The sequence below is a fragment of the Salvelinus namaycush genome, chromosome 28 (genome assembly GCF_016432855.1).
Source record: "Salvelinus namaycush isolate Seneca chromosome 28, SaNama_1.0, whole genome shotgun sequence".
Classification (NCBI taxonomy): Eukaryota; Metazoa; Chordata; class Actinopteri; order Salmoniformes; family Salmonidae; genus Salvelinus; species Salvelinus namaycush.
The window spans coordinates 24,332,906-24,404,994 of NC_052334.1; positions in this window are offsets into that span (position 1 = coordinate 24,332,906).

Below are 72,089 nucleotides of genomic sequence, written 5' to 3' on the forward strand. Positions count from 1 at the left end.
AGACTGGGCCCTTGTGGTACAGTAGAGGAGATGCAGTCTGCATGCCAGTGTGTCATGTGGCCTGGGACTCCATTGTCCTTGAGTCAGAGAGATGCCCGCTGTCCCAGACCATCAAACAGACAGACCAGGGAAATAGGTGCGGCTGTGTGAAGTAGCCTGTTGCCCTGCCTCAGTGAATCTTCTCTCTTTAACTAAGGAGTCTCTCCAAACACTGAAGAGGCTCATCTGAATCATATTACTGGATGGTGGGACGTGAGAGAGGTTAGCTGTGGGGGGTGGGGGGGGGGTCTGCTGATCAGCTCTTTCTATTCCATGTTTCCAGAGGCTAATTGCCAACTCTATTAGCATAAATACCACCGCCTACGCCCTAAACCGGGAGGCTCAACTCCCTCCCCAATTATTACAGGCACTTCTACTCTGGTGGGTTCTCCGGCAATCCTTGGGCAGGGGAAGGGAAAGAAGTTTAGCAGAGTTAGCTAGCGAGCCCAGTTGTAGCACAGCAGCTGCAAACCTATTGTGGTTGGCAGGCAGTGACACAGTGGTACTGGTCTGCCGCCCACTAACAACTAATACCCCAGCAGCACTACGCTAAGGATGAGTGTTGGTTCCATTAAATGTGAATGACTCAAGCTCTTGGAAGGGCCTCAAAGCAGGAACAGTGAGTGTGCCAGGAGGGTATCCATGGCTTTTCCAGGGACGGGGCTTCTAAGAGCCTAATATGGCACCCACACTTGAACCCTGCCAAGCCCCTGAAGGCATCCATCATAAACACCCCTCTCAAGAGCTGCTCCCCCCCAGTCCCCCTCACACAACCACACTGCAATACCAACATGCTCTGCTCTATCCTCATATCTCTCCCTTTCTTTCTCGCTTCCTCTTACTCCCTGCCTCAAGGACGAGTTGTATCAATTATGTTATTCCTTCTGGATGTAGATTTTAGATACATGTTCCCAGTCTTGTTCCCCAGCCTCTCTTTTGTGTACTGGTGGTGGACACTTCCTGTTATGGCACTCATCCATGCAGAGAAATCACATACTCTAAACACAGAATGAAATGTATATTTGAGCAGATACATTTACAGTGCCTTCAGAAAGTATTCACACCCCTTGACTTTTTCCACATTTTGTTGTGTTACAAAGTGGGATTAAAATGGATTTAATTGTATTTTTTGTCAATCATCTACACAAAATACTCTGTAATGTTGAAGTGGAAGAAAAATTTTAACATTTATAAAAAATAAAACACAAATATATCTTGATTAGATATTCAACGTAAGTATTCAACCCCCTGAGTCAATCACCTTTGGCAGCGATTACAGCTGTGAGTCTTTTTGGGTATGTCTCTAAGAGCTTTCCACACATGGATTTTGCAACATTTGCGCATTATTATTTTCAAAATTCTTCAAGCTCTGTCAAATTCTTCAGGTCTTGCGATAGATTTTCAAGCAGATTTAAGTCAAAACTGTAACTAGGCCACTCAGGAACATTCATACTCGGCCACTCAAGAACATTCACAGTCTTCTTGGTAAGCAACTCCAATTGTCACACCAGCCTTCACTTTAGCTCCCCCGCCTGTCCAGCTCAGGCGTTCGGCGTCGCCAGCCTTCTAGCTGCTGTCGAACCTACTGCTGGAAAACGCCATTCCCTCATCAACCACGGACTTGTCTCGTCATCATTACACACACCTGGTTCCAATCCCCACTCTATCACTGTACATATATTCCCTCTGCCATTTGTCTTTGTCGGTCATTGCAAAAGTTACTTGTTTTCCTGAGAGGAATCTCTCCTACTATTTCCTGAGTACTTTATATTTTGCACTTTGGGTTCGCTGTCACGCCCTGACCGTAGAGAGCTGTTTATGTCTCTATTTTGGTTTGGTCAGGGTGTGATTTGGGTGGGCATTCTATGTTCATTTTCTATGTTTTGTATTTCTTTGTGTTTGGCCGGGTGTGGTTCTCAATCAGAGGCAGCTGTCTATCGTTGTCTCTGATTGAGAACCATACTTAGGTAGCTTTTTCCCCACATGGTTTTTGTGGGTAGTTATTTTCTTTTTAGTGTTTTGCACCTTACATGACTGTTTCAGTTTCATTTATTCTCTTGTTATTTTGTTATAGTGTTCTGTTCTAATAAAAAAGCATGAACACTTACCACGCTGCGCTTTGGTCTGACTACTCTTCTTCAGACGACGAAAACCGTTACATTCGCCCTGTGCCTTTTTGTTATGAAGATATATTTTGAGCACAACAGCATTTGGGTTTCGTCCCGCTTTGATGTATGGTGCTTAAATAAACTCAGTAGTTCTAAACCTGCGACTGCCTCCTGCCTACTCCTCTCTACACCAGTGACAGAATGACCGACCCTAGAAAACAGGAAGCAGCAGGACACCCAACTTCTCCGCTGTAGGAGCGAAGCTCCGCCACCACAACTCGTGCCTGGAACGCCTCGGAACTGCCATGGACGAGGTGCTTCACCACCTTCCCAGCTCCCCGCGGTCATTCCAGCCACCATCTACATCACCTGGTCTGATCTACAACGTTCACCTGCCCCTCCTGGAGCTGTTTGACGGCACCCCAGCTCATTGTAGGGGGTTTCTCCTGCAGTGTGACCTCCACCTGTCCCGTCATGCCTGGGCAGCCTCCGAGTGTGACAAGGTGGCCTTGGTGATCTCGGTGCTGACAGGCCGGGCTATGGAGTGGGCGCACGCCGTCTGGGAGAGGGACGGACCAGAAGTGCAGTCCTATGAGCACTTCACCCAACTCTTCTGTGCCGTCTTCGACCACCCTACAGAGGACCGAGAGGGAGGTGAGCGTCTCCTCCATCTACGCCAGGGGTCCAGGACAGTGTTGGAGTACGCTCTGGATTTACGGACGGTGGCTGCGTCCACTGTCTGGAACGACCAGGCCCTGTTGACGGTTTTCCGCAGCTGGCTACAGGCGGACGTCCAGCCTGAGCTGGGCTGTCGTGATGAGGACCTCACTCTGGACCAGCTCATCGCCATGGCCATCCGCCTGGATAATCTCTCGAGTGCCCGTCGTCGCCCATCCCGGGGGTTTGGGTCTCTCCCAGGAATCTCCAGCGAGACTATAAGCCCATGGAGGTGGGCACAACGCACCTTCCCCCTGAGGAACGCCAATGCCGCTGTCAACAGGGTCTCTGCTCCTACTGCGGGGAGTCGGACCACCCCTGGAACACCTGTCCCAGAAGGAGAACCAGGCGAGGAAACGACAGGCCAAGGAGCGCTCCTGCACCTTCCCAGGTAGGTGTGGACGTTCCTGGCTCCTCTCTGTCCACCCATTTCAATGGCATTTGAGAACATGTTTGAAACTTGGAAACATGAACACAGTAGCTAGCTCCATTCGAACAACTGATTGAGAAATAAGCTCATCAACTACGCCTGCAGCAGACGTGATACCCTCTGTCATGGCATTGAAACGCCTGTCGACACAGGCTGCGAACAAGCGATTCAGTGGCATTCTCTCTTTACTGTGTCGCCACCATGCTCAATGCTATGTACAAGGACCGCTACTTCAATGCAGACAAGAAACAGGGTTAACGTGAAAAGTTACACACACAGCTAGACAAGATGGAAATGGACACAGTGACAGTGCGGACAGAGGAAGAGAGGCCACGGACAGACAGAGCTGAAACGTCACTGCTTGACACGTATGATGAAATCCTGTTTGAGAATTAAACGACTGAACAAATTAACAACGAAACAGCACAGCAAGTAAGTGAAATAAATGGGTTTTGATTATGTTTCACTGGTAATGGGGACATACGTAAATGCCAACAAAATAACTTTTTGGTCAGTGTGGTGTGTGTGTGTAACCTTTATTTAGCTAGAAAAGTCAGTTAAGAACAAATTCTTATTTACAATGACGGCCTACCCCGGCCAAACCCAGACGACGCTGGGACAATTGTGCGCCGCCCTATGGGACTCCCAATGATGGTCGGGTGTGATACAGCCTGTATTCAAACCAGGGACTGTGGTGACGCCTCTTGCACTGAGATGCAGTGCCTTAGACCGCTGTGTCCATGTGTGTGCGTTAACTATTTAACTGTACTAGAATGCTTAAAAGGCCACAAAAATGTTAAATATCGGTTATCGGTGTAATTTGTTTGGCAAGGAAAATATTGGATATCGGTATCAGCCAAAAATGTCATATCGGTGCATCCCTAAACACAACACTACATAAAGAGAGACCTAAGACAACAACATAGAAAGTCAGCAACACATGACAACACAACATGGTAGCAGCACAAAACATGGTACAAACATTATTGGGCATAGACAGCAGCACAAAGGGCAAGAAGGTAGAGACAATGCAACTTAAGCACATTTGTGAATCGTTTCAGGAAGCTAGGTGTATGTCGCATGTCATTACTTCACAGGAGAGGCATTTCAACATATTTTTTACATTTTGGGGCAGAAATGCCTTCTGGAACATGTGAACTTTCATGTGCCTTAATAACAAGCTTGTATTCCATCTGTAAATACGTATACAGTTGATAAATTAAGAGAAAAGTTGTTTTAGCCACGGAAAAAGCAAGGAACCTTCCCGCTAGCAATGATTGGTGATGATGGATGGGCTGGACATGCCGGGAGATGAGTTTGGATTGATCTGCCATGTAGCTGCTTCTGTCTATAACGTCAAGCTACTCCGTTTGTGTTGATAATCCTTTCTACCGCTGCTTTTTTGAAAGATATAACGCTAGCCACCGAGAACTACAAAAGTTTTACTACTATTCTCAACAACATTGATGCCCTGAATTAAGTAGGCGCTATCGACAGATCAGTTGGAAAAAGTTGTAATAAACTACTTTTTGCGCACGCCACGGTCAGTGTGAACAGGAGTGACTTGACACAATGCTGGCCAAATAAGTAGCTACAAACAAAAATGTAACTACAAACAAAACAGAGTTAAATGGTTCCAGTCTGCCGTGAGCTTTCCATGTATACATGGATAAGAGTCTACCTACATTTTCAGATATTATACGTTTCTAATTTAGTCAGAAAATCATTTTCATTGCAAGTTAAAGTGTACTGTTAGCTAGCTAGCGAACGTTATCTTGCTGGCTCGCTAGCAAGCGTTACGTGTATGATCAGTGTATTAATGTTATTCTAATCAGCAATTAATTTACATTGCTAGTTATAGCCTAATGTTAGCTAGCTAGCATTGAACCTAGCTGGTTAGCTTTAGCTACCTGCAGATTCATACTACAGCTATGACAATCAGTTTGTATTGGTAGTAGTGTGAGGTGAGATTATGCAGGTTCATTGTTTAGCTAGCTAGCTACATGTCTAAACAAAAAGACTCCACTTTGCCAGATGATTACATGACCCATCAAGTTAGCTAGGTGTGTCTGGGGGTGATTATGGCCATCTATTGTATTTCATGAACATGTGTACATGTCTAGACAATAGTGACCCATCCACTTAGCTAGATGTGGCTGGGGGGTGGTTATAGCATTTCTTTCACATGACCCTTCAATTTAGACAAGTGTGTCGGGTAAGCATCATCTAATAATTATCTGGACGCTTTCTGTTTTTGATATTGCTACTATGCAAATATGCCTGTAACCATTTCACTGTACCGTTTACACCTTCTGTATCCTGTGCATATGACAAATAAACGTAGATTTTATTTGATATCGTGTGTGTTTACCAGAGACGGTAATGTGAAGAACAACATGACCTGCACCAAATTCAGATTAGGATAAAGGCCAAGGACTAGAAAACTGTATTTTTACCTGGAGTTTTTCCTTATTGTAGCCTACTACTTTTACCATGTTTAGTCTTGATATCTTTGGTTGTTTACTACACTACTCACTCTGTTTAGCACATGGCCTCACGTGAATCCTTAAATTGATGGGTCGGGCTAAGGCTTAAGAGGTTGTGAACAATGTTGAATGGGTGTAGACAAAGAGGAGCTCTCAAGTAGGTGAGCTTTCAAGCAGAATTACTTTCAAATTTTTCCTCAACTGCAATGTAAAAAATATTTATTTTCTTTATTTACATAGTACCGAATCCGGGTAGTGGTTTGGGTTTGCCATAACAAAGGTGTTGAATACTAAATGACAAGACATTTCAGCTTTTAACTAAGAAAAAACATAATTCCACTTTGACATTGTGGGTGTAGGCGAGTGACAACAAATCTAAATTGAATACATTTTAAATTCAAGCTGTAATAACAAAATGTGTGAATATTTTCTGAAGAAACCGTACATGCAAACCCAATAAACTTTGTAAATCAATGTTAAAGGGCCTGTTTCTACTTTCTACTATTGCTCCCGCTCTGCAGTGTTCATGGCTTTCACTTCATTAAGCCGCACATACTGTAGATCCCAGATGACAGCCTACACAAACTTCTACAGCATATGGCTCAAATAAGGAAGTTAGGATAATGGGATCTAAGCTAAGTAACTAGACACTCTTCACATACCGTACAGTATAGTGCTTACTATTCCTCTAAGAGACTGTGTATGGCACACAGCCTATAAAGAGCATGCAGACAGAGAGCTATACAGTCTCTCACCATAGAAACTCGATATACAGACAGCAGCAGATAGATGTCTCTGTGAGTGCTGTAGTAATCAATAGTAGTAGATGTAGTGCTCCATAGTCACTGTATTCACTGTCTATTCTATTGGTTAAGTTACTGCTGTAGACAGAAAAAAACGACAGCTAAAGTGATGCACAGAGGTGCACTAAAGTCTATTGGACAGTAGCTCATCTCTGAATAGGTTTGCTTAAAATCTGCACGGGTCTGCAACAGAACGTTGGTCATGAGGGCTAATAAATAGAAAACAGTTGAACTACAGAATGAAACTGTTTATAAGACGACACGTTCTATGGCCCAGAGGGATGAGTGGATGACTCCTGGGAAGTGAGCGGATGAAACACTCTCTCTTCTCAGCCTCCTGTCACGTTCTATCACAAGGATGACGCTGGAGAGACGAAGCAGGTACGGGGAGTAACATTTAATAAATAACGGACATGGAACGAGACATAAACAGCTTAGCAAACAGAAAAACAATCAATGCAGAAGCGGGGAACAGAGCTGGGGAACTGACACATATAGGGGAGGAAATGAACAGGTGATAAGAGAGTCCAGGTGAGTCCAATAACGCTGATGCGCGTGACGAGGAAAGGCAGGTGTACGTGATGGATGGCAGGAGTGAGTGATGCAAGGCATTCTGGCGCCCTCAAGCGCCAGGGGGAGGGGAAGAGCGGGAGCAGACGTGACAGTACCCCCCCACTAGGGGCGCCACCCGGCGTCCCACCTGGGCAAACCGGCCGAGACATGGGCGCTGGGCAAGCCGGTTGAGGCGTGGAAGCCCGACGAACCGGCTGGAGCGTGAGAGCCTGGCGAGCCGGCTGAGGCATGGGAGCCTGACGATCCGGCTGAGTCCAGACGCCTGTCGATCCCGCTGAGGAAACCCGATGATCCGGTGGATTGTGACGTGGGATGGGAAGCCACCGAGCCAACCGAGGCAATGAAACCTCTCGAGCCAGCCAGGGCATGAAAGCTCGACGGGCTGGCTTAGGCACCCCCGGTTCCATCGGCGGCAGAATCCACCCCCGACGTCACCGACAAAACAAAAAACAAACAAACAAAAAACTCCTGGACAGGCTGGGCAGACAAGAACTGACGATCCAGCGGAGGCCCGACGTGGGATGGGCGCCATCCGAGCCAACCGGGGCAAGGAAACCTCTCGAGTCTGCTAGGGCGTGGAAGCCCGACGAGCAGGCTAGGCACCCCCGGTTCCATCGGTGGTGACCCAGAGCCGATGCCACTATACCAACCAGAACGCCAGTACTCCCCGATGCTTCGTGTGAGGGCTTCTGCATTCTGTCACGTTCTATCACAAGGATGACGCTGGAGAGACGAAGCAGGTACGGGGAGTAACATTTAATAAATAACGGACATGGAACGAGACATAAACAGCTTAGCAAACAGAAAAACAATCAATGCAGAAGCGGGGAACAGAGCTGGGGAACTGACACATATAGGGGAGGAAATGAACAGGTGATAAGAGAGTCCAGGTGAGTCCAATAACGCTGATGCGCGTGACGAGGAAAGGCAGGTGTACGTGATGGATGGCAGGAGTGAGTGATGCAAGGCATTCTGGCGCCCTCAAGCGCCAGGGGGAGGGGAAGAGCGGGAGCAGACGTGACACCTCCTCCTCAGGGTGCTTAAGGTTCTGGCCCCGTGCCAGATCAGATATGTGTGAGCGCTTCTCCTGTTCCTCCTGAAGACACACTCAACAACGTACAAATGATTCAGCCCTCCCTCCCTTCACTGACAAACCCTTTGTCAGGGAGTTCATTCAGCTGTGGGGCACAGACACAATAATAACGTCTGTGCTGTGGATGAACACCTTTCATTCAGAGATGAGCGGAGGCAACGCAGGGCCAAGAACAATAGGCTCGGCCTGTCAGGAAAACTGCAGCCATGTAAACAAGAGCAACAACAAATACGACATATTTGTCTGCGGCGCAATTTTACATCTTTATTAGCACTTCTCAAGAGAAAACAACTAAATCACCTGGTTAATTACTTTACAGTTTGCCATTGCTTTTCCACTGATTTGTAGTGTTGAGACTGATTTGGTTTCTATTTAAGGTCGCTAACACACAGAATGTGACACGAGTGTCTGCTCCATCCATTCTATACTAGCTACTATAGTATCCTACTGTATGTGCCTGCTTTAGCTCACAGGCAGAGAATACAGTAGAGACTTCCCTACCTCCTATTTGACCTTATTGGTTTCATTACATGAAAGAAATTAAGTAGTATTTCACATAATGTCTCTCTTTTTCGTTTCTGGTGCGTGGCAGGGGGCTGCAGTGCTAGCTAAGGGGTCTCATTTCATACTGGTAGGAAAAGTGGGGCAGCATAGATTAAAGATGAAGTTCGTCAAAAAGTTCGTCTGCCTGTTCCTCTCATTATTGCTGTCAGATGATACTCCCGGATGTTAAAGACACAGATGGAGTCTACTGTCACATGTATGTTCTGGAGAATTTAATCGTGGCACAAGAGCCCCTGCATCTAAAAGAAATCAAATCAAATTGTATTAGTCACATTCTGTAACGGCTTTCGTTGGTGGAAGGAAAGGAGGACCAAAATGCAGCTTGGTACGTATCCATAATATCTTTTAATGAGAATGAATACAAAATACAAAAAGAACAAGAGAATCAAAATGAAAACCGAAACAGTCCCGAATGGTGCAAACACTGAAACGGAAAACAGGAAACAATCACCCACACCACACAATGAAAAACAGGCTACCTAAATATGTCTCCCAATCAGAGACAACGATAAACAGCTGCCTCTGATTGGGAACCACACCAGGCCAAACACATAGAAAACAAACAACCTAGAAAAAAGAACATAGACTGCCCACCCCAACTCACGCCCTGACCAACCTAACACAAAGACATAAAAAAGAAACTAAGGTCAGAACGTGACAGTACCCCCCCCCCCCCCCCAAAGGCCGCAAAACCTGAAATGATAGGGGAGGGTCTGGGTGGGCGTCTGTCCGCGGTGGCGGCTCTGGCGCTGGACGTGGATCCCACTCCACCATAGTCTTTGCCCGCTTAAGTGGCGCCTTTGGAGCGGCGAACCTCGCCGCCGACCTCGGACTGGGGACCCTTTCAGCGGACCCCGAATAGACGGGAGACTCCGGCAGCGCCGGACAGGCGGGAGACTCCGGCTACACCGGAGTGAAGGGCGACTCCGGCAGCGCCGGAGTGACGGGCAGCTCCTGACTGACGGGCGGCTCAAGCAGCTCCTGACTTAAAAGGGGGGGGCAATACAAATAGTCTGGGTAGCCATTTGATTAGATGTTCAGGAGTCTTATGGCTTGGGGGAGAAGCTTTTTAGAAGCCTCTTGGACCTAGACTTGGCGCTCCGGTACCGCTTGCCATGCAGGAGCAGAGAGAACAGTCTATGACTAGGGTGGCTGGAGTCTTGGACAATTTTTAGGGCCTTCCTCTGACACCACCTGGTATAGAGGTCCTGGATGGCAGGAAGTTTGGCCCCTGTGATGTACTGGGCCATACGCACTACCCTCTGTAGTGCCTTGCGGTCAGAGGCCAGGCAGATACCATACCAGGCAGTGATGCAATCAGTCAGGATGCTCTCGATGGTGCAGCTGCAGAACCTTTTGAGGATCTGAGGACCCATGCCAAATATTTTCAGCCTCCTGAGGGGGAATAGGTTTTGTCGTGCCTTCTTCACAACTGTCTTGATGTGCTTGAACCATGTTAGTTTGCTGTTGATGTGGACACCAAGGAACATAAAGCTCTCAACCTGCTCCACTGCAGCCCCGTCGATCAGAACGAGAGCGTGCTCGGTTCTGGTTTTCCTGTAGTTTAAAATCATCTAATTTGTCTTGATCACATTGAGGGAGAAGTTTTTGTCCTGGCACCACAACCAGGTCTCTGACCTCCTCCCTATAGGCTGCCTTGTCGTTGTCGGTGATCAGGCTTACCACTGTTGTGTCATCGGCAAACGTAATGATGGTGTTGGAGTTGTGCCTGGCTGTGCAGTCATGAGTGAACAGGGATTACAGGAAGGGACTGAGCACGCACCCCTGAGGGGCCCCTGTGTTGAGGATCAGCGTGGCAGATGTGTTGTTACCTACCATTACCAACTGGGGGCGGCCCGTCAGGAAGTCCAGGTTCCAGCTGCAGAGGGAGGTGTTTAGTCCGAGGGTCCTTAGCTTATTGATGAGCTTTGAGGGCACCACGGTGTTGAACGATGAGCTGTAGTCAATGATTCTCACATAGGTGTTCCTTTTGTCCAGGTGGGAAATTGCAGTGTGGAGTGCAATAAAGATTGCATCATCTGTGGATCTGTTAGGGCGATATGCAAATTCGAGCACAGGCACTATGGTGGTCTGCTTAAAACATGTTGGTATTACAGACTTGGACAGGGAGAGGTTGAAAATGTCAGTGAAGACACTTGCCAGTTGGTCAGTGCATGCTCGCAGTACACGTCCTGGTAATCCGTCTGTCCTTGCGGCCTTGTGAATGTTGACCTGTTTAAAGGTCTTACTCACATCGGCTGCGGAGAGCGTGATCACACAGTTGTCCGGAACAGCTGGTGCTCTCATGCATGTTTCAGTGTTATTTGCCTCGAAGCGAGCATAGAAGCAGGTTAGCTCGTCTGGTAGGCTCGTGTCACTGGGCAGCGCTCGGCTGTGCTTCCCTTTGTAGTCTGTGATGGTTTTCAAGCCCTGCCACATCCACCGAGCGCGGATCCGCTGTAGTACGATTCGATCTTTGTCCTGTATTAACACTTTGCCTGTTTGATGGTTCGTCAGAGGGCATATCGGGATTTCTTATAAGCTTCCGGGTTAGAGTCCCGCTCCTTGAAAGCGGCAGCTCTAGCCTTTAGCTCAGTGCGGATATTACCTGTAATCCACGGCTTCTGGTTGGGGTATGTACGTACGGTCACTGTGGGGACGACGTTATTGATGCACTTAATGATGAAGCCCATGACTGATGTCGTGTATTCAATGCCATAGGAAGAATCCCGGAACATTTCCAGTCTGTGCTAGCAAAACAGTCCTGTAGCTTAGCATCTGCTTTATACAGTTATAACACATGTATACTTTATTTATACTGTACGGGGTGACAAATTAATTTGGCTACTACAAAACATCCAATAGCAGAATGAACTGTAGAAAACAGACAGACAGTTGTCACTTACAGCACATGGCATGTGAATATTTCTGAAATAAATGTTAACCCCCTAAATCACTTTACCATACAAACAGCATTATCACCTGAAGCATCTCTCAGTCCCATACAAGGCTGTGTCAGGTATAAGACAGGGAATTAGAAACCTCTGCATCCAATAATAGAGCCTTACAGCTGAACACATAAGTCAAAGTTACATTATCATGAGCCCCACTGGGATTTGGTTGTGTGGGCCCAATTCCTGTGGCAATTCCAAACCTACAAATCTCAGTATACTCTGGCTGTCTTATTTATCTGTTTCAATATCCCGTTTCCTGATGAGTCCAGGCGAGGGCCACTGACCTGAGGTTTAAATGCCTGGTGAGGCCATTATGGAGAGAGATGGAGCACAGAGGACAAAGAACACACAGGACCACCTGCCTATAACATCTATAAAAATACAGCAAGGCACAGGTCTGTTTGTTGTGTGTGTATGTGTGTGTGTGTTTACGGCCATAGGGTCAACATACTGTACATTAGAGTCATGGTCAGACACACCACACATTCCCTATATCCCCTAGTGATGCCAAATCCCTCCCAGAGGATCAAATCACTGTGCGATAAGACTGGACAGCTATCGCTCAATTTCATCAACAGACACGCTCGCTCTGCACCGAGGGAGATTACACAGAAAGAGAGGGACGATGGAGATAGATCTGGGCTGTTTGGGATCTTTGTGGTGATAGCTGGCTTATCAGGTCTGGTCTGATGTCTCCTTAACGATGCATTATCAAAGACATGAAATGTTGGGAAGGAATCATATTTCTATCAGTTCGATGCGAGGCGGATGGGAATGTCGGCATGTGGCCATGATGGCCGACCTTATTCACTGTCTTATCGAGGAAATACAGAACACAACCTTCACAATGAAATTTACTGATGTTCTTGTCTCTGACTGAGGCCTTTTTGTATCGTTGCATTTCAGCACCTGTGAAAGCAGCTGTTATAATTGATGGTCAATCAGTGCTATATCAATGACTGGCATGTTTCTGTCTATGATAATCTAGATGCATCTATGTTATTTTGACAAACCTACAGGTTTAGTCCCCAGTAGATGGACATTATGGTATTCGTCACACAGAGCCACATCAATCGATCATTCAAATGTATTTTATAAAGCCCCTTTTACATCAGCAGCTGTCACAAAGTACAGATACCCAGCCTAAAACCCCAAAGAGCCAGCAATGCAGATGCAGAAGCACAATGGCTAGGAAAAACTCCCTAGAAAGGCAGGAACCTAGGAAGAAACCTACACCCTTTACGGACAGACTTTACAGTATGTTGCCTGTAAAAAAAGAATAATAAGGCAATGTTTTTTAAAAATGTATTCATACAGTCCAATCTTTTTCCAAATTTTTGTGGGGAAAAGCCTTTTTTATCCCTCGTGCACATGGTGACAATTTTAGGAGCGGGAGCAGACATGGGCCAATGTGGGTTAAATATCTATTTAAATAAATCCATTGAATATACACCATCACAAAGAAATCCATTATTAATTTGTTTTAGGCAGGTCCTAAGAAACATAAGAATAATACAATTCCAATGGAGTAACCAGCATCCCCCTGAAGCTAGGACAGCAGAGTCCCTGCCCCTCTTCCAAAAAACACCTGAAACCCTACCTCTTCAGAGACTATCTTAAATAATAATATATATTTTTTTATGAACCAACTAGCTCCGACTTTGCTGATAGCTACTTTATAGAAGTAAAATGTACTTACTATGACATGTGGTTGTCCCACCTAGCTATCTTAAGATGAATGCACTAACTGTAAGTCGCTCTGGATAAGAATAGAATGGCATATTTTAAGTTGAGCTATGTTACTGGTCTGTGCACACTACATGGCTTTGCCATGCACATAAAATCAATAGTTGTTTTGTTCATTATACTGAAACACTTAGGCTACCCTGATCACAGTCAAAACACATATTTTATTGTAGGCTAAGAATAATGGGTAACACTTTACTTGACACGCAGTGTCTTAAAGTTGGTTGCCAACCGCAATATAAAGTCCAAAGAAGAAGAAGAAGAAGACGACTGAAGGAGGAGAGATTACTAGAAATGAACTAGGTTTACAATTTTTATCTGTGGATTAATTGTCGGATGGGGGGCCTTGTGCATTTCAACTAAATGTTTATATCCCAGGAGAAATTAGCTAGCAACAGCAAGCTAGCTAGCTAAATTGCCATGAATGTTGCATGCGTTTCGATCTGTCCCCAAATTAATATATTTGGTTCAGAGTTTGTTTTGTTATTTCAACCTGCGTGTCCTGATCATGTCTGGTGTGGATAGACAAAATCAACATGCGTGCGAAGGCGCACGCGGACACACGTGCCCGGTCTAGTCAGCATGTTATGTAGGTGTCATAATCAGCTATAAAATAACGTAATATGTCACAACAGCTCTAAATATGAGTCATGACAGTGTTATGACCATATTGTAACAGGTTATGACAAGTTATGTTGGCTGTTATGACATGATTATGACCGTGTCGTAACGTGTTATAACGCTGGGTGTTAAGTAAAGTGTTACAGAATAATTAAAACTAATAGAATAAAATACAATAAATATTTTTCCCAAACAACATTCCTCACGGCAACGTGTGGAACCGCTGTCATATAAAAAAGTGATATTTTGAATCAGAGGCCAAGGCAAGCCCATGCTTTTTTGATCCATCTCCATCTTTTCTACCCTCACTCCGCTTTGTTCGAGAGCAGGCGTAGGGTCTACACTGAGAGTATCTTTATCAGGATACCGATAGAAAATAATAGCAATCTATATTATCAAAAGCATTTGAGTCGTACTCATATTTCACAACTTCCGCAGGCTTTTGGAGTTGCATATACGCGATCAAGCAAAATACACTGAAAAAAATATATAAACACAACATGCATCAATTTCAAAGATTTTACTGAGTTACAGTTCATATAAGAAAATCAGTCAATTGAAATAAATAAATGATCCCCTAATCTATGAATTTCACATGACTGGGAGTACAGATACGCATCTGTAGGACACAGATACCTATAAGTAGAGGCGTAGATCAGAAAACCAGTCGGTATCTGGTGTGACCCCAATTTGCCTCATGCAGCGCGACATCTCCTTCACACAGAGTTGATCAGGCTGTTGATTGTGGCCTGTGGAATGTTGTCCCACTCTTTTTCAATGGCTATGCAAAGTTACTAGCTATTGGCGGGAACTGGAACACACTGTCGTACACGTTGATCTAGAGCATCCCAAACATGCTCAATGGGTTTTCAGCTTCCAGGAATTGTGTACAGATCCTTGCGACATGGGGCTGTGCTTTATCATGCTGAAACATAAAGTGACGGTGGCGGATGAATGGCACGACAATGGGCCTCAGGATCTCGTCGGGGTATCTCCAGCATACCACTCGCCCCCACAATGCCATACAAGCTGTCTGCCATCAGCCCAGTACAGTTGAAACCGGGATTAATCTGTGAAGAGTACACTTCTCCAGCGTGCCAGTTGTCATTGAAGGTGAGCATTTACCCACTGAAGTCTGTTATGATGCCGAACTGCTGTCAGGTCTAGACCCTGGTGAGGATGACGAGCACACATATGAGCTTCCCTGAGATGGTCTCTGACAGAAATTCTTTCGGTTGTGCAAACCCACAGTTTCATCAGCTGTCCGAGTGTCTGGTCTCAGACGATCCCGCAGGTGAAGACACCGGATGTAGAGGTCCTGGGCTGGCATGGTTACATGTGGTCTCCGGTTGTGAGGCCAGTTGGGCGTACTGTCAAATTTTCTAAAACAATGTTGGAGGCGGCTTATGGTAGAGAAATAAACATAAAATTATCTGGCAACAGCTCTGGTGGACATTCCTGCAGTCAGCATGCCAATTGCATGCTCCCTCAAAACTTGATACATCTGTGTCGTTGTGTTGTGTGACACAACTAAACATTTGAGAGTGGCCTTTTATTGTCCCCAGCACAAGGTGCACCTGTGCAATGATCATGCTGTTTAATCAGCTTCTTGATATGCCACACCTGTCAGGTGGATGGATTATCTTGGCAAAGGAGAAATGCTCACTAACAGAGATGCAGTCAAATTTGTGCACACAATTTGAGAGAAATATGGAACATTTGCGAGTAGGAAACATTTCTGCAAACTTTTATTTCAGCTCATTAAATATTGTTCAAACAGTTTAAGTGTTGCGTTTATATTTTTGTTCAGTGTAATAGGCCTACACGTGCTAATAAATTAGTCAACTAGACAAGAGGATCATGAGCAGCGCTCACCTCAACTCAGCTAACATTTACACAGCCAAAATTGTGGCCTAACCAATATCCAAATGGAAATTTATTGAAAAAATCTGATATAAATTAATTTATCAAGATGAGTCCCCATGCTTGTCTCAAAGCAGCGCCAAACTGAAATAGTTGGCCACATACGGATAGGCTATTGCTTCAAATGTACGATAACAATTGGATTACTTTGGGCGTTTCAGTAAGCACATTCTGATGCCTTCAATTGCATTTGCCTACTTTATTCCAATATTTTCGTCATTCAGTGATATTTATTCCCACTGTAATTCTTTATCGATCCATCCAGTTGTAGTTAAGAAAACAGTGCCTGCTTAGTGGTGGGCTATGCAAAGAGATGGGCGAAGTGACATAACTTTTGAAATGAGTGCGCTGAGAGTCGGAAAGCAAGTTCAGGGAGTGAGTGTTTTAATAAATAAATGTTACAATTAACACGTAACACAAACAAAGCACTTACATGAAAACAGAGTCAATAATCAAGGGGAGAATCAAGGGGAGTGACAGATATAGGGAAGATAATCAAGGAGGTGATGGAGTCCAGGTGAGTGTCATGAGGCGCAGGTGCGGGAGACGGTGGTTAAAGGTGTGCGGGAAAATCAGCAGCCTGATGACCTAGAGACCGGAGAGGGAGTATACTTGACAACTTCCAAAGTTTAGAACTGCCAGGAGGATAATATTAACGGGTTCTGCCTAGCAACCCTCAAGAGCTTAAGAGTATATGGCTACATTTCATACTAAGCCGTAGGCAGAATTTTACTGCAATCAAGACTAGGTCGGTTGGCTGAAATAATAGTAGAGGCTTTGTTACGGCACTACCTTTCAAATATAAAGAAAAGTTGGTCAGCAAAAATTTGTCGGGATGCTAAAGTTGGTGGAAACTAAGCCAGTTGGTGGGAAAATGGCTTGGTTTGAAAGATGTACTAGAGAGGAACCAGGCTCAGAGGGGGGGGCAGTCCTATTCTGGCTGTGCCAGGTGGAGATAAGAGTACATGGCCATTAAGGCCAGATTGTTCTTAAAGACGTTCAAATATGACAAGCAAGGTCAAATAACAACCACAGTGGTTCATTATAGAAGGGTACAGCAATTCAACACTTCCGAAGTTTAGAAGGAGTAAATATGTAATTAAACCTCCATTAACTTTCTCTGCATCAAACCACAATCACTTGGCTGGTTTTACATGCACACAGACACATCCTCTGCAGAGGTACAAGGTAATTGAGGTAGCTATGTACATGTATATAGGTAGGGGTAAAATGACTAGGCAACAGAATAGATAAGATAGTAGCAACAGGATATACGGTGAGAGTGAAAGTGTGAGTGTGTGTATGTGTGTGTGGTGTCAGTACGCATATACTACCGTTCAAAGGTTTGGGGTCACTTAGAAATGTCCTTGTTTTTGAAAGAAAAGCAATTTTTTTGTCCATTAAAATAACATCAAGTTGATCAGAAATACAGTGTAGACATTGTTAATGTTGTAAATGACTATTGTAGATGGAAACTGCAGATTTTTTATGGAATATCTACATAGGCGTACAGAGGCCCATTATCAGCAACCACCACTCCTGTGTTCCAATGGCACGTTAGGGTAGCCAATCCAAGTTTATCATTTTAAAAGGCTAATTGATCATTAGAAAACACTTTTGTAATTATGTTAGCACAGCTGAAAACTGTTGTTTTGATTAAAGTAGCAATAAAACTGGCCTTCTTTAGACTAGTTGAGTATCTGGAGTATCAGCATTTGTGGGTTCGATTACAGGCTCTAAATGGCCAGAAACAAAGACCTTTCTTCTGAAACTCGTCAGTCTATTCTTGTTCTGAGAAATGAAGGCTATTCCATGCGAGAAATTGCCAAGAAACTGAAGATCTCGTACAACGCTGTGTGCTACTCCCTTCACAGAACAGCGCAAACTGGCAGCGCAGAATAGAAAGAGGAGTGGGAGGCCCCGGTGCACAACTGAGCAAGAGGACAAGTACATTAGAGTGTCTAGTTTGAGAAACAGACGCCTCACAAGTCCTCAACTGGCAGTTTCATTAAATAGTACCCGCAAAACACCAGACTCAACGTCAACAGTGAAGAGGGGACTCCGGGATGCTGGCAGAAGGGTAGAGGAGAGAGGAGCCTGGAGAGGAATAAGGAAGGGAGAGGTTGGGTTGATTGGTGTAGAGAGGGAGGTGGCAAGGAAGGGTAGGTGGAGGGGTATTGATCTGGTGATTGACGGGCCTTTGTGGGTCAAATCTGCAGTAAAACTGGTTTAGTTTATTCAGCAGTGAGGGGTTGTCTACCATCGGGGAGCTTTATGTTCGTAGTTGGTAATGGTTTTCATTCCTTTCTAGACATACAATCAGTCGTTGCTGGAGAACTGTTGTTCTTGCCTGACTTTGTACTGCTGTTTGGCTGCCTTAATTCCGGATTGTAGCTTTTTCTTGGTCTCTATAGAGGTCCCTGGTCTTGCTCTTGTGGTCATCCTATTTGGCAGAGCAGAGAGCCCGGTGGACTTCCTCTTTGCCACTGCGGAAAGCCCTAAGCTCTCCAGTGAACAATGGCTTGTCATTGCTATGTGATAGAAAGTCTTTGATAGTATGCAGGATGTGACCTTGTCTGTGTAGTCGTGTATTTTGGCATTGTTGTCCTTGAATAGGTTCTAATCTGTGGTGTCTAGGCAGTCCTTTAACTCCATAATGGCCTTATCAGTCCATTTTAGTGCGGTAAACATGGTCCAGAATTTTTTCTTGCTTTGTTGAACATTTCACAGATTGTTTGTATCTGGGAAGTTCCTGTTATAGGCATTTCCTTTCCACCTCTGTGATCTGATCTGCCAGTAGTTGTTGCACTGTGTGCAGACAGGCACACGGCGTGATATAGACTCTGGCCAGAATGACTGAGGCAAATTCACAGGGTGAATAAAAAGGTTTGCAGTGGATGGAAATAGATTCCAGATCTGGAGAGCATGACTTAGACAGAATAGTGACATCATTGCACCATCCTTGGTTGACGTAGAAACACACCGCCTCCTTCAGATTTATTGCTTGGTACAGCTGGAGGTCGGCTAGATCCACAATATTAGATGAAACAAAATGTACAGCTGCCCCAAAACGTACAGCTGCCCCTTTAAGGGCCAGAGGTTACCATGGTAATGGGGCCACTCGATTTGTGTCAAGTGTGTTTGTAAGATTTGGGATCTGACTAGTAGTAGACGGATTGTCTTCGCTATCAGTTGAAGCAGCAGACTCAAACTAACATTGAAAATCAACCGAGCTTGTGAACAAAACAATGTAAATAGCCAAGAAGCACGAGGACAAAGTAACACTTTGTAGACTTTCAAGTAAATTAGGCCAACTTTTATGCTTCCAAAAATAAATCTCAGTACTTCACTCTGCCAGGCAGTGAGGCTGCGTGAGGTACTTTGTGCAATTAGCAGCTATGAAACAAAACAGCAGAAATACCTTGAAAACATCTACTGCAGAATTTTTCTGTTATAAATCACACATGTGCTCTATTTAACTTTGGACTATTTTTCTTGGTAAATGTGACCAACAGCCTCAATTCAGTCTTAAGTAGCAAAATTTGAAATTGTATTTTTTGTATTTTTTTTTACATTGGATAAAAGTAGAGACTCAGAGCTAGAAAATGGTATATCATATACTGCAGTTGAGGAACAATGGGAAAGTAATTCTTCTTTGAAGGTTGATAAACTTGTAACTCCACTTTTGAGAAAATGGCCCTTGAATATTTTTGGTACACCCACTGGAGAGCTCTTCTTTGTCTACACCCATTCAGCATAATTTACACCCTCTTAAGCCTTAGCCCAACCCATCTCTTTAAGGATTCACATGTGAGGCGTTGTGGTAAACACACTCTATATCAAATAAAATCTATGTTTATTTGTCACATACACAGGATACAGAAGGTGTAAATGGTACACTGAAATGTTTACTTGCATTGTAGCAATATCAAAAACAGAAAGTGCCCAGATAAAAATATTTTATAAATATTTTATCATTATTTGATGACTCTTAACTGACACACTTGTCTAAATTTATTGGTCATGTGAAGGAAATGCTTCAACCACTCCCCCAGCCACATGTATCTAAATGGATGGGTTGCTATTGTTTAGACATTTACACATACAATAGATGGCCGTAATCACCCCCAGACACACCTGGCTAATTTGATGGGCCATGTAATAATCTGGCCAAATTGGAGTCTTTTGTTTAGACATGTAGCTACAGTAGCTACCTAACCAATGAACTGGCATAGTCCCAACTCATACTACTACCAATACAAACATTGTCATAGCTGTAGTATGAATCTGGTAGGTAGCTAAAGCTAACAAACTAGGTTCAACGTTAGCTAGCTAACATTAGCCTATAACTCGCAATGCAAATTCATTTCTGATTAAAATAATATTACTACACAGATCATACACGTAACGTTAGCTAGCTAGTCAGCAAGCTAATGTTTGCTAGCTAACTAACAGTACGCTTTAACTTGCAATTAAAAATGAGTTTCTGACAAAATTAGAAACATATATCTGAAAATGTAGCTAGACTCTTATCTGTATACATGGACAAACTCTTCACGGCAGACTGGGACCATTTAACTCAGTTTTGTTTGTAGCTACATCTTGTTTGGCCAGTGTTGTGTCAAGTCACTCCTGTTCACACTGACCGTGGCTTGTGCAGAAAGTAGCCCATCACTTTTTCCAACTGATCTGTCGATAGCGCCTGCTATATTCAGAGCATCAATGTTGTTGAGGAAAGTAGCAAAACTTTTGTAGTTCTCGATGGCTAACGTTATATCTTTCAAAAACGACGTGGTAGAAAGGACTGTCAACACATACTGAACAGCTCACGTTATCGACAGAAGAATGCTACATGGCAGACCAATCCACACTCATCTCCAGGCATGTCCTGCCCATCCATTATCTCAGCCAATCATGGCTAGTGGGAAGTTTCCTGCTTTTTCCCTGGCTATCCCAACTAGGCTCGTAATTTGACAATTTTATTCATGTTTATGGATGGAATACAAGTTTGTTATTAAGGCATATTAAAAGTTCACATGTTCCAGAAGGCATTTCTGCCAAAAAAACGCTTTTTGATAATAATTGTTTACGTTCAAATCTCTCTCCTGTGAAGTAGTGACGTGCGACATACGCCTAGTTTCCTGAAACGAGTCACAAATGTGAATGTTTAAGCTTCCACTGTCCAGCCCTGACAATTGACCAACCACCAAAGTGGCTGTTGAAGTAGACATTCTAACTCGCCAATGCCTGGTGTTAATTTTATGCCGTAGATACTGCTTTTTTGTTTTTCATTTAAATCATGAGACATTTGAGTGGAGAGTGGTGACAGAGCCTATGTGTACACTAAGGGCAACAGAGTATTGCTCAAGTGGCTGGAATGGAAACAGTGATGAACATACAGTAGTGCAATGGCTCCTGGGTTGCTCCAGCAAGGTGATCTGTTGCCCATTGTTCTTCAGGCTCAGTAAAGTGTGACTTGTGGAAAGATCCGGCCTGGGTGGAAACCCCGGCATCTCTTTTGAACCAGTCACGGCCTACTGGACCAGCCTGCCCAGTGAGTCAGTCACACAACAATCCATTGTAGGCAGACACATAATGGGAAGAAAAAAATCACAGGCACAAACGACAGGACTGAAAAGCTCTTGTTCCCCCTATTGCTTTTCATTCTCATCCACGCCCTCTTGTATGAATCACAACCTCTCTCTCTCTCTTGCTCTCTTTTTCTCTCTTTGGAATAGGATCCATGAAGGAAAGCCCATTTGTTTTACATTGTATATCTAGAGTACAAGTCGACTGGAACGAACCCCTCATGCATAAAAGACAATGTTTGGTGTGACATGATGGCTCAAACAGACCTCACTGTTCACGTGCGGATGACCAACTACAATCATCCAGTAGGCTTTAAGGATGAATCCCATCAATTGTTATGCTTACAAGGTTGGCTGCTCTGTCCTAGTCTAACAAACTCCACTTCAATTAGCTATTATCATTTCCACATTTCCTTTCACATCCAATTTGCATAAAAGGTATCATACAAAAACATTTTCATCAAAGTTTGATGACTTGCATGCCTTCAGAAAATGTGAAATGCAGGACGGAAATGTAATTCTTTAGAAAAAGCAAATAGGAGAAATGCCATAACGTCTCCATTCTACTCTCTGCTGAAAGGGAAATTAGTGTTCCTCTGAGGACATAACTCTGAAAGAGCAGTGATTACCACAGGATATAGATGAGAAAAAAGTAATCAAGTGATGCCTGTAAAAGTTCACAGCGCAACATGTCTCCTCTGGAGAGACAAAATCACTGACTGCACACTATTACAGATAATTACATCAATCTGTCAGACATGAGTTCATTAGTTCCCCCGCCTTTCTATGTGAACAAGACTAGCTGCTCCAAGCTGATGGATCTATGGTTTACTATACAGGCAAGACAAAGTATGAGAGGTGCTGATGGATAGTACAGTATTAGCAGCAGGGTCTTTCGGAGGGAGGTAGAGTGAAGCAGAACTCTCTTCTCCAACCCGCTTCATTACACACACACACACACACACACACACACACACACACACACACACACACACACACACACACACACACACACACACACACACACACACACACACACACACACACACAGATAAAGAGAGATGTAGAGAGCCTGGAGGGAGGGCAGATGCAATCAAGCATGGGGAAACTCACTGGGGAACCCTCTCCCCTGCTCTGCCCTGCTCCTTTTGTTTTATCATGGCTCAGTAATGAGAGAGAGAACATAATGCATGTCCCTGGAGTCCTGAATGGCACTTTTATCAGTGAGTCATGTTCAGCAATGATCAACATCTCCACCGTCTCAGTGAGGCCAGTACCCAGGGGTCCACACGAGACAGTCACTGTTGACATTCACTCCCCATTGACCTACTGTAGGACCCCTAACCATTGCACCACTGAGCCCCTTTCGTATTGACTGCATAATGTCGCCAGCTGTTTTTTAACATACAGTCTATGATTCCCCAATACTACTGTCCAGTTGTATGTGGGTCACTAGTTCACTAGAGAATAATGCTTACAGAACATCATTATTCAAACCCAAACGGCTTCAATCCCACATGATTGCTCATCATAAGAGTGGAATCAAAGTCGAATGGGTTCAACATGATCACTGTATTCATCTTCAGATTGATTTCTACTATATGTGGACGCAACTGTAATTCACTGCCCTCAGATGTAATCGGGAGTTGCACCCTCAGTGTCACTGTCCAGTAGGGGGGAGATGGTCCAGAGAGACCATCCTTACCTCCTGGGGTCGGCTCCTTTAAACCTGCACGCTGTGCATTCTACTGGGCGTGTCATCTCCTCTAGTAAAGGTCACAGGCGACCATGATGGATGGCTGCTGCCTAAGGTTTCATTTAAAATAAAGAGCAATAAACAGGGGGCTGGCGCTGGTGGCGTGATGAAGGACCCATTAGTTAAGCAAAAGTTGCGGGCCCCTCCCTTGACAGGGGCTGTCACAGCGGGATCACACGCAGCGACATTGGACAGCGGGCCGGGCACAGTGAGGGACAGGCATGGACACGTCAGTACCAGAGGTCTCGGTCTCTCGGGGCCAGGGGCTTATAGTGGGCCCCTTGTTTATCAGCCGTGTCACCGCTGTAGTTTTAAGTGCAAGGCCAGAGGGGGGAGATAAGGATGTCATCCAGAGGGACAGTCTCTAGGAAGGCTGCTCTGACAGTGTTGTTAACATTCACCCCACTGAGAGCCCCAAAATGGACTTTTGGCTACACTGGTGGCATTGTGTACACACTACCTTGGGAGTGCCCCCGTGGTGTACCTGAATGATTGAACAAGGAAGTCTCTCTCTCTCTTTCTAGATCTACCTGCATTATCTTCACAGTACAGCACTATGTAAATGGCTATAGTACACACAGAAGAGCAAAGCAAATTCCAAACAAGAGTTTGTGGCAGGTAGCCAAAGTTAGACATGACCCTTGACAATGGATGAAACAAGCCATTAGGAAAATACATGTGAGTAATTCACTACACCACCAAAAGATCCACACTAATAACATTTAATAGGTGGACTGGGCCCAAATTGTGACAGCGTGATCTATTTGGAATAACACTACTAATAGCCATCGTCAAATGAGATTTCAGTTTTCAGAAGCGCTTATTACAGTGGAAACCAATTTATTTAGTGTCACCTCTTAACTGCAGTGTTTGGCAAAGACACATGGCTAAAGAAAAGATGAGTGAGGTCTGCCTCCATTAGCTATGTTGATCAAGCAGTGACGGAGACGGCTGAGATCTGCTTTCAATTTAGAATACAGAAGCTAATGGCATAAGATGCCCAATGAGGGGCTGATGAATGTGGGAGACTTTAGACACCAGGCCAAATTAAAATAACATTTTGGTGCTGATGGTTGAGGAAACAGACTAAAATGATAGACAAGGGCTCTAATGTAGACTTAAAGGATTTGTAATTTGAGTCAATGAGATGCATCAGTTAACACAGCTCAAAATAAATATTATGCGTCTCATAATATTGCTGACCTCATGATATTTCCAGCACAACTGCATCACCCTCAACCGCAAGGCTCTCCAGAAGGTGGTACGGTCTGCACAACGCATCACCGGGGCAAACTACCTGTCCTCCAAGACACCTACAGCACCCAATGTCACAGGAAGGCCAAAAAGATCATCAAGGACAACAACCACCCGAGCCACTGCCTGTTCACCCTGCTACCATGCAGAAGGTGAGGTCAGTGCAGGTGCATCAAAGCTGGGACCGAGAGACGGAAAAACAGCTTCTATCTCAAGGCCATTAGACTGCTAAACAGCAATCACTAACTCAGGGAAGCTGCTGCCTACATAGACTCAAATCACTGGCCACTTTAATAAATGGATACTGGTCACTTTACACAATGCACTCTAAATAATGCCACTTTAATAATTTTAACATAACTTACATTACTCATTTCATGTATACTACCGTTCAAAGGTTTGGAGTCAGTTAGAAATGTTCTTGATTTTGAAAGAAAAGCTAATTATTTGTCCATTAAAATAACATCAAATTGATCAGAAATACTGTGTAGATATTGTTAATGTTGCAAATTACTATTGTAGCTGGAAACTGCAGATTTTTTATGCAATATCTACATAGGCGTTCAGTGGTCCATTCTCAGCAACCACCACTCCTGTGTTTCAATGGTACGTTGTGTTAGCAAATCCAAGTTTATAATTTTAAAAGGCTAATTGATCATTAGAAAACCCTTTTGCAATTATTTTGGCACAGCTGAAGCTGAAAACTGTTGTTTTGATTAAAGAAGCAATAAAACTGGCCTTCTTTAGACTAGTTGAGTATCTGGCGCATCAGCATTTGTTGGTTCGATTACAGGCTCAAAATGGCCCGAAACAAAAAACTTACTTCTGAAACTCGTCAGTCTATTCTTGTTCTGAGAAATGAAGGCTATTCCATGTGAGAAATTGCCTAGAAACTGAACGCTGTGTACTACGCCCTTCACAGAACAGCACAAACTGGCTCTAACCAGAATAGAAAGAGTGGGAGGCCCCGGTGCACAACTGAGCAAGAGGACAAATACATTAGAGTGTCTAGTTTGAGAAACTGACGCTTCACAAGTCCTCAACTGGCATCTTCATGAAATATTACCCACAAAACACCAGTCTCAACGTCAACAGTGAAGTGGGGACTCCGGGATTCTGGCCTCTAGGCAAAGTTCCTCTGTCCAGTGTCTGTGTTCTTTTGCACATCTTAATCTTTTCTTTTTATTAGCCAGTCTGAGATATGGCTTTTCTTTGCAACTCTGCCTAGAAGGCCAGCATGCCGGAGTCGCCTCTTCACTCTTGACGTTGAGACTGGTGTTTTGCAGGTACTATTTAATAAAGCTGCCAGACTTGTCCCAAAGCCACTCCTGCATTGTCTTGGCTGTGTGCTTAGGGTCATTGTCCTGTTGGAAGGTGAACCTTTGCCCCAGTCTGAGGTCCAGAGCGCTCTGGAGCAGATTTTCATGAAGGATCTCTCAGGACTTTGCTCCGTTCATCATTCCCTCGATCCTGACTAGTCTCCCAGTCCCTGCCTCTGAAAAACATCCCTGCTGCCAGCACCATGCTTCACCGTAGGGATGGTATTGGCCAGGTGATGAGCGGTGTTTGGTTTCCTCCAGACTTGATGTTTGGCATTCAGGCCAAAGAGTTCCATCAGACCAGAGAATCTTGTTTCTCATGGTCTGAGAGTACTTTAGGTGCCTTTTGGCAAACTCCAAGCGGGCTATCATGTACCATTTACTGAGGAGTGGCTTCTGTTTGGCCACTCTACCATAAAGGTCTGATTTCTGGAGTGCTGCAGAGTTGGTTGTCCTTCTGAAAGGTTCTCCCATCTCCACAGAGGAACTCTGGAGCTCTGTCAGAGTGACCATCGGGTTCTTGGTTACCTCCCTGACCAAGGCCCTTCCCTCCCGATTGCTCAGTTTGGCTGGGTGGCCAGCTCTAGGAAGAGTCTTGATTGTTCCAAACTTCTTCCATTTAAGAATGATGGAGGCCACTGTGTTCTTGGGGACCTTTAATGCTGCTTTTGGTACCCTTCCCCAGATCTGTGCCTCGACAGCTCTTCGGACATCGGACAATTCCTTCGACCTCATGGCTTGGTTTTTGCTCTGACATGCATTGGCAACTGCGGGACATTATATGGACAGGTGTGTGCCTTTCCAAATCATGTCAAATCAATTGAATTTACCACAGGTGGACCCCAATCAAGTTGTAGAAACATCTCAAGGTTGGTCAATGGAAACAGGATGCACCGAAGCTCAATTTCGAGTTTCATAGCAAAGGGTCTGAATACTTATGTAGATAAGGTATCTGTTTTTTATTTTTAATATATTTGCAAAGATTTTTTTTTTAAACAGTTTTTCGCAATAACATAACAAAATGTGGAAGGGAAGGGGTCAGAATACTTTACGAATGCACTGTATGTATGGAACATGTACGTAGAGGTTAACATCTTTGCTTATTTATATTCTTCATAATTTGAAGATTCAACAGTAAAAAACAAGGAAATAAATTAAACTATTCATGTTGGGAAAACCATAATTAGATTGCTACAAGATGAGTATACAATCAGCAACAAACTTATTCAAATGAGCCAAAGATACTTAAAAATGTGCTTTGAGACAATGGCAGAATAATCAAAACAAGCCAAAGATCAAGGTCAATTTCACTTACATATATTTAAATCGTTTGGCGAGCAAGAAAGCAAACCAATTGAAAACATTTCTCTGGACAAGTTATGCAACTGCAGCAAGGTGGCAAATAGTGTCACGCCCTGACCTTAGAGATCCTTTATTCTCTATTTTGGGTTAGGTCGGGGTGACTAGGGTGGGCATTCTAGTTTCTTTATTTCAATGTTGGCCTGGTATGGTTCCCAATCAGAGGCAGCTGTCTATCGTTGTCTCTGATTGGGGATCATACTTAGGCAGCTTTTTCCCCCCTGTTGGTTGTGGGATCTTGTTTGTGTGTAGTTGCCTGTGAGCACTGCATTTGACTTCACATTTTGTTTGTTCTGTATTGTTTTGGTGAGTTTCATTAATTAACATGTGGAACTCTACGCACGCTGTGCCTTGGTCCGTTAATTCTACAAACGATCGTGACCAATAGTCATTTGCATTTCAGCCTTGGACAGGACAAATCAGCGAGGAGGCTGATGAAGAGCATAGGGAACAGAGCTAAGAGATTAGCAGAGCAGGGAGGTATAGAGGCCTTGAAATGTAAACACTGTGGGAGCTGCTACCATTGTGTGCAGTAGATTGTCTCGTGGGACCAGCGGCCAAGGCTATAGCAGATGTTACATAAGAGTCAAGTTTAGCAATTTGATGGTGAATACCTAGTCATCATATAATTTATTGTTCAAATCAAATCAAACTGTATTTGTCACATGCGCCAAATACAACAAGTGTAGACTTTACCGTGAAATGCCTACTACAAGCCCTTAACCAACAGTGCAGCTCAAGAAGAGTTAAGAAAATATTTGCCAAGTAGACAAAATTTAAAAGTAACAATAAAAAGTAACACAATAAGAATAACAATAACGAGGCTATATACTGGGGGCACCGGTACCGAGTCAGTGTGCGGGGGTACAGGTTAGTCGAGGTAATTTGTACATGTAGGTGGGGGTGAAATGACTATGCATAGATAATAAACAGTGTACAAAAGGGGGGGGTCAAGGTAAATTGTCCGGTGGTGATTTTATTAATGTTCAGCAGTCTTAAGGCTTGGGGGTAGAAGCTGATGTGGAGCCTTTTGGTCCGGTACCGCTTGAAGTGCGGTAGCACAAAAAACAGTCTAATTTGGGTGACTGGAGTCTCTGACAATTTTATGGGCTTTCTTCTGACACCGCCTATTGTATAGGTCCTGGATGGCAGGAAGCGTGGCCCCAGTGATGTACTGGGCCGTACGCACTACCCTCTGTAGCACCTTATGGTCAGATGCCGAGCAGTTGCCATACCAGGAGGTGATGCAACCAGTCAGGATGCTCTCAATGGTGCAGCTGTAGAATCTTTTGAGGATCTGGGGACCCATGCCAAATCTTTTCAGTCTCCTGAGGGGGAAAAAGTTTTGTCGTGCCCTCTTCATGACTGTCTTGGTATATTTGGACCATAATAGTTTGTTGGTGATGTGAACACCAAGGAACTTGAAACTCTCGACCCGCTACACTACAGCCCGTTGATGTTAATCGGGGCCTGTTCGGCCCGCCTTTCCTGTAGTCCACGGTCAGCTCCTTTCTCTTGCTCACATTGAGGGAGAGGTTGTTGTCCTGGCACCACACTGCCAGGTCTCTGACCTCCTCCCTATAGGCCGTCTCATCGTTGTCGGTGATCAGGACTACCACTGTTATGAGTCAGCAAACTTAATGATGGTGTTGGAGTCGTGTTTGGCCATGCAGTCGTGGGTGAACAGGGAATACAGGAGGTGACTAAGTACACACCCGAGGGACACCAGTGTTGAGGATCAGCGTGGCAGACGTGTTGTTGCCTATTCTTACCACCTGTGGGCGGCCCGTCAGGAAGTCCAGGATCCAGTTGCAGAGGGAGGTGTTTAGTCCCAGAGTCCTTAGCTTAGTGATGAGCTTCGTGGGCACTATGGTGTTGAACGCTGAGCTGTAGTCAATGAACAGCATTCTCATATAGGTGTTCCTTTTGTCCAGGTGACAAAGGGCAGTGTTGAGTGCGATTGAGATTGCATCATCTGTGGATCTGTTGGGGCAGTATGCGAATTGGAGTGGGTCTAGGGTGTCCGGGAGGATGCTGTTGATGTGAGCCATGACCAGCCTTACAAAGCACTTCATGGCTACTGACGTAAGTGCCACGGGGCGGTAATCATTTAGGCAGGTTACCTTCACTTCCTTGGGCACAGGGACTATGGTGGTCTGCTTGAAACATGTAGGTATTAGAGACTCGGACAGGGAGAGGTTGAAAATATCAGGGAACACACTTGACATTTGGTTCGCACCTGCTTTGAGTACACGTCCTGATAATCCGTCTGGCCCAGTGGCATTGTGAATGTTGACCTGTTTTAAGGTTTTGTTCACATCGGCTACCGAGAGCGTTATCACACATTCATCCAGAACAGCTGGTGCTCTCGTGCATGCATCAGTGTTACTTGCCTCGAAGCGAGCAGTAAAGGCATTTAGCTCGTCTGGTAGGCTCGTGTCACTGGGTTTCCCTTTGTAATCCGTAATAGTTTTCAAGCCCTGCCACATCCGACCAGCGTCAGAGCTGGTGTAGTAGGATTCAATCTTAATCCTGTATTGACACTTTGCTTGTTTGATGGTTCGTCTGAGGGCATAGTGGGATTTCTTATAAGCGTCCGGATTAGTCTCCTGCTCCTTGAAAGCGGCAGCTCTAGCCTTTAGCTCGATGCAGATGTTGCCTGTAACCTTTGGCTTCTGCTTGGGATATGTACGTACAGTCACTGTGGGGACGACATCGTCAATGCACTTATTGATGAAGCCGATGACTGAGGTGGTGTACTCCTCAATGCCATTGGATGAATCCCGGAACATATTCCAGTCTGTGCTAGCAAAACAGTCCTGTAGTGTAGCATCCGCGTCATCTGACCACTTCCGTATTGAGCGAGTCACTGGTACTTCCTGCTTTAGTTTTTGCTTGTAAATCGGAATCAGGAGGATATAATTATTGTCAGATTTGCCAAATGGAGGGCGGGGAAGAGCTTTGTATGCATTTCTGTGTGTGGAGTAAAGGTGGTCTAAGATTTTTTTTCTCTCTGGTTACCCATGTGACATGCTGGTAAATTTGGTAAAACTGATTTACGTTTGCCTGCATTAAAGTCCCCGGCCACTAGGAGCGCCGCTTCTGGGTGAGCATTTTCTTCTTTGCTTATGGCCTCATAGAGTTGGTTGAGAGCTGTCTTAGTGCCAGCATCGTTCTGTGGTGGTAAATAGACGGCTACGAATAATATAGATGAGTACTCTCTTGGTAGATAGTGTGGTCTACAGCTTATCATAAGGTACTCTACCTCAGGCGAGCAATACCTTGAGACTTCTTTAATATTAGACATCGCACACCAACAGTTATTGACAAATAGACACACACCCCCACCCCTCGTCTTACCAGAGGTAAGACTCTGTTCTGCCGGTGCATGGAATATCCCGCCAACTCTGTATTGTCCGTGTCATCGTTCAGCCACGTCTCGGTGAAACATAAAATGTTACAGTTTTTGATATCCTGTTGGTAGGACAATCGCAATCATAGGTCATCAATTTTATTTTCCAATGATTGCACGCTAGCAAGAAGAATTGATGGCAGTGGGAGTTTTTCTGCTCGCCTCTGGATTCTCAGAAGGCTGCCCAATCTGCGGCCCCTTTTCCTGTGTCTTTTCTTCACGCAAAAGGCGTGGATCTGGGCCTGTTCCAGTGAAAGCAGGATATCCTTCTCGTCGGACTCGTTAAAGGAAAAAGTTTCTTCCAGTCCTCATTGAGTAATCGCTGTTCTCATGTCCAGAAGTTATTTTTGGTCATAAGAGACGGTAGCAGCAACATTATGTACACAATAAGTAAAAAAAAAGTTACACAAATCTCAAAAAAACTAACAAAATAGCACAATTGGTTGGGAGAATGTAAAACGTCAGCCATGTTCTTCGGCACCATCTTGTAAATAGAGATTGGTTAGTAATTTATGGACGGAAAGTTACTATAACTCCAGTAAAAGATCTGTCTATCCACACTTTGCATATTGCAAACAAAGACTTGTATTGGATATGATATGTTGCTATTTAATTATTTCAATATATGTAAACAAGAATTAAATGAAAGCCACTGGTGGCGGAAATATCCCGTAACTGATGTTCACTAGTGAGTTCCAGCCAATAAAGATCATGGAGCATTCATGTGTCCATTTCAATTTGACCTCCACTTATCTGATGGCTTTTGGAGAGCGACCTCTTGCTGCGCACCCACACAGTCAGGACTTTATCAGCTTACCATTCATTTACATGTGTAATCATTACAGGCGCTTCAGGAGCTGTTTGCTAAAAAGCTTTATGCAAATTGTAATTAACGGTAATTAAAACCCGGGCTGTGGGAGCCACGGTGCTGGAGCGTCGTTTACTAAACCAAATTGAATCTAATGACTTTACTGTGGGAAATCAGAAGGGGTCGTGGGCTGGGGGTAAGAATGTCTCAGCTGACATTAAGATAAGACTAAAGAGCACAGGGTGGTAGAGTCACATTGCTCCCAGTTTGAATATTATCCAACTGTAGGTTCTAATCTCTAGTCATCACATGCATATTTGCATATACACCCAAGCTAGCATCACATGCATATACACCCAAGCTAGTTTAGATTCCTGTTCAGTGGAGCACTTCAGGTCATTGGTATAACTTGAGGGAGGAAATAAATGTCATTGAATACTTCAATGGATACAATATTTTTTTTGTGTAAAATAAGCATAACATTAAAAAAAATGTTTCATCTTTGAAAACACACTGATTAATAAATCATATCCTTATTTACTATGAGTTTTTCAATATGGAGAGAATACCATTCCATCTGGCTAGCCTTTTGTTAAAGCTACAATATGTAACCTATGACCAAATTCACATAGAAATGTCATTCTCATTGAAAGCAAGTCTTAGAAGCGGTAGATCTCTATGTGCGCTATTTCTATCCTTCCTGTTTTTAAGTTTCATTTTTGCATCTTTTACTTTAGGTTTTGTACACCAGCTTCAAACAGTTGAAAATACCATACTTTTGATTATGAAAAATATATTTCACAGCGGTTTAGATGGTACAATGATAGTCTGCACAATGACTGCTTGTTTTGTCACATAAACTGAAATTAAGCAAACTGTTTGAATTTCTGCAACCAGAATATGGCGGAGCCTGTTAGTGTCAGACTTGATGCACAGGTACCGCTTACCGTGCGGAAGCAGAGAGAACAGTCTATGGCTTGGGTGGCTGGAGTCTTTCACGATTTTCCGAGCCTTCCTTTCACAATGCCTGATATAGCGCCATGCGATCGAGGGCGGTGCTGTTGCCATACTAGGCAGTGATGCAGCCAGTCAAGATGCGCTCAATGGTGCAGCTGTAAAACTTTTTGAAGATTTGAGGGCCCATGCCAAACTTTTTCAACCTAAGAGGGTAGAGAAGCTGTCGCGCCTTCACAACTGTGAGCGTGCGGACCATTTTAAGTCCTTAGTGATTTGGACCCCAAGGAATTTAAAGCTCTCGACCCGATCCAGCCCTGTCGATGTGGATGGGGGCTTGCTCAAACATGGTAAACAGGGAGTACAGGAAGGAACTAAGCACACACCCCTGTGGGGCCCCCGTGTTGAGGGTCAGCGTGGCGGAGGTGATGTTGCCTACCCTCACTATCTGGGATCGGCCCACCAGGAAGTCCAGGATCCAGTTTCAGAGGAAGGTGTTCAGTCCCAGGGTTCTAAGCTTGGTGACGAGCTCGGAGGGGACAATGGTGTTTAACGCTGAGCTGTAGTCAATGAACAGCATTCTCAGTGTGGAGTGCAATTGAGATTGTGTCATCTATGGATCTGTGGGGGCGGTATGCAAATTGGAGTGGGTCTAGGGTGACTGGGATGATAGAGTTGATGTTTGCCATAACCAGCCTTTCAAAGCACTTCATGATTACATATGTGAGTGCTACAGGGTGGTAGTCATTGTGGCATGAAGCCTTAGAGTTCTTGGGAACAGGACTCAAATCAAATCAAATCAAATTTATTCATATAGCCCTTTGTACATCAGCTGATATCTCAAAGTGCTGTACAGAAACCCAGCCTAAAACCCCAAACAGCAAGCAATGCAGGTGTAGAAGCACGGTGGCTAGGAAAAACTCCCTAGAAAGGCCAAAACCTAGGAAGAAACCTAGAGAGGAACCAGGCTATGAGGGGTGGCCAGTCCTCTTCTGGCTGTGCTGGGTGGAGATTATAACAGAACATGGCCAAGATGTTCAAATGTTCATAAATTACCAGCATGGTCAAATAATAATAATCACAGTAGTTGTCGAGGGTGCAGCAAGTCAGCACCTCAGGAGTAAATGTCAGTTGGCTTTTCATAGCTGATCATTAAGAGTATCTCTACCGCTCCTGCGGTCTCTAGAGAGTTGAAGACAGCAGGTCTGGGACAGGTAGCACGTCCGGTGAACAGGTCAGGGTTCCATAGCCACAGGCAGAACATTTGAAACTGGAGCAGCAGGACGGCCAGGTGGACTGGGGACAGCAAGGAGTCATCATGCCAGGTCGTCCTGAGGCATGGTCCTAGGGCTCAGGTCCTCCGAGAGAGAGAAAGAAAGAGAGAAGGAGAGAATTAGAGAGAGCATACTTAAATTCACACAGGACACCGGATAAGACAGGAGAAGTACTCCAGATATAACAAACTGACCCTAGCCCCCGACACATAAACTACTGCAGCATAAATACTGGAGGCTGAGACAGGAGGGGTCAGGAGACACTGTGGCCCCATCCGATGATACCCCCGGACAGGGCCAAACAGGAAGGATATAACCCCACCCACTTTGCCAAAGCCCAGCCACCACACAACTAGAGGGATATCTTCAACCACCAACTTACCATCCCGAGACAAGGCCGAGTATAGCCCACAAAGATCTCCGCCACGGCACAACCCAAGAGGGGGTGCCAACCCAGACAGGAAGATCACGTCAGTGACTCAACCCACTCAAGTGACGCACCCCTCCTAGGGACGGCATGAAAGAGCACCAGTAAGCCAGTGACTCAGCCCCTGTAATAGGGTTAGAGTAGAGAATCCCAGTGGAGAGAGGGGAACCGGCCAGGCAGAGACAGCAAGGGCGGTTCGTTGCTCCAGAGCCTTTCCGTTCACCTTCACACTCCTGGGCCAGACTACACTCAATCATATGACCCACTGAAAAGATGAGTCTTCAGTAAAGACTTAAAAGTTGAGACCGAGTCTGCATCTCTCACATGGGTAGGCAGACCATTCCATAAAAATTGAGCTCTATAGGAGAAAGCCCTGCCTCCAGCTGTTTGCTTAGAAATTCTAGGGACAATTAGGAGGCCTGCGTCTTGTGACCGTAGCGTACGTGTAGGTATGTACGGCAGGACCAACTCGGAAAGATAGGTAGGAGCAAGCCCATGTAACGCTTTGTAGGTTAACAGTAAAACCTTGAAATCAGCCCTTGCCTTAACAGGAAGCCAGTGTAGGGAGGCTAGCACTGGAGTAATATGATTAAAAAAATTGCTTCTAGTCAGGATTCTAGCAGCCGTATTTAGCACTAACTGAAGTATATTTAGTGCTTTATCCGGGTAGCCAGAAAGTAGAGCATTGCAGTAGTCTAACCTAGAAGTAACAAAAGCATGGATTAATTTTTCTGCATCATTTTTGGACAGAAAATTTCAGATTTTTGCAATGTTACGTAGATGGAAAAAAGCTGTCCTTGAAACAGTCTTGATATGTTCGTCAAAAGAGAGATCAGGGTCCAGAGTAACGCCGAGGTCCTTCACAGTTTTGTGACTTGGGACCTAGAACAAGCATCTCTGTTTTGTCCGAGTTAAAAAGTAGAACGTTTGGCCTCCCGGGTGGCGCAGTGGTCTAGGGCACTGCATCGCAGTGCTAACTGCGCCACCAGAGTCTCTGGGTTCGCGCCCAGGCTCTGTCGCAGCCGGCCGCGACCGGGAGGTCCGTGGGGCGACGCACAATTGGGCTAGCGTCGTCCGGGTTAGGGAGGGTTTGGCCGGTAGGGATATCCTTGTCTCATCGCGCTCCAGCGACTCCTGTGGCGGGCCGGGCGCAGTGCGTGCTAACCAAGGGGGCCAGGTGCACGGTGTTTCCTCCGACACATTGGTGCGGCTGGCTTCCGGGTTGGAGGCGCGCTGTGTTAAAGAAGCAGTGCGGCTTGGTTGGGTTGTGCTTCGGAGGACGCATGGCTTTCGACCTTCGTCTCTCCCGAGCCCGTACGGGAGTTGTAGCGATGAGACAAGATAGTAATTACTAGCGATTGGATACCACGAAAAATTGGGGAGAAAAGGGGTTAAATTAAAAAATAAAATAAAAAAGTAGACGTTTTCAGCCATCCACTTCCTTATGTCTGAAACACAGGCTTCTAGCGAGGGCAATTTTGGGGCTTCACCATGTTTCATTGAAATGTACAGCTGTGTGTCATCCGCATAGCAGTGAAAGTTAACATTATGTTTTCGAATGACATCCCCAAGAGGTCAAATATATAGTGAAAACAATAGTGGTCCTAAAACGGAACCTTGAGGAACACCGAAATGTACAGTTGATTTGTCAGAGGACAAACCATTCACAGAGACAAACTGATATCTTTCCGACAGATAAGATCTAAACCAGGCCAGAACTTGTCCGTGTAGACCAATTTGGGTTTCCAATCTCTCCAAAAGAATGTGGTGATCGATGGTATCAAAGGCAGCACTAAGGTCTAGTAGCACGAGGACAGATGCAGAGCCTCGGTCTGACGCCATTAAAAGGTCATTTACCACCTTCACAAGTGCAGTCTCAGTGCTATGATGGGGTCTAAAACCAGACTGAAGCATTTCGTATACATTGTTTGCCTTCAGGAAGGCAGTGAGTTGCTGTGCAACAGCTTTTTCTAACATTTTTGAGAGGAATGGAAGATTCGATATAGGCTGATAGTTTTTTATATTTTCTGGGTCAAGGTTTGGCTTTTTCAAGAGAGGCTTTATTACTGCCACTTTTAGTGAGTTTGGTACACATCCGGTGGATAGAGAGCCGTTTATTAAGTTCAACATAGAAGGGCCAAGCACATGAAGCAGCTCTTTAAGTAGTTTAGTTGGAATAGGGTCCAGTATGCAGCTTGAAGGTTTAGAGGCCATGATTATTTTCATCATTGTGTCAAGAGATATAGTACTAATTGTAGTCATCTTAAAACATGTGGGGATTACAGACTGGGACAAGAAGAGGTTGAAAATTACTGTGAATATGCCTGCCAGCTGACCTGCGCATGCTCTGAGAACGTGCCCTGGAATACCGTCCGGCCCCGCAGCCTTGCAAGTGTTGACCTGTTTAAAGACCTTACTCATGTCGGCCTCGAACAGCGAAATAACCCAGTCCTCTGGTTCGGTGGGGGCCCTCACACACGGTATAGGGTTATTGTCGAAGCGTGCATAAAATGCTTTGAGTTGGTCTGGTAGAGAGGCATCGTTGGGCAGATTTGTAATCTGTAATGAACTGTAGCCCCTGCCACATGCGACAGGGGTCGGTGCCTGTGTAATGTTTATTCCTATATTGTCCTTTTGCTCTTATGTTCTTTTATAGGATGCTAGGCTAACAAAGCGAATGGGAAAGGCCTCTGAACAATGGTAAAGATTCAACTACCAGGCGGGGAGCTTAGTAAACAGCCTTTAGAAATGAAACAGCATTCTGCCTTAAAAATTGGACTAAGAAAGGCAACCAGTTAAAAGGCTAATAACCGTCAGAGGGATTTCCTTTTACAAATAATATGTGCCTACAAGAGCTCATAGATCTGCAGAAGACATTGCCTTTTAAAAATAACATTAAAACAAACAATAACTGATCCTTGCAAAAGCAAGTGATTGTGGCACATTGCTTACTAATCACAAAGGTATGCCTCAGTAAAATCCCACATCCAAAACATCACCACTGTTCATAACACCAACAATATGCTCACCAACTAATGCCATGCAGGCTGTAATCTGTGCATATTAGAAAGGTATCAAACAGCGATCATCACCACGACTTAATGGAATACTGAGTATTTTTTATCTGTCAGTGATGTGCACACCCAGCATACACCAGATTAGATGTCGGGCCAAAGACTTCACTGAGACACTGTGAGAAACTTAAACTATGCAAATCCTGTCTGAAACCCTCGTGCGTAAGTGCTGTGAAATCACATTTCTCTTTTCATGGTAATGTTATTCATGTCCCCAGACTTTATTGTATGGATTGAATAGAATTTCACATATGAATGGCAGAATTGGACATTGAGAAGTTCATATACTGTATATTGAGAAGAAAATGTTTAATGGTGATTTCTGTATGAACATGTTCTTACAAATGGATAGAATTCAATATGCTCAACACTGATCCTGACATCTCCTCATCCTCACCCCAAAACAAGGCTAGCCTATTACCCCCATCGCCACAATTTACTCATTGAAATAATTGGCAGACCGACATGCAGCTTGCCTTGGTAGAGTTGTTTTGTAAAGACAAACATCAAAGTGCTTTATCTAATGTTGGTACAATTCTTCACATGGCAGGATTACCCTCTTTCCACAGGACCACCCTCCAGTCAGTCACCAGAGAGCATGTCATCAGCGGCATCTCTGCTCTATCCTGATCTGAACTACAGACACATGGCAGCCAGGAGACAGAACATTATGACTCCCTGTCCTGGCGTGAACTTGGCAGTGGAAGACACCAGAGAGTAACACTGATACTGTACTCCTCTTCATGTGATAAAACATCTCCTCTTTCTTCCCCTTACAGAGATCCCCATTCTGCTGCTCCAGTGTGGGTCAGTCAACTGGGTATGGATATTACCAGTCACTGTGTAGACCCACATGTCTCAACCCATTAAACTGTCACACGGGATTTACTCAAGATTGGGGGAGAGAAAGGCCAAGACATTATCTCCTTCTGCACATGGAGGGAGACAAAGGGATGGAAGAGAGAAAGGAGAATGGAGGGTAAAGAAGAAAGGACCCTGAGAGTAAATAATATGCATCGTAGTCTGCAGTAAGTGCTTCTCAATGGCCAAGTCCAAAGCAGGAGGTGAGGATGCTAGAGTGGAATTCAGCTAGAAGGTAGTTGTGGGTTTCACGAATGGAGGAAGAGGGAGAGTGGGTTGTTTATTACACTTGCCATGAAAACACAACTTCTCTCTGAGCCCTGCTGAAAACCATAAGCATAAAATACCATGAGTAAAATATAGTTATTCATGGAGGCTAAGTTGGGTAAAGAAATTGTATTCTCTTATCCATACAGTTTAAAGTCCTTTTCTACTGAAAACCATAAGCATGAAATACCATGGGTAAAATATAGTTATTCATGGAGGCTAAGTTGGGGAAAGAAATAATATTATATTATCAATACAGAAAAATTACTTTAAACTGTATGGATAAGAGAATAGTCTTTAATTACCCAACTCGGCCTCCATGAATAACCATACTTTATTCAGCAGGGCTCAAATCAAATCAAGCTTTATTTGTCACATGCGCCAAATACAACAAATGTAGACCTTACCATGAAATGCTTACTTACAAGCTCTTAACCAACAGTGCGGTTTTGTCATGCCCTCTTCACAACTGTCATGGTGTGTTTGGACCATGATAGTTCGTTGGTGATGTGGACACCAAGGAACTTGAAACTCTCGACCCGCTCCACTACAGCCCCATTGATGTTAATGGGGGCATGTTCGGCCCGCCTTTTCCTGTAGTCCACGATCAGCTCCTTTGTCTTGCTCCCATTGAGGGAGAGGTTGTTGTCCTGGCACCACACTGCCAGGTCTCTGACCTCCTCCCTATAGGCCGTCTCATCGTTGTCGGTGATCAGGACTACCACTGTTATGAGTCAGCAAACTTAATGATGGTGTTGGAGTCGTGTTTGGCCATGCAGTTGTGGGTGAACAGGGAATACAGGAGGTGACTAAGTACACACCCGAGGGACACCAGTGTTGAGGATCAGCGTGGCAGACGTATTGTTGCCTATTCTTACCACCTGTGGGCGGCCCGTCAGGAAGTCCAGGATCCAGTTGCAGAGGGAGGTGTTTAGTCCCAGAGTCCTTAGCTTAGTGATGAGCTTCGTGGGCACTATGGTGTTGAATGCTGAGCTGTAGTCAATGAGCAGCATTCTCATATAGGTGTTTGTTTTGTCCAGGTGGGAAAGGGCAATGTGGAGTGCGATTGAGATTGCGTCATCTGTGGATCTGTTGGGGCGGTATGCAAATTGGAGTGGGTCTAGGGTTTCTGGGAGGATGCTGTTGATGTGAGCCATGACCAGCCTTTCAAAGCACTTCATGGCTACCGACGTGAGTGCTATGGGGCGGTAATCATTTAGGAAAAGGGACTATGGCAGTCTGCTTGAAACATGTAGGTATTACAGACTCATTCAGGGAGAGGTTGAAAATGTCAGTGAAGACACTTGCCAGTTGGGCCGCGTATGCTTTGAGTACACGTCCCGGTAATCCATCTGGCCCTGCGGCTTTGTGAATGTTGACCTGTTTAAGGACTTGCTTACATCGGCTACTGAGAGCGTTATCACACAGTCATCCAGAACAGCTGGTGCTCTCATGCATGCTTCAGGGTTGCTTGCCTCGAAGCGAGCGTAAAAGCTATTTAGCTCGTCTGGTAGGCTCGCGTCACTGGGTAGCTCGCGTCTGGGTTTCCCTTTGTAGTCCGTAATAGTTTTCAAGCCCTGCCACAACCGACGAGCGTCAGAGCCGGCGTGGTAGGATTCAATCTTAATCCTGTATTGACGCTTTGCTTGTTTGATGGTTTGTCTGAGGGCATAGTGGGATTTCTTATAAGTGTCCGGATTAGTGTCCCGCTCCTTGAAAGCGTCAGCTCTAGCCTTTAGCTCGATGCGGATGTTGCCTGTAATCCATGGCTTCTGGTTGGGATATGTACGTACGGTCACTGTGGGGACGATGTTGTCGATGCACTTATTGATGAAGCCGGTGACTGAGGTGATATACTCGTCAATGCCATTGGATAAATCCCGGGAATCTCGGGAACATATCTGTGCTAGCAAAACAGTCCTGTAGCGTAGCATCCGCGTCATGAGATCGCTTCCGTATTGAGCGAGTCACTGGTACATTCTGCTTTAGTTTTCGCTTGTAAGCAGGAATCAGGAGGATAGAATTATGGTCAGATTTGCCAAATGCGGTGGAGAGCTTTTGTTCCCCTCCGGGTGCACATGTGACATGCTGGTAAAAATTTGGTAAAACTGATTTAACTTCTACCGCCTCAGAAACCCGGGTCCGGGAGCACCCCCCACCACCCCCACCAGTAAAGAAGCTGACTAGCATAGCTAGCATAGCGTCACAAGTAAATACTAGCATCTAAATATCATTAAATCACAAGTCCAAGACACCAGATGAAAGATACACTTCTTGTGAATCCAGCAATCATTTCTGATTTTTAAAATGTTTTACAGGGAAGACACAATATGTAAATCTATTAGCTAACCACGTTAGCAAAAGACACCATTTTTCTTACTCCACTATTTTTTCACTCCATCACCAGCTATCACCAATTCGACCAAATAAAGATATAAATAGCCACTAACCAAGAAAAAACTTCATCAGATGACAGTCTGATAACATATTTATTGTATAGCATAGGTTTTGTTAGAAAAATGTGCATATTTCAGGTATAAATCATAGTTTGCCATTGCAGCCACCATCACAAATCTCCCCAAAGCGACTAGAATTACTACAGAGAGCAACGTGTATTACCAATTTACTCATCATAAAACATTTCTTAAAAATACACAGCGCACAACAATGGAAAGACACAGATCTTGTGAATTCAGACAATATTTCAGATTTTCTAAGTGTTTTACAGCGAAAACACAATAAATCGTTATATTAGCATACCACATGTGCAAACGTTACCCGAGCATTGATTCAAGGCAAAAAGAGCGATAGCGTTATCATCACCAAAATATATTAATTTTTTCACTAACCTTCTCAGAATTCTTCCGATGACACTCCTGTAACATCATATTACACAATCCATATAGAGTTTGATCGAAAATGTGCATATTTAGCGGCACAAATCGTGCTTACACAATGGAAATACTGTCCAACTACTCAAGCAATCTGCCCGGCGCCATCTTGGAAAGACACCTATTTTTATCGAAAACTATTCATAAACTTGACTAAAAAAATACAAGTTGGACAGCAATTGAAAGACAAATTAGTTCTTAATGCAATCGCTGAATTACATTTCTAAAATTATCCTTACTGTGCAATACAGGGTGCGCCAAAGCGAAGCTACACAAAAAAAAATGGCGATATATGCGTTTAACATTTTTCAACAGAACAACGATTTATCATCATAAATAGTTCTTACTATGAGCTGAGCTTCCATCAGAATCTTGGGCAATGTATCCTTTCTCCGGTCTAATCGTCTTTTGGTCGAAAGATGTCCTCTTGTCCTGTCGAAATGGCCACTAACGTTCGGCATGTACTGGAAAAGTGCCCAGCTCTTGGAAGTGCGTCACAAAGAAATGCCAGAAAATCGCAATAAACGGATATAAATTGCTATAAAACGGTTTAAATTAACTACCTTATGATGTTTTTAACACCTATAACGAGTAAAAACATGACCGGAGATATATTACTGGCTAAACCAAAGCTTGGAAGGAGGCCAGTCCGACGTCCATCGTGCGTCAGGCGCAGGGAGGAAAAGAAATGTACTTCCGCCCTTTGGTCTTTTATACAGTCCCAGATTGCGCAATCGACTCCATTCAAATTGTCACCACTTACTGACATCTAGAGGAAGGCGTAGGCAGTGTTTGTATCCCCATAGCATTCACAGGGACCTTAAAACTGACCTGGGAACAGGGGCCAAGATTTCTGAAATCTCACTCCCTGTCAGGAAAAGTGCTGTAGAATGAGTTCTGTTTCACTCAGAGACATAATTCCAACGGTTATAGAAACTAGAGAGTGTTTTCTATCCAATAATAATAATAATATGCATATTGTACGAGCAAGAATTGAGTACTAGGCAGTTTAATTTGGCAACGTCAAAAAAAAAAAAGTGCTAACAGCTCCCCCTATTGAGTAGAGGTTAAGTTTGCCTGATTTAAAGTCCCGGCCAATAGGAGCACCACTTCTGGATGAGCATTTTCTTCTTTGCTTATGGCCTTATAGAGTTGGTTGAGTGCGGTCTTAGTGCCAGCTTCGGTCTGTAGTGGTAAATAGACGGCTATGAATAATATAGATGAGAATTCTTGGTAGATAGTGTGGTCTACAGCTTATCATAAGGTACTCTACCTCAGGCGAGCAATACCTTGAGACTTCTTTAATATTAGACATCGCGCACCAGCTGTTATTGACAAAAATACACACACCCCTCGTCTTACCAGACTTCGCATCTCTGTTCTGCTGGTGCATGGAAAATCCCGCCAGCTCTATATTATCTGTGTCGTCGTTCAGCTTAATGTCCCATTGGTAGGATAATCGTAATCATAGGTCATCAATTTTATTTTCCAATGATTGCATGTTAGCAAGTAGAACGGAAGACAGTGGGAGTTTACTCGCTCGCCTACGGATTCTCAGAAGGCAGCCCGATCTGCGTCCTCTTTTCCTCCGTCTTTTCTTCACGCAAATTACGGGGATTTGGGCCTGTTCCTGGGAGAGCAGTATATCCTTCTCGTCGGACTCGTTAAAAGAAAAACTTCTTCCAGTTCGTGGTGAGTAATCGCTGTTCTGATGTCCAGAAGTTATTTTCGGGCCTATAAGAGACAGTAGCAGCAACATTATGTACACAATAAGTTACAAAATAAGTTAAACAATGCAAAAAAATTCAACAAAATAGCACAATTGGTCAGGAGCATGGAAAACTCCATTCCTGCCATTATTGAAAGAGATCGTGATACCTCACATCTCAACATAGGGCTACTTAATGTTAGATCCCTCACTTCAAAGGCAGTTATAGTCAATGAACTAATCACTGATCATAATCTTGATGTGATTGGCCTGACTGAAACATGGCTTAAGCCTGATGAATTTACTGTGTTAAATGAGGCCTCACCCCCTGGTTACACTAGTAACCATATCCCCCATGCATCCCGCAAAGGCGGAGGTGTTGCTAACATTTACGATAGCAAATGACGTTTTCGTCTTTTGAGCTTCTAGTCATGAAATCTATGCAGCCTACTCAATCACTTTTTATAGCTACTGTTTGCAGGTCTCCTGGGCCATATACAGCGTTCCTCACTGAGTTCCCTGAATTCCTATCGGACCTTGTAGTCATAGCAGATAATATTCTATTTTTTTGTGATTTTAATATTCATATTGAAAAGTCCACAGACCCACTCCAAAAGGCTTTTGGAGCCATCATCGACTCAGGGGGTTTTGTCCAACATGTCTCTGGACCTAGTTTTGTCCCATGGAATAAATGTTGTAGATCTTAATGTTTTTCCTCATAATCCTGGACTATCGGACCACCATTTTATTACGTTTGCAATCGCAACAAATAATCTGCTCAGACCCCAACCAAGGAGCATCAAAAGTCGTGCTATAAATTCTCAGACAACACAAAGATTCCTTGATGCCCTTCCAGACTCCTTCTGCCTACCCAAGGACGTCAGAGGACAAAAATCAGTTAACCACCTAACTGAGGAACTCAATTTAACCTTGCGCAATACCCTAGATGCAGTTGCACCCCTAAAAACGGGGGGTTGCACCCCGAAATGGCGCCACACCAAACTGGAAGTCTTCCGACTAGCTTGGAAAGACAGTACCCTTGCAGTATCGAAGAGCCCTCACTGCTGCTCGATCATCCTACTTTTCCAACTTAATTGAGGAAAATAAGAACAATCCAAAATTTATTTTTGATACTGTTGCAAAGCTAACTAAAAAGCAGCATTCCCCAAGTGAGGATGGCTTTCACTTCAGCAGTAATAAATTCATGAACTTCTTTGAGGAAAAGATCATGATCATTAGAAAGCAAATTACGGACTCCTCTTTAAATCTGCGTATTCCTCCAAAGCTTAGCTGTCCTGAGTCTGCACAACTCTGCCAGGCCCTAGGATCAAGAGAGACACTTAAGTGTTTTAGTATTATATCTCTTGACACAATGATGAAAATAATCATGGCCTCTAAACCTTCAAGCTGCATACTGGATCCTATTCCAACTAAACTACTGAAAGAGCTGCTTCATGTGCTTGGCCCTCCTATGTTGAACATAATAAACGGCTCTCTATCCACCGGATGTGTACCAAACTCACTAAAAGTGGCAGTAATAAAGCCTCTCTTGAAAAAGCCAAACCTTGACCCAGAAAATATAAAAAACTATCGACCTATATCGAATCTTCCATTCCTCTCAAAATGTTTACAAAAAGCTGTTGCGTAGCAACTCACTGCCTTCCTGAAGACAAACAATGTATACGAAATGCTTCAGTCTGGCTTTAGACCCCATCATAGCACTGAGACTGCACTTGTGAAGGTGGTAAATGACCTTTTAATGGCGTCAGACCGAGGCTCTGCATCTGTCCTCGTGCTACTAGACCTTAGTGCTGCCTTTGATACCATCGATCACCACATTCTTTTGGAGAGACTGGAAACCCAAATTGGTCTACACGGACAAGTTCTGGCCTGGTTTAGATCTTATCTGTCGGAAAGATATCAGTTTGTCTCTGTAAATGGTTTGTCCTCTGACAAATCAACTGTACATTTCGGTGTTCCTCAAGGTTCCGTTTTAGGACCACTGTTGTTTTCACTATATATTTGACCTCTTGGGGATGTCATTCGAAAACATAATGTTAACTTTCACTGCTATGCGGATGACACACAGCTGTACATTTCAATGAAACATGGTGAAGCCCCAAAATTGCCCTCGCTAGAAGCCTGTGTTTCAGACATAAGGAAGTGGATGGCTGAAAACTTTCTACTTTTAAACTCGGACAAAACAGAGATGCTTGTTCTAGGTCCCAAGTAACAAAGAGATCTTCTGTTAAATCTGACAATTAATCTTGATGGTTGTAAAGTCATCTCAAATAAAACTGTGAAGGACCTCGGCGTTACTCTGGACCCTGATCTCTCTTTTGGCGAACATATCAAGACTGTTTCAAGGACAGCTTTTTTCCATCTACGTAACATTGCAAAAATCTGAAATTTTCTGTCCAAAAATGATGCAGAAAAATTAATCCATGCTTTTGTTACTTCTAGGTTAGACTACTGCAATACTCTACTTTCCGGCTACCCGGATAAAGCACTAAATAAACTTCAGTTAGTGCTAAATACAGCTGCTAGAATCCTGACTAGAACCAAGAAATTTGATCATATTACTCCAGTGCTAGCTTCCCTACACTGGCTTCCTGTTAAGGCAAGGGCTGATTTCAAGGTTTTACTGTTAACTTCTTTGGGCTGCAAGCCCGAAGCCGGGCACAATATGACAACAGCCACTTCAAGTGCAGGGCGCGAAATTCAAAATATATTTTTTAGAAATATTTAACTTTCACACATTAACAAGTCCAATACAGCATATGAAAGATAAACATCTTGTGAATCCAGCCAACATGTCCGATTTTTAAAATGTTTTACAGCGAAAACACCACATATATTTATGTTAGCTCACCACCAAACAAAAAAGGACAGACATTTTTCACAGCACAGGTAGCATGCACAAAGCCAACCTAACTAACCAAGAACCAACCAAACTAACCAAGAAACAACTTCATCAGATGACAGTCTTATAACATGTTATACAATAAATCTATGTTTTGTTCGAAAAATGTGCATATTTGAGGTATAAATCAGTTTTACATTGCAGCTACCATCACAGCTACCGTCACAAATAGGACCGAAGCAGCCAGAGTAATTACAGACACCAACGTCAAATACCTAAATACTCATCATAAAACATTTCTGAAAAATCGATGTTGTACAGCAAATTAAAGACAAACATCTTGTGAATCCAGCCAATATTTCCGATTTTTTAAGTGTTTTACAGCGAAAACACAATATAGCATTATATTAGCTTACTACAATAGCCTACCACACTACCGCATTCATTCATCAAGGCACGTTAGCGATAGCAATAGGCACGTTAGCGATAGCGAATAAACCAGCAAAAGATATATAATTTTTGACTAACCTTGATAAGCTTCATCAGATGACAGTCCTATAACATCAGGTTATACATACACTTATGTTTTGTTCGAAAATGTGCATATTTAGAGCTGAAATCAGTGGTTATGCATTGTGCTAACGTAGCATCTTTTTCCCACAACGTCTGGATATTTTTCTGACACTTTTTCTGACACACATATTCTGACCAAATAACTATTCATAAACATAACTAAAAAATACATGTTGTATAGGAAATGATAGATACACTAGTTCTTAATGCAATCGCCGTGTTAGAATTCTAAAAATAACTTCATTACGATATGCAGTTTACGTTATGGCGAGAGCGTGCCCAAAACCTGGCCGCAAACTACTAGTTCACATGTACGACAGATATATGAAATAACATCATAAAATGGGTCCTACTTTTGCTGATCTTCCATCAGAATGTTGTACAAGGGGTCCTTTGTCCAGAACAATCGTTGTTTGGATTTAGAATGTCCTCTTCTCCAGTCAATTAGCACAGAAAGCTAGCAAAGTGGCGCAAAGCTCTCCTTCCTGAACAAACGCAGACAAAGCAACACGCCTAACGTCCCGAAAAAATTTCAATAATCTAATAAAACTATATTGAAAAAACATACTTTACGATGATATTGTCACATGTATCAAATAAAATCAAAGCCGGAGATATTAGTCGTCTTTAACGACAGCTGTACAGAAGGCAAAACCAGGTCCCTTCACGCGCTCTCCAGAAAACAGGAAACTGGTGACACGTCATACAAAGAGCTTTTATTCGACCCCAGATCAAGTTATACACTTCATTTCTTCTCTCACTGCCTGTCGACATCTAGTGGAAGACGTATGAAGTGCATGTATACTGATATATATCAAGGACATTTATAGGAAGGCCCTAGAACAGAGCATCGATTTCAGATTTTCCACTTCCTGTCAGGAAGTTTGCTGCAAAATGAGTTCTGTTTTACTCACAGATATAATTCAAACGGTTTTAGAAACTAGAGAGTGTTTTCTATCCAATAGTAATAATAATATGCATATGGTACGAGCAAGAATTGAGTACGAGGCCGTTTGAAATGGGCACCTTTTATCCGGCTACTCAATACTGCCCCTGCAGCCCAAACAGGTTAACTTCTTATGGCTGCAGGGGGCGTATTGAAAAAACTGGAAAATATGTGCACATTTTCAAACGGCCTCTTAATCAATTTTTGCTCTTACAATATGCATATTATTACTACTATTGGATAGAAAACAGTCTCTAGTTTCTAAAAACGTTTGAATTATTTCTCTAAGTGGAACAGAACTATTTTTACAGCCCATTTCCTATCCGGAAGTGAGATTTCCAAAATCGATGTCTCTCTTCAAGACCTTGTCTATAAAAGGGCATGTCACTTAGGACTGTAGAAACACGTCATACGCCTTCCCCTGGGTGTCATGCGGAAGTGAGAGCAGAAAGGACTTGAATATCTCGTCCAGGGATTGAACACAACCTCTTGGAGTGAGACTTGCGCACTTTATTTTTTTTTCTGGGCACGAAGTAGGACCTGGACTCGGCTCCTGGAAAACGCTCGTTAAAGGTGAATATGATCTCCGGCTTCGATTTTATTTGATACATGTCACAATATCATCCTAAAGTATGTTTTTTCAATATAGTTTAATTATATTATTGAAATTTATTCTGGACTTTAGACGTGATGCGACGCAAGAATTTTGTCAAGATGGAGAGGTTAGCGTCGCACTGCCAGTGTGCTTGCTAATTCAAGAGGGAAATCGTTCGTTCTGGATCGAAATAAAGACGTTTCTGAACAAAGGACCCCTTGGAGAACATTCTGATGGAAGATCAACAAAGATAAGGACCCAATTTGGGATGCTTTTTCATATATCTGTCGAACTGTGCTATGCTACCGTTTGACTAGAATCAATGCTGCTGTGTGCTAGCTAATGTAGTAAGCTAATATAACGATATATTGTGTTTTCGCTGTAAAACACTTCAAAAATCGGAAATATTGGCTCTATTCACAAGATCTTTGTCTTTCATTAGCTATCCACCATATATTTTTCTGAAATGTTTTATGATGTGTAATTAGTAGTTGACGTTGGTGTCTGTATTTTCTCTGGCTACTCCCGTGCGATTTCTGACTGTAGCTATGATGGTAGCAGTAATGTAAAACTGATTTATAGCTAAAATATGCACATTTTTTGAACAAAACATAGATTTATTGTGTAACATGTTATAGGACTGTCATCTGAGGTAGTTTTTTCTAGGTTATTTAGGTTGGTTCTAGGTTAGTTAGGTTGGCTTGTGCATGCTACTTGCATCCTACTTGTGCTGTGAAAAATGTCTGTCCTCTTTTTTATTTGGTGGTGAGCTAACATAAATACACTGCTCAAAAAAATAAAGGGAACACTTAAACAACACAATGTAACTCCAAGTCAATCACACTTCTGTGAAATCGAACTGTCCACTTAGGAAGCAACACTGATTGACAATAAATTTCACATGCTGTTGTGCAAATGGAATAGACAAAAGGTGGAAATTATAGGCAATTAGTAAGACACCCCAATAAAGGAATGGTTCTGCAGGTGCTGACCACAGACCACTTCTCAGTTCCTATGCTTCCTGGCTGATGTTTTGGTCACTTTTGAATGCTGGCGGTGCTTTCACTCTAGTGGTAGCATGAGACGGAGTCTACAACCCACACAAGTGGCTCAGGTAGTGCAGTTCATCCAGGATGCCACATCAATGCGAGCTGTGGCAAAAAGGTTTGCTGTGTCTGTCAGCGTAGTGTCCAGAGCATGGAGGCGTTACCAGGAGACAGGCCAGTACATCAGGAGACGTGGAGGAGGCCGTAGGAGGGCAACAACCCAGCAGCAGGACCGTTACCTCCGCCTTTGTGCAAGGATGTGCACTGCCAGAGCCCTGCAAAATGACCTCCAGCAGGCCACAAATGTGCATGTGTCAGCATATGGTCTCACAAGGGGTCTGAGGATCTCATCTCGGTACCTAATGGCAGTCAGGCTACCTCTGGCGAGCACATGGAGGGGTGTGCGGCCCCACAAAGAAATGCCACCCCACACCATGACTGACCCACCGCCAAACCGGTCATGCTGGAGGATGTTGCAGGCAGCAGAACGTTCTCCACGGCGTCTCCAGACTCTGTCACGTCTGTCACATGTGCTCATGTGCTCAGTGTGAACCTGCTTTCATCTGTGAAGAGCACAGGGCGCCAGTGGCGAATTTGCCAATCTTGGTGTTCTCTGGCAAATGCCAAACGTCCTGCACGGTGTTGGGTTGTAAGCACAACCCCCACCTGTGGACGTCGGGCCCTCATACCACCCTCATGGAGTCTGTTTCTGACCGTTTGAGCAGACACATGCACATTTGTGGCCTGCTGGAGGTCATTTTGCAGTGCTCTGGCAGTGCACCTCCTTGCACAAAGGCGGAGGTAACGGTCCTGCTGCTGGGTTGTTGCCCTCCTACGGCCTCCTCCACGTCTCCTGATGTACTGGCCTGTCTCCTGGTAGCGCCTCCATGCTCTGGACACTACGCTGACAGACACAGCAAACCTTTTTGCCACAGCTCGCATTGATGTGCCATCCTGGATGAACTGCACTACCTGAGCCACTTGTGTGGGTTGTAGACTCCGTCTCATGCTACCACTAGAGTGAAAGCACCGCCAGCATTCAAAAGTGACCAAAACATCAGCCAGGAAGCATAAGAACTGAGAAGTGGTCTGTGGTCACCACCTGCTGCACCATTCCTTTATTGGGGGTGTCTTGCTAATTGCCTATAATTTCCACCTTTTGTCTATTCCATTTGCACAACAGCATGTGAAATTTATTGTCAATCAGTGTTGCTTCCTAAGTGGACAGTTTGATTTCACAGAAGTGTGATTGACTTGGAGTTACATTGTGTTGTTTAAGTGTTCCCTTTATTTTTTTGAGCAGTGTATATGTGGTGTTTTCTCTGTAAAACATTTAAAAAATCGGACATGTTGGCTGGATTGACAAGATGTTTATCTTTCAAATGCTGTATTGGACTTGTTAATGTGTGAAAGTTAAATATTTAAAAAAAAATAGATTTTGAATTTCGCGCCCTGCACTTGAGCTGGATGTTGTCATAAGTGTACCGATGTCGGGACAGCCCGCCTAACAGGTTAACCTATAAAGCGTTGCATGGGCTTGCTCCTACCTATCTTTCCGAGTTGGTCCTGCCGTACATACCTACACGTACGCTACGGTCACAAGACGCAGGCCTCCTAACTGTCCCTAGAATTTCTAAGCAAACAGCTGGAGGCAGGGCTTTCTCCTATAGATCTCCATTTTTATGGAATGGTCTGCCTACCCATGTGAGAGACGCAGACTCGCTCTCAACCTTTAAGTCTTTACTGAAGACGTATCTCTTCAGTAAGTCATATGATTGAGTGTAGTCTGGCCCAGGAGTGTGAAGGTGAACGGAAAGGCTCTGGAGCAACGAACCGCCCTTGCTGTCTCTGCCTGGCCGGTTCCCCTCTCTCCACTGGGATTCTCTACTCTAACCCTATTATAGGGGCTGAGTCACTGGCTTACTGGTGCTCTTTCATGCCGTCCCTAGGAGGGGTGCGTCACTTGAGTGAGTTGAGTTACTAACGTGATCTTCCCCCCTTGGTTTGTGCTGTGGTGAAGATCTTTGTGGGCTATACTCGGCCTTGTCTCAGGATTGTAAGTTGGTGGTTGAAGATATCCCTCTAGTGGTGCTTTGGCAAAGTGGGTGGGGTTATATCCTTCCTGTTTGGCCCTGTCCGGGGGTATCATCGGATGGGGCCACAGTGTCTCCTGACCCCTCCTGTCTCAGCCTCCAGTATTTATGCTGCAGTAGTTTATGTGTCGGGGGGCTGGGGTCAGTTGGTTATATCTGGAGTACTTCTCCTGTCTTAATAGGTGTCCTGTGTGAATTTAAGTATGCTCTCTCTAATTCTCTCCTTCTCTCTTTCTTTCTCTCTCTCGGAGGACCTGAGCCCTAGGACCATGCGTCAGGACGACCAGGCATGATGACTCCTTGCTGTCCCCAGTCCACCTGGCCTTGCTGCTGGTCCAGTTTCAACTCTTCTGCCTGCGGCTATGGAACCCTGACCTGTCCACCGGACGTGATACCTGTCCCAGACCTGCTGTTTTCAACTCTCTAGAGACCGCAGGGGCGGTAGAGATACTCTTAATGATCGGCTATGAAAAGCCAACTGACATTTACTCCTGATTATTATTTGACCATGCTGGTCATTTATGAACATTTGAACATCTTGGCCATGTTCTGTTATAATCTCCACCCGGCACAGCCAGAAGAGGACTGGCCACCCCTCATAGCCTGGTTCCTCTCTAGGTTTCTTCCTAGGTTTTGGCCTTTCTAGGGATTTTTTCCTAGCCACCGTGCTTATACACCTGCATTGCTTGCTGTTTGGGGTTTTAGGCTGGGTTTCTGTACAGCACTTCGAGATATTAGCTGATGTATTAAGGGCTATATAAAATGAACTTGATTTGATTTGATTTGAAAACGTCAGCCATCCTCTTCGGCACCATCTTAGTCAAAGAGAATGTGTTTTTATGGCAAATTGTGTTTTTTTCAACTCTTCTTTTTGCCTTCATTTTCCATGGGCATGACACATGGTTTTAAACCACCTCCCCCTTTACTTCACTTATTTTGTTCAATCTGCGCCAACACGTGCATGCATAAGTGTGTGTCAGTGTGGGGCTGCCTGTCTCGGTAGAGCAAGGGTAGGAGGCTTAACAATACAGTGTAAGGAGAGTGTAATGGTGGCAGCGGGGCACTCACACAGAGCAGCCCCTATCTAAGTGTTTAATGATCTCACACTCTGTCAATCTACTTTCCTCTGAGCCACTCAGCCACCTCTCTATCCATACCCCATAGATAAGAGATAGATAAGAGTTGTACTTAATTTGTCCATATGAGATGGACATTCGGCTTATGCTTTTATCCAATCCCCCGATATACACACAACCAAACACACATTAGGTTGGAAAGGCTGGAGCAGAGGTCAGCCATAGTGCAAAGAGCAGTTTAAGGGGTTAAGTTCCTCGCTCAAGGAAACATCGGTGGTATGTGACACCTGAGATATTGATGCCAGCAACCCTCTGGTTTGCCTGCTCACTCCCCACCAGATTATTTTCTCTCCATCAGTACTGGGATCTGAACGGGTAGCTGGCCTGCTTCTCTGACCTCGAGGTTACCACTGCCCCATCACCCTCTTCATAAAGAATGGCACCGGAAGGAATGGCGTCCATTTATGGGCTCCTGACCAATTGTGCTGCCAAAGCCAGCCCGTCGGGCTTTCACGCCCTGGCTGGCTCGAGAGGTTTCCTTGCCTCGGTTGGCTCGGCGGCTTCCCATCCCACGTCACTCTCCACCGAATCATCGGGGTCCCTCGCTGCAGCAGGATCGACAGGCGTCTTGCCTCAGTCGGATTGTCTGGCTTCCATGCCTCAGCCGGCTCGCCAGGCTCTCTTGCTCCTGCCGGTTATTTGGGCTCCCATGCCCCAACCGGCTTGCCTAGTGCCCATGTCTCGGCCGGTTCGCCCAGGTGGGACGCCGGGTGGCACCCCAAGAGGGGGGGGGGGGGGGGGTACTATCACGTCTGCTCCCGCTCTCCCCCCTCCGGCGCTTGAGGGCGCCAGGCCACCCTGCATCACGCACTCCTATCATCCATTACGCCCACCTGCCTTCCATCGACACGCGCATCAGCTATATTGGACTCACCTGGACTCACTCATCACCTGTTATTACCTCCCCTATATTTGTCAGCTCCCCAGCTCTGTTCCTCGCTTCTGCATTAATTGTTTTTTGTTTGTGTTACTGTTTGCTGATGCTGTTACTGTCTCGTTCCATGTCCGTTCTGTCACGCCCTGACCTTAGTTATCTTTGTTTTCTTTATTATTTTGGTTAGGTCAGGGTGTGACGAGGGTGGTATGTGTGTTTTTGTCTGGTCTAGGGTTTTTGTATGTCTAGGTTGTGTGTGTAGTCTAGGCATACGTAGATCTATGGTGGCCTGGATTGGTTCCCAATCAGAGGCAGCTGTTTATCGTTGTCTCTGATTGAGGATCCTATTTAGGTCGCCATTTACCTGTTTGGGTTGTGGGTGATTGTCTATGTTGATGTTGCATGTCTGCACTCGTTAATCTTAGCGTCACGTTCGTTTGTTATTTTGTATAGTTTGTAATAGTTTGTTTCGGTGTTCTTTCGTTGTCATTAAATAAGATGTATTCACATCACGCTGCGCTTTGGTCTCCTCACTACAACGATCGTGACACGTTCTATATTAAATGTTTTACTCCCCGTACCCGTAAAAACCTGGAACCATCCTTACGCTGAAGCATGGTGGCGGCAGCCTCATGCTGTGGGGATGTTTTTCAGATGCAGGGACGGGGAGACTAATCAGGATCGAGAGAAAGATGAACGGTGCAAAGCACAGAGAGATCCTTCATAAAAACCTGCTCCAGAGCGCTGAGGACCTCAGACTAGGGCGAAGGTTCACCTTCCAACAGGACAACGACTAGAAGCACACAGCCAAGACAACGCAGGACTGGCTTTGGGACAAGTCTCTGAATGTCCTTTAGTGGCCCAGCCAGAGCCCGGACTTGAACCCGATCGAACATCTCTGGAGAGACTTGAAAATAGCTGTGCAGCGACACTCCCCATCCAACCTGACAGAGCTTGAGAGGATCTGCAGAGAAGAATGGGAGAAACTCCCCAAATACAGGTGTGCCAGCTTGTAGCGTCCTATCCAAGAAGACTCGAGGCTGTATTCGTTGCCAAAGGTGCTTCAACAAATTACTGAGTAAAGGGTCTGAATACTTATGTAAATGTGATATCAGTTTTTTTGTTTTAATATATTTGCAAAAATTTCAAAACTGTTTTTGCTTTGTCATTATGGGCTATTGTGCGTAGATTGATGAGGGGAAAAAACGATTTAATCAATTTTAGAATAAGGCTGTAATGTAACAAAATGTGGAAAGTCAAGGGGTGTGAATTCTTTCCAAATGCACTGTATGGTATGAACTTGCTTAAAGGTACAGTAGTGTGTGAGAGAGAAAGACCGAGCGAGAGGCAGTTCATTGACGGCCCTGGGGAGTATGTTTCCTGTCAATAAATATAATTTGTCAGACCCCCATCCCATACATTAAATAATTGACAGTATTGATTTGGTGCAAAATTATACACTGAAGTAGACATATGTGGACAGCGCTTTCATTTAATGGTTTGATGATCCGTGTCGCCACTTTTGTACACAACAACCGGCTACAATGGAAGGCAGATTTTAAATGCATGTTCTAGGAAGTTGAGACATCTGCATGATATTGATACGAAATGGAGATTGCACAGACAGGGTTATGGGGCATGTACACTGTTTCCAAAACAGTGATACTCTGCTGCCCAATGATACTGTATATTTTGCTCCCTTGGGGTATCAACCAAATGCATTCAGCACACAGCAACTACAACGCAGCATAAAAAAGATCACGTCATCCACATTTTCTAGTTGTATAGTTATCTCTATCAAAATGAATGATTTTTTCTTCGTGTTATTAATGACATTTTTGGGCTTCCTTGACATTTCTAATCAATTACGGATTGTATCCAGGTTATTTAATTCGATTTCATGTTGTAGTGGAGCGGTTTGGGTCCTGGCAGCATTAATCATAGCGTTATGCAGAGCCTCAGAGCCACCCTACCACAGGGGAAGCCTGGTGTCAGCCACACAGCCAAATCACTCAGACTCTGCTCATGTTCTAGTGGAAAGACCCAGAACATTCCTTTGTTTCTCTGATATGTATGTGTCTGAATATACTGTGTAGGGATAAAGCTTATTTTTCTTAGCTGAACAGGATTCTTGTTGTAAATGGTCTTTCTGAAGTTAATTTATATGAATTAATTGAAAGTACTAGAGAACACTACGAGTACTCTCAATGTGATACAGCTGATTCTTGTAAAGCCATTGACTGTAAAGACGAAGACAAAACCCTGATGGACAATCAGAGAAAGCCTCTGAGTAGACACTCGTGAATGAAGGATGCCTTCGGGGATTCTGTCCCACTTTGTTTGCATAGTGTGAATCAATGGAGCAGGTGTGCTATGCCATTACTCCTGCTGTCCCCCACAATCTGTGTGGGCAGATTTCATATCAAAATCATGCAGACAGCACTGCCGTCTCTCTCCAGATACCCAAAACACAGCCCATCTGGGGAGGACTGTAGTGTGTAAATACTGTACTGTGCTGTATCTGTGTGGTTTATGAGTTATTGTGCTGGCTACCTCCTCCCTATCTCCTGGCACCTCAGGATAAATGTCTATGTGAGAGGGTTTTTACTATTGGGAATATCAACAGTGTTGAGGAGCATCGTCCCTTTCATGGGCCTGCCGCTGAATTAAAGTCATCGCTCTAATGTTGATGGAGGTCGTTCCTCTTATTCCTGGGAGATGGATGCTGCCGCACGCCAGGTGTTATTTATATCCCACCACCCACCCAGTGTGTGAATGTGGTACAAAGAAGAGACCGCATAGTGTGTAATGGGACTGTACATGAAGCTATAAAATTCAGTATTTTCCTCTAAGGTGGACCTCCTTGTGTTCAAAGCTGTGATAGAGTGAAGATCTTTTTTTTTTTAAATGGTGTCGTAACTCAGGTGTCTGGAGTTTTGCCAAGATGTTTATCTAACCACAGAGCAATTAGAACACCCTCAGAGAGTTTAGTTTTCTCTGCAGCTGTATTCACCTCTCTGCTCCTGTTGTAGATCTCATAAGGATTCTTGAAAGTGCTTGGTAAAGGTATTGGACACTAAAATCTATCAGTATTCACCATACTACCTCCCTCTATTTCTCAAAAGATTCAAACAAACCGAATTGAAATTCATTGATAGAGCATTCCTTCAGTAACATAATTTTAGAACATAAAGAAGGCAGTGGTTGTGGGGTAGTGGATGGCCTGGTAGACAGTACAGTGCCTTCAGAAAGTATTCATACCTCCTGACTTATTCCACATGTTGTTGTGTTACAGCCTGAATTCAAAATGGATTAAAAATATTGATTTTCTCACCCATCTGCACACAATACCTCATAATGGCAAAGTGAAAAGATCTTTTTAGAAATGTTTGCAAATGTACAGAAATAGCTCATTTACAAAAGTATTCACACCCTGGAGTCAATACATGTTAGAATCACCTTTAGCATCGATTACAGCTGTGAGTCTTTTTGGGGAAGTCTCCAAGAGCTTTGCATACCTGGATTGTACAATATTTGCCCTTTTTTTAAATATTCTTCAAGATCTGTCAAATTGGTTGTTGATCATTGTTAGACAACCAGTTTCAAGTATTGCCATAGATTTTCAAGCAGCTTTAAACTGTAACTCAGCCACTCAGTGAATGTTATTGTCTTCTTGGTAAGCAACTCCAGCGTAGATTTGGTCAGTGTTTTAGGTTATTGTCCTACTGAAAGATGAATTAATCTCCCAGTGTCTGGTAGAAAGCAGACTGAAGTAGGTTTTTCTCTAGGATTTTGTCTGTGCTTAGCTCCATTCTGTTTTTTGTTTTATCCTGAAAAACTCCCCAAACCTTAACGATTACAAGCATACCTATAACATGATGTAGCCACCACTATGCTTGAAAATATGGAGAGGGATACTCTGTAATGTGTTGTATTGGATTTGCCCCAAACATAACACTTTGTACTGAGGACAAAAAGTGAAATTGCTTTGCCACATTTTTTGCAGTATTACTTTAGTGCCTTGTTGCAAACAGGATGCATATTTTGGAATATTTGTATTCTGTACAGGCTTCCTTCTTTTCACTCTGTCAATTAAGTTAGTATTGTGGAGTAACTAATCAGATCAAATCAAATTTTATCAGTCACATGCGCCGAATACAACAGGTGTAGACCATACAGTGAAATGCTTACTTTACGAGCCCCTAACCAACAGTGCAGATTCAAAAAAATATGGATAAGAATAAGAGATAAAAGTAACAAGTAATTAAAGAGCAGCAGTAAAAAAAAAAAAATAATACATACAGGGGGGTGCCGGTACAGAGTCAATGTGCGGGCGCACCGGTTAGTTGAGGTAGTATGTACATGTAGGTAGAGTTATTAAAGTGATTATGCATAGATGACAACAGAGAGTGGCAGTGGTGGGGAGAGGGGAGGGGGCAATGCAAATAGTCTGGGTAGCCATTTGACTAGATGTTCAGGAGTCTTATGGCTTGGGGGTAGAAGCTGTTTAGAAGCCTCTTGGACCTAGACTTGCTCGGTCCTCCTTTTCCTGTAGTTCACAATCATCTCCTTTGTCTTGATCACGTTGAGGGAGAGGTTGTTGTCCTGGCACCACATGGCCAGGTCTCTGACCTCCTCCCTATAGGCTGTCTCGTCGTTGTCGGTGATCAGGCCTACCACTGTTGTGTCATCGGCAAACTTAATGATGGTGTTGGAGTCATGCTTGACCGTGCAGTCATGAGTGAACAGGGAATACAGGAGGGGGCTGAGCATGCACCCTTGAGGGGCCCTTGTGTTGAGGATCAGGGTGGCGGATGTGTTGTTACCTACCCTTACCACCTGGGGGCGGCCCGTCAGGAAGTCCAGGATCCAGTTGCAGAGGGAGGTGTTTAGTCCCAGGGTCCTTAGCTTATTTGTGAGCACTATGGTGTTGAACGCTGAGCTGTAGTCAATGAACAGCATTCTCACATAGGTCTTCCTTTTGTCCAGGTGGGAAAGGGCAGTGTGGAGTGCAATAGAGATTGCATTATCTGTGGATCTGTTGGGGCAGTATGCAAATTGGAGTGGGTCTAGGGTTTCTGGGATGATGGTGTTGATGTGAGCAATGACCAGCCTTTCAAAGCACTTCATGGCTACTGACGTGAGTGCTACGGGTCGGTAGTCATTTAGGCAGGTTACCTTATTGTTCTTGGGCACAGGCACTATGGTGGTCTGCTTAAAACATGATGGTATTACAGACTTTGACAGGGAAAGGTTGAAAATGTCAGTGAAGACACTTGCTAGTTTGTCAATACACATCCTGGTAATCCGTCTGGCCCTGCGGCCTTGTGGATGTTGACCTGCCTAAAGGTTTTACTCACATTGGCTGATAATGAGCCTCTGTACGCCTATGTAGATATTCCATTATAAATCTGCCGTTTCCAGCTACAATAGTCATTTACAACATTAACAATGTCTACACTGTATTTCTGATCAATTTTATGTTATTTTAATGGACAAAATGTGCTTTTCTTTCAAAATCAAGGACATTTCTCAGTGACCCCAAACTTTTGAACGGTAGTGTATATAACAAAAATATAAATGCAACATGCAACAATTTCAAAGATTTTACTGAGTTAGAGTAATAAAGGAAATCAGTCAAATAAATTCATTACACCCTAATCTATGGATTTCACATGACTGAGAATACAGATATGCATCTGTTGGTCACAGGTATCTTAAAAAAGGCAGGGGGGTGGATCAGAAAACCAGTCGGTATCTGGTGTGACCACCACTTGCCTCACGCAGCGTGACATATCCCCTTCGCATAGAGTTGATCAGGCTGTTGATTGTGGACTATGGAATGTTGTCCCTCTCCTTTTCAATGGCTGTGCGAAGTTGCTGGATGTTGGCAGGAAGTGGAACACACTGTTGTTCAATGGTTGTCATGTCTGGTGATTATCAAAGTATCTGAGCGTGCCAGATTTGACAGGAGCTTAGAGCGAGATTCCCAAAGGCTGGAGTGTCTGCCTTCTCGCCCACTTCAATTTCGCTTCAGTAGGGGTCATTTCATGAGCTCCGGGCATGCCCGCCCAACATGCATTTGTAGTCTACTTGTGTGCTGCTGTAGCCCCTCGCTAAATATATTCATAAAGAAACTGATAAAACACACAGGTGCTAAATCAAGGTGACTTACAAAGATGAGGACCAACAGCAAGAGGGAGTGTGGTGATGAAGGTTCCACAACTACAGAATCATTGTGGAATCTGAAAAGACACTTATCCCAAAAGCATGATGGTGTACTTACTACGTGCACATGCTAAAAAAAATAAACGATGTGGATAGATAACTAGGTGTGTCATTGTAGCAAAGTATTTATAAACAAAAAATCTGATCTCAAACGTTTGGTTAATTTTCGTTCTATTGTCTATATAATAGGGCATCATTGATTTTGGCCCAATAGGCCTGGCATATTCCCATGTTCAAGGAGCTTTTCCGTTTTGATTAGGTTATTTTTCCTAAAAACCTTTAGGCCTACCTATAGAAAAATGTAAAAACAACTCTGCATCTCTGCCCAGCACGGCAAGAGTTGCAAAAAGGCTGCTTAGCTTCCCCAGTGGCTCTGCAAGTGTGGAGAGGATATTTTCCACTGCTGGCTGGCTCACCAGGCACCATCATATGAGCCTTAATCTTGTCAATATGGGGGTGCTGTTTCCACTTTGTAAAAAATCGTGCCCAAATTAAACTGCCTCGTACTCTATTCTAGATCGTACAATATGCATATTATTATTACTATTGGATAGAAAACACTCTCAAGTTTCTAAAACCGTTTGAATTATATCTGTGAGTAAAACAGAACTCATTTTGCAGCAAACTTCCTGACAGGAAGTGAAAAATCTGAAATCGAGGCTCTGTTCCAGGGCCTTCCTATTCAATTGCTTGAAATCTATGGATATACATGCACTTCATACGCCTTCCACTAGATGTCAACAGGCAGTGGGAGGTGGAATGGGGTGTCTAGCTTGATCTGAGGTCGAACAAGAGCTCTTGGAATGACGTGACCACAATTTCCTTTGTCTACCAAGGCGCGGGAAGGACATCAGCATTGGCTTCTGAAAAGCGTTCGGTATAGACGGCTAATATCTCCGGCTTTGATTTTATTTGATACATGTGATAATATCATCGTAAAGTATGTTTTTTCAATATAGTTTTATCAGATTATTCAACGTTTATCGGGAGTTTTGGAGTTTTCCGTTCTCTGCGTTAGGTGAAGATGGACATCTTCGCGCCACTTGGCTAGCTAAGGTTGCTAATTCGACAGGAGAAGAGGACATTCTATTCTGGACAAAGGACTCCTTGTACAAGATTCTGATGGAAGCTCAGCAAAAGTAAGAACCATTTATGATGTTATTTCGTATTTCTGTGGAAAAAGTCCTATTTTCCTTCCTTTTTGCGGGCGCTATCTCGCTATAACGTAAGCTGTTTGTTATGGTAAAGTTATTTTAAAAAATCTAACACGGCGATTGCATTAAGAACTAGTGTATCTTTCATTTGCTGTCCAACATGTATTTTTTAGTAAAGTTTATGATGAGTTCTTTGGTCAGATTAGGTGACTGTCCAAAATATCTCCGGATAATTTGGTGAATCGATGCTACATATTCACAACGTATAACCACGGTTTGCAGCTCAAAATATGCACATTTTCGAACAAAACATAAGTGTATTGTGTAACATGATGTTATAAGACTGTCATCTGATGAAGTTGGTCAAGGTTAGTGATTCATTTTATATCTTTTGCTGGTTTTTGCGAATGCTATCTATGCGGTGAATAAATGTGGTTGTGTGTTTGACTATTGTGGTAAGCTAATATAATGCTATATTGTGTTTTCGCTGTAAAACACTTAAAAAATCTGAAATATTGGCTGGATTCACAAGATGTTTATCTTTCATTTGCTGTACACCATGTATTTTTCATAAATGTTTCACGATGAGTATTTAGGTATTTCATGTTGCTTTCTGTAATTATTCTGGCTGCTTCGGTGCTATTTGTGATTGTAGCTGCAATGTAAAACTATGATTTATACCTCAAATATGCACATTTTCGAACAAAACATAGATTTATTGTATAACATGTTATAAGACTGTCATCTGATGAAGTTGTTTCTTGGTTAGTGACTAATTATATCTCTATTTGGTCGGTTTTGTGATAGCTACCTATGCGGTAAAAAAATGGTGAAAATATGCGGTTGAGTCTTTTGCTATTGTGGTTAGCTAATAGAAATACATATTGTGTTTTCGCTGTAAAGCATTTTAAAAATTGGAAATGATGGCTGGATTCACAAGATGCGTATCTTTCATTTGCTATATTGGACTTGTGATTTCATGATATTTATATGCTAGTATTTACTTGTAGCGCTATGCTAGGCTATGCTAGTCAGCTTTTTACTGATGAGGATGCTCCCGGATCAGGGATGGTGATGAAGTAGAGGTTAAACCACAGACTGGCCAAACTTGTAAAAAATGTATTCAAAAGGTACTAATAAGTAATTTTTCGTTTAATTTATATTTAATTCTAAGTAAGTCACAGCCGATATGTGCAATTTATGGACCATAATGATTTAATACAACAAAAAATGTAAATGCTGAGCGCTTTATGACCCTACTATCCTATTGTGTCACACTCGCAAATGCTTCACAATTTATTTCTTTGTAGGCTATAGCCTTGAAATAATTGAAATAGCCTAAATAATACATGTTTGTTTCTTCTTAGGCTCCTTGTCTGGTTCCTGACCTATTTAGAGTGTTTATATGCTGTTTAATATGACATGTAGTCTATTTAAAAAGATGTTCGCTTCTTAAATTCACCTTTTCATGTTTATTTCATGTACCGTCAAATTCTCTAAAACAACATTGGAGGCGGCTCATGGTAGAGAAATGAACATTAAATTATCTGGCAACAGCTTTGGTGGACATTCCTGCAATCGGTATGCCAAATGCGTGCACCCTCAAAAGCTGAGACATCTGTGGCATTGTGTTGTGTGAAAAAACTGCACATTTTAGAGTGGCCTTTTATTGTCCCCAGCACAAGGTGCACCTGTGTAATGATCATGCTGTTTAACCAGCTTCTTGATATGCCACACCTGTCAGGTGGATGGAAAATCTTGACAAATTAGAAATGCTCACTAATAGGGATGTAAACAAATTTGTGCACAAAATTAGAGAGAAATAAGCTATTTGTGCGTATGGAACATTTCTGGGATCTTTTATTTCAGCTCATGAAACATTTATATTTTTGTTCAGTAAATATATATGAAATGTACTTTTTTCAGCCCACACTGTGATGACCACAATTAATTATTAAATTCATGCCGTGCCTATCCTTCGCTCCCACATGAAGCTCAAATCATTCTGCTAGCATTGCATCACCACTGACTGTGAACTTGCAGATTGTGTCTACAATCATCTAAAACTGTCATAATGTGAGAAAACTGATCAAATATAGTCTATTAATTTAGTTTCCTCCCATACGACAGCACATCCAATTCACCCAAAGTGGTTCTGTGAACGGAGTCATACGAGACCAGTCTTATCGATGGTGTCACATGTGCGCCATGGTATTTCTCAAACAAAAGTCCCCAGCAGGAGACCGCAGGATAAGAGCAGGTCTCCACAGACCGACATCCCTGTTAAGCAGCAGCAAGACCAACCCTCTCCAGCCTATTAGCAGTCCCATTCAGTCCTAGGCCTCCCAATGAGCCTGCACTGCCAGCCTCCTGCCTCCCTGCTCTTGCCCAGCTGCCCAGTAATCAGACTATTAAAATGGAGATCCAGGTACAAGGAGCACACAGCAGTATGAAGATTACCTTATTCATACTATGTGTACAGTGCCCTCAGAAAGTATTCACACCCCTTGACTTTTTCCACATTTTGTTGTGTTACAGCCTGAATTAAAAATGGATTACATTGAGATTGTCACAGGCTTACAGACAATACCCCATGGTGTCGAAGTGGAATTGTTTTTCAAATTTTTTACAAATTAATTGAAAATGAAAGCTGAAATGTCTTGAGCCAATAAGTATTCAAACCCTTTATGGCAAGCCTAAATAAGTTCAAGAGTCAAAATTTGCTTATGAAGTCATATAATACGTTGCACGGACTCACTCTGTGTGCAATAATAGTGTTTAACATAATTTTTGAATGACTACCTCATCGCTCTACCCCGAGCAGTGAATTTCAAACACAGATTCAACCACAAAGACCAGTGAGGTTTTCCAATGCCTCGCAAAGGGTACCTATTTGTAGATGGGTAGAAATAAAATAAAAATGCTGACACTGAATATCCCTTTGAGCATAGTACAGTTATTAATTACACTTTGGATGGTGTATCAATCAGTGGAGGCTGCTGAGGGGAGGACGGTTCATTAAACACGTGTTTTAAGGCATTTGATACCCTTCCACCAATTCCACTCCAGCCATTACCACAAGCCCGTCCTCCACAATTAAGGTGCCAACAACCTCCTGTGGTATCAATACACCCAGTCAATACACACAGGCATCCTTCTCAACTCAGTTGCCAGAGAGGAAGGAAACTGCTCGAAAAGAACAATGGGCAAATATTGTACAATCCAGGTGTGCAAATCTCTTAGACTTAACCAGAAAGACTCACAGCCTATAATAGCAACTAAAGGTGATTCTAACATGTATTGACTCAGATATTTATGTATATAATTGAAAAATAAATGGGCAAAAAAAATCGACATGTTTTCACTTTATCATTATGGTGTATTGGTTGTCGATGTGTGAGAAACAAAATCAGGCTGTAACACAAAATGCGGAATAAGTCAAGGGGTATGAATACTTTCTGAAGGCACTGTACAGATGAATATACATTTTCATTCTTTATAGCAGGGGTGTCAAACATACGGCCCGCGGGCTGGAGGTGTCCAATCCAGTTGACAAAAAAGAATCACTGCACAGTCAATGGAACTTCATTCATACAGTTTCTTGACTGTCCAGCTTGCTAAAAATCACTAGACAGTTAGGGAGCATCGAAATTTCCCCAAAAAGTGGATAAAGAACTATTTACAGCTATACTTTTCGTGGCTGTTTATTTACCACCACAGACAGATGCCGGCACTAAGATCGCACTCAGCCAGCTGTATAAGGAAATAAGCAAACAGGAAACCACTCACCCAGAGGCGGCGCTCCTACTGGCCGGAGACTTTAATGCAGGGAAACTTAAATCAGTTCTACCAAATCTCTATCATGTTAAATGTGCAACCAGAGGGAAAAAAATTCTATCACCTGTACTCCACACACAGAGATGCGTACAGAGCTCTCCCTCGCCCTCCATTTGGTAAATCCGACCACAACTCTATCCTCTTGATTCCTGCTTACAAGCAAAAACTTAAGCAGGAAGCACCAGTGACTTGGTCTATAAAAAAATGGTCAGATGAAGCAGATGCTAAACTACAGGACTGTTTTGTTATCACAGACTGGAACATGTTCCGTGATTCTTCCGATGACATTGAGGAATACACGACATCAGTCACTGGCTTTATCAATAAGTGCATCGAGGACATCGTCCCCACAGTGACTGTACATACATACCCCAACCAGAAGCCATGGATTACAGGCAACATTCGCACTGAGCTAAAGGGTAGAGCTGCCACTTTCAAGTTGTGGGACTCTAACCCGGAAGTTTACAAGAAATCCCGCTATGCCCTGCGACGAACCATCAAAACAGGCAAAGCGTCAATACAGGGCTAAGATTGAATCATACTACACCGGCTCCGACGCTCGTCGGATGTGGCAGGGCTTGCAAACTATTACAGACTACAAAGGGAAGCACAGCCGCGAGTTGCCCAGTGACACGAGCCTACCAGACGAGCTAAATCACTTCTATGCTCGCTTCGAGGCAAGCAACACTGAGGCATGCATGAAAGCATCAGCTGTTCCGGACGACTGTGTGATCACGCTCTCCGTAGCCGACGTGAGTAAGACCTTTAAACAGGTCAACATTCACAAGGCTGCGGGGCCAGATGGATTACCAGGACGTGTGCTCCGGGCATGTGCTGACCAACTGGCAGGTGTCTTCACTGACATTTTCAACATGTCCCTGATTGAGTCTGTAATACCAACATGCTTCAAGCAGACAACCATAGTCCCTGTGCCCAAGAACATAAAGGCAACCTGCCTAAATGACTACAGACCCGTGGCACTCACGTCCGTAGCCATGAAGTGTTTTGAAAGGCTGGTAATGGCTCACATCAACACCATTATCCCAGAAACCCTAGACCCACTCCAATTTGCATACCGCCCAAACAGATCCACAGTTGATGCAATCTCTATTGCACTCCACACTGCCCTTTCCCACCTGGACAAAAGGAACACATATGTGAGGATGCTATTCATTGACTACAGCTCAGCGTTCAACACCATAGTACCCTCAAAGCTCATCACTAAGCTAAGGAACCTGGGACTAAACACCTCCCTCTGCAACTGGATCCTGGACTTCCTGACGGGCCGCCCCCAGGTGGTGAGGGTAGGTAGAAACACATCTGCCACGCTGATCCTCAACACTGGAGCACCTCAGGGGTGCGTGCTCAGTCCCCTCCTGTACTCCCTGTTCACCCACGACTGCATGGACAGGCACGACTCCAACACCATCACTAAGTTCGCAGACAACACAACAGTGGTAGGCCTGATCACCGACAACGACGAGACAGCCTATAGGGAGGAGGTCAGAGACCTGGCCGGGTGGTGCCAGAATAACAACCTATCCCTCAATGTAACCAAGACTAAGGAGATGATTGTGGACTACAGGAAAAGGAGCACCGAGCACGTCCCCATTCTCATCGACGGGGCTGTAGTGGAGCAGGTTGAGAGCTTCAAGTTCCTTGGTGTCCACATCAACAACAAACTAGAATGGTCCAAACACACCAAGACAGTCGTGAAGAGGGCACGACAAAGCCTATTCCCCCTCAGGATACTAAAAAGATTTTGCATGGGTCCTGAGATCCTCAAAAGGTTGTACAGCTGCAACATCGAGAGCATCCTGACCGGTTGCATCACTGCCTAGTACGGCAATTGCTCGGCCTCCGACCGCAAGGCACTTCAGAGGGTAGTGCGTACGGCCCAGTACATCACTGGGGCAAAGCTGCCTGCCATCCAGGACCTCTACACCAGGCGGTGTCAGAGGAAGGCCCTGAAAATTGTCAAAGACCCCAGCTGCCCCAGCCATAGACTGTTCTCTCTGCTACCGCATGGCAAGTGGTACCGGAGTGCCAAGTCCGGTACAAAAAGGCTTCTCATCAGTTTTTACCCCCAAGCCATAAGACTCCTGAACAGGTAACCAAATGGTTACCCGGACTATTTGCATTGTGTGCCCCCCCAACCCCTCTTTTACACTGCTGCTACTCTCTGTTTATCTTATATGCATAGTCACTATAACTATACATTCATGTACATACTACCTCAATTTACCCAACCAACCAGTGCTCCCGCACATTGGCTAACCGGGCTATCTGCATTGTGTTCCACCACCCGCCAACCCCTCTTTTTACGCTACTGCTACTCTCTGTTCATCATATATGCATAGTCTCTTTAACCATACCCACATGTACATACTACCTCAATAAGCCTGACTAACCGGTGTCTGTATATAGCCTTGCTACTCTTATTTTCAAATGTCTTTTTACTGTTGTTTTATTGCTTTACTTACCTACACACACACACACACACACACACACACACACACACACACACACACACACTTTTTTATCCTCCGCACTATTGGATAGAGCCTGTAAGTAAGCATTTCACTGTAAGGTCTACACCTGTTGTATTCGGCGCACGTGACAAATAAACTTTGATTTGATTTGAAACCGTTCCGCAACGTTGCAAACGTTCAAGTGAACTGAAGGCACACCTGGTGTGGTTCCTAGATCAAACAAAATCTTGCAGTACCTGCCGCACTCCAGGAAGAGGGTTGCCTACCCCTGCTCTAGGGTCCTGCGGCACTCCAGGAAGAGGGTTGCCTACCCCTGCTCTAGGGTCCTGCGGCACTCCAGGAACAAGGTTGCCTACCCCTGCTCTAGGGTCCTGTGGTGAAAGGACTGCTGTGAAAGGTATTGGGCAAAATCTTTCTTCCAGGGCCCATATTCACAAAGCATCTCAGAGTAGGGATAGTGATTTAAGATAACCTCCGCCTTGTCAATGTAATTGTACTCGGTGTGAAGGTTAAACCTATCCTAAAATCATTCCTGCTCTGAGATTCTTTGTAAATATGGGCTCTGGCCTGTCAGCATGCTGGCCTGTCAGAACTGCCTCTCCACCTGAAATGCAACAAAAAACATGAATAAGAATTAGCTCAGTAACTTAGTTAACTAGCTTATGAAACACTAATGTAAATGTGCACAAGCCCCCTAATCAGCCAAATTATTTGAAAACATCTTATTTCTTGCCAACTTTCAGTCACAAAAGCCTTAACAAACAGGCAGGAGACCAAAGTAGTTTGACAAAAAAACTTCAAATAGCCAGTAACTAGCTACCAGTTATATAGCTAGTTGTTCTTTTCTAGAAACCTAGCTATTGTGAGAATATTTCAAAGATAAATACACAATGCAGAGGACTAAAAGTTGAGAGGACTAAAAGTCAATAGAGGACTAAAGGTCAAGAGGGACTTAACGATCAATGGAAATAGTGTTTTTTCTGTAATAGAGGATTAATGATCAATGGGTCAGAGACACTGGAGGAATATGCCTATATTGTACATTGAGCCTGAAATAGGATACTTGTTATTTGGCCATTGGCCCAGTTTTATTGCAAGGAATTCTAATTGATCAACCAAAGGCTAGGGTTGGGTTATAAAACTACATCCTGTCCTTTTGTTCTATGGAGAGAATCACAGAAGACAGGGGAGAATGAAGAATCTACAGTTGAAGTCGGAAGTTTACATAAACTTAGGTTGGAGTCATTAAAACTAGTTTTTTAACCACTCCACAAATTTCTTGCTAACAAACTATAGGTTTGGCAAGTCGGTTAGGACATCTCCTTTGTGCATGACACAAGTAATTTTTCCAACAATTGTTAACAGTGTCACACCCTGGCCTTAGTTATCTTTGTTTTCATTATTATTTTAGTTAGGTCAGGGTGTGACATGGGGAAGTTTGTGTGTTTTTGTATTGTCTAGGGCAGGGGTGTCAAACTCATTCCACGGAGGGCCTAGTGTCTGCAGGTTTTTGGTTTTTCCTTTCAATAAAGCCCTAGACAACCAGGTGTGGGGAGTTCCTAACTAATTAGTGATGTTAATTCATCAATCAAGTACAAGGGAGGAGCGAAAACCCGCAGACACTCGGCCCCCCGTGGAATGAGTTTGACACCTGTGGTCTAGGGTGTTGTATGGTTTAGGGGGTTAAATAGAGTAGATGGGTTAGTGTTCAGTGTAGGTGTCTAGGAAAGTCTATGGTTGCCTGAATTGATTCTCAATCAGAGACAGCTGGTTATTGTTGTCTCTGATTGGGAGCCATATTTAAGGCAGCCATAGGCTTTAGCTGTTTGTGGGTAATTGTCTATGTCTAGTCTATGTTGCATGTTTGCACTTAGTCATTTATAGCTTCACGTTCGTCATTTTGTTGTTTTGTTTTGTTTGTTCTTCTGCAAAATAAAGAAAAGATGTATTTTGCACACGCTGCGCCTTGGTCCACTCTTTCTAAAGAAGACGATCGTGACAGAATTACCCACCAATCTAGGACCAAGCGGCGTGTCAAGCGGCAACAGGACCCACCTACACAGGATTCATGGACATGGGAGGAGATACTGGATGGTAAGGGACCTTGGGCACAACCGGGAGAATATCGCCTCCCTCGTGAAGAGCTGGAGGCAGCTAAAGCCAAGAGGAGGCGATATGAGGAGGCAGCACGGAAGCAAGGCTGGAAGCCCGTGAGTACAACCCAAAAATTTCTTGGGGGGGGCCTTAAAGGGAGTGTGGCGAAGTCAGGTAGGAGACCTGCGCCTACTCCCTGTACTTACTGTGGAGAGCGAGAGTACGGGCAGACACCGTGTTACGCAGTAGAGCGCATGGTGTCTCCTGTACGCGTGCATAGCCCGGTTCGGTACATTCCAGCTCCACGTATCGGCCGGGCTAGATTGAGCGTTGAGCCGGATGTCATGAAGCCTACATAGCCCGGTGCGGGTTATTCCACCTCCCCGCACTGGTCGGGCGACGGGGAGCATACAATCAGGTAAGGTTGGACAGGCTCAGTGCTCAAGGGAGCCAGTACGCCTGCACGGTCCGGTATTTCCGGCGCCACCTCCCCACTCCAGCCCAGTACCACCAGTGCCTACACCACGCACCAGGCTTCCTGTGCGTCTTCAGAGCCCTGTGCCTCCTTCACGCACTAGCTCTATGGTGCGTGTCTCCAGCCCTTTACGACCAGTGCCTACACCACGCACCAAGCCTCCTGTGTGTCCCCAGAGTCCTGTGCGTCCTGTTGCTGCTCCCCGCACTAGCCCTGAGATGCGTGTCCTCAGCCCGGTACCACCAGTTCCGGCACCACGCACTAGGCCTAATGTGCGTCCCCAGGGTCCAGCATGCCCTGTTCCTTCTCCCCGCACTAGCCCTGAGATGCGTGTCCTCAGCCCGGTACCTCCAGTTCCGGCACCACGCACCAGGCCTACAGTGCGTCTCAGCCGGCCAGAGTCTGCCGTCTGCCCAACGGCGCCTGAACTGCCCGTCTGCCCAACGGCGCCTGAACTGCCCGTCTGCCCAACGCCGTCTGAACTGTCCGTCTGCCAAGCGCCGCATGAACTGCCCGTCTGTACTGAGTATTCAAAGCCGCCCGTCTGTACTGAGCCTGCAAAGCCGCCCGTCTGCCATGAGCCTTCAGAGCCGTCCGCCAGACAGGAGCCGCCAGAGCCTTCCGCCAGACAGGAGCCGCCAGAGCCTTCCGCCAGACAGGAGCAGCCAAAGCCTTCCGCCAGACAGGAGCAGCCAGAGCCTTCCGCCAGACAGGATCAGCCAGAGCCTTCCGCCAGACAGGATCAGCCAGAGCCTTCCGCCAGACAGGATCAGCCAGAGCCTTCCGCCAGACAGGAGCAGCCAGATCCGTCAGCCAGACAGGAGCAGCCAGATCCGTCAGCCAGCCATGAGCAGCCAGATCCGTCAGCCAGCCATGAGCAGCCAGATCCGTCAGCCAGCCATGAGCAGCCAGATCCGTCAGCCAGCCATGAGCAGCCAGATCCGTCAGCCAGCCATGAGCAGCCAGATCCGTCAGCCAGCCATGAGCAGCCAGATCCGTCAGCCAGCCATGAGCAGCCACATCCGTCAGCCAGCCATGAGCAGCCAGATCCGTCAGCCAGCCATGAGCCGTCCAGCCAGGATCCGCCAGAGCCGTCCAGCCAGGATCCGCCAGAGCCGTCATCCAGCCAGGATCCGCCAGAGCCAGCCAGCCAGGATCCGCCAGCCAGCCAGGATCCGCCAGAGCCAGCCAGCCAGGATCCGCCATCCAGCCAGGATCCGTCCCTCAGTCCGGAGCTGCCGTCCCTCAGTCCGGAGCTGCCCCTCATCCTGGTGCTGCCCCTCATCCTGGTGCTGCCCCTCATCCTGGTGCTGCCCCTTATCCTGGTGCTGCCCCTTATCCTGGTGCTGCCCCTTATCCTGGTGCTGCCCCTTATCCTGGTGCTGCCCCTTAGTCCGGTGCTGTCCCTTAGTCCGGTGCTGCCCCTTAGTCCGGTGCTGCCCCTTAATCCAGTGGGGTTAAGGTGGAGGGTGGCCATTTGGAGGAGGCTACGAAAGCGGGTAGTGACTATGGTGGGGTGGGGACCACGACCAGTGCCAGAGCCGCCACCGTGGACAGACGCCCACCCAGACCCTCCCCTAGACTTTATGCTGGTGCGCCCGGAGTTCACACCTTAAGGGGGGGGTTATGTCACACCCTGGCCTTAGTTATCTTTGTTTTCATTATTATTTTAGTTAGGTCAGGGTGTGACATGGGGAAGTTTGTGTGTTTTTGTATTGTCTAGGGTGTTGTATGGTTTAGGGGGTTAAATAGAGTAGATGGGTTAGTGTTCAGTGTAGGTGTCTAGGAAAGTCTATGGTTGCCTGAATTGATTCTCAATCAGAGACAGCTGGTTATTGTTGTCTCTGATTGGGAGCCATATTTAAGGCAGGCATAGGCTTTAGCTGTTTGTGGGTAATTGTCTATGTCTAGTCTATGTTGCATGTTTGCACTTAGTCATTTATAGCTTCACGTTCGTCATTTTGTTGTTTTGTTTGTTCTTCTGCAAAATAAAGAGAAGATGTATTTTGCACACGCTGCGCCTTGGTCCACTCTTTCTAAAGAAGACGATCGTGACAGAATTACCCACCAATCTAGGACCAAGCGGCGTGTCAAGCGGCAACAGGACCCACCTACACAGGATTCATGGACATGGGAGGAGATACTGGATGGTAAGGGACCTTGGGCACAACCGGGAGAATATCGCCTCCCTCGTGAAGAGCTGGAGGCAGCTAAAGCCGAGAGGAGGCGATATGAGGAGGCAGCACGGAAGCAAGGCTGGAAGCCCGTGAGTACAACCCAAAAATTTCTTGGGGGGGGCCTTAAAGGGAGTGTGGCGAAGTCAGGTAGGAGACCTGCGCCTACTCCCTGTACTTACCGTGGAGAGCGAGAGTACGGGCAGACACCGTGTTACGCAGTAGAGCGCATGGTGTCTCCTGTACGCGTGCATAGCCCGGTTCGGTACATTCCAGCTCCACGTATCGGCCGGGCTAGATTGAGCGTTGAGCCGGATGTCATGAAGCCGGCCCAACGCATCTGGCCACCAGTGCGTCTCCTCGGGCCGGCTTACATGGCACCAGCCTTACGCATGGTGTCCCCGGTTTGCCTACATAGCCCGGTGCGGGTTATTCCACCTCCCCGCACTGGTCGGGCGACGGGGAGCATACAACCAGGTAAGGTTGGACAGGCTCAGTGC